Below are 72,089 nucleotides of genomic sequence, written 5' to 3' on the forward strand. Positions count from 1 at the left end.
AAGCAGCGTCGATGGGGAACATTTTTCCCGTAAAGAATAAAACTAAAAAAATAAAATGGTCTTACTGAGGCACTTGCGCATTCGCGCTGCCTTTGTCTGCGTTCCGGCACTGCAAGAAGCATTGCGATATAATTTTCTTTTTCACTTGTCAGAAGGTTCCCCACACGTTCCAGGCACCACATCAGGACCAATTATTGAAATCAGAACATGCAAACAAAAGACTGCATGTGAGCTTCCACTGCGTGTATGCAAAGCGCTATTTCCTTGATGGGAGAACCCGCAGCCGTGCATTTTGAGGGCGTCGTCATTCTGTGTACAGGCACGGCCGCTTGATACAAAGCGCAAAGCGTGGTACAGGTCAAAGGCAGGGAAAGGGTGACTAACGTAGCAGGCACTGTTAGGAATAGAAAGCTACCACCAGACCCACCCTTCCGCCGCCACCTGTCTGCTGTTATGCTTTGCCCTCACATTCGTTGCCAGGATTCAAAAGAAAACATTCTACACAGGTCTATCTGGCTGGGAAAGGAATTTAAGTAGGAAAGAACGCCAACCAAAAAAAAAGCGAAAAAAAAAAACACGACGCAACCTTCTTGGTTCTTACCAGGTGTGACTGCGAGCGAGTCACAACTTGCGTTTTTTAAGCCTTCGATTAGTCATCCGCCGGGTCACTGCTCGTAGACAGTTGATGCAAGAGGAGGGTAGGGTTTCTAGGGAGGGTATAACATTTCCTTGCGTCTGCTGAATGCGCCGTGACTCAAGTAAGAGCGTCCTGCGCGGGTGCGGCTCAGTGTCCAGCACAAGAGTTCCCTTGAAGTCAGTCTTGTCAACCCGCGCTTCGTTCCTTATTCATTTGTTTGACATCCGCTTTGTGCTGCTTCAATTTTTCGGGGAAGTGCTTGGTTTCGCCAGTGTACTACGTCCAGCTCGAGCAGGGGATCTTGTATTCTAGCGTATGCTTTATTTTTTTTCTTTCGCTACCTTCCCGGGATCAGCAGTCCGAACCGCAACGCTTGCCTCCACGAGTTTCACATAATGGAATGTGTTCGGAAACTGCACGCGAAGAGGAAACTTCTTTTCACATTTTTCAAATGCGAAGAGCTTACAAGATACCACATTTTGGAACTAGACGCCTAACGATCCAGAAAGGCAACGCTCAGTATGGTTGCCACCTCATGTCCGCTGCCGAAAATCGCTGCTACTTTAAGACGCCACCTCCTCGGAAAATGTAACAATTTAGGCAATCTCCTTGAGCGCTAAGGCTTCGCCATGTCCTGTGCTATGACTGAAAAGAATAAAATCGCTTGCATTCTTTGCATAACAAGGCCCTCTTAAAACACAGGAAAGGAAGCAACACATTAGGGCAGGCAATGTTTTGTTCTCAGCACTGTTCGTAATAACGTGACAAAAATTTCCGGATCCCAAGGCTGTGCATTTTCACCTGCTCATTGCCTGTACAGCTTTTCCATATTCATGGGGCGTGAACGCATGGTCCCTTAAATAATTGACCCTACTTCCAGTCGTACATATTAACGTAAACAGCCACGACTGCAGTGCCACACTCTTTTTCAGCCGCATGCAACAACACATTTCTGGATGCTTACTTAATGACCTCTGTGTGAGCTGGCTCCTCCGGACGACGATGAAGCCTTTCGTCTCCGTGCACCCGGGGTTCACAGCAAGCCTTCGCACACTGAAAAGGGAGCGGCGTTAAGTGCATGCGCGTCTGTGGCATCAAAGGAGAGTTTAATACTGCTTACCGCTATACACGACGATGATAATCCGGTCTTTTGTATTCTTGCTCTAATAGAGCGAAAGAACGAGGGGCCGTCGGTGTCGAGAAAACTGATGCGTCACACACACACCGCCATGTCGGCGCGGCGATACGGCAGCAGCCAACACTTGTATGCTGCGTAGACAATGAACGACCAGCCGCTGCTTCTGCACATATTGCTGGCTTGAGTGAGACGTTCATTGCAGCATCTTGCTGCTAAGGTCGATGATGTCCAGTCTCTTATGTCCCGACAAGCGCGCGAAAAGGAGCGGGCGGCAAGCTGGCGGCTGCGGGCAGGTCGACGCGTCACACACCGCCATGTTGGTTCGACTGAGCTAGGCTGGCTAAGCCTCTCGCGGACTGCCGTCGTAGGCGATGCAACACCAAGCGTTCTCCGAACACACTGGAGACTTCACAGGAACTGTCTGTGCAGAGCACACTGCTGCGCAAGGCTGCGACGATCCGGTGTCTTCTAACATGACAAACGGGCTTGAAGCAGCAAAAGCAGAAGCGAGCAGGCAGCGACGAGCGAGCAGGCGTCGTCACCTGCAAGTGCAGCGAACCGGCGGCTGCCACTAGGCGGCGGGCAGACACTAAGGAGTGCATAAAGGGTCTGAAGGAGTATTGAAGCCGACATACTCCTGCTTGGAAAAGTAGTAAAATCATGTGAATTCTTTATTTTACTCCTCCATTTCGTGACAGCGGTAAAAAAGGAGGATTTCCTTATTTTTACTACTTAAAGTCGTTTGCGCAATTTTCAATAAGGAGTTTAAAAGCGGACACAAGCTATTTATACTCCTATTTGGGCTTATTTGAGTTTGCAGTGTAGGTACGTCGCAAAAGGGAGCGTCACACAGCGGAGAAAAGGCGATTTCAGCTCGAGCGCAGTCAATAACGGCACGATGGGTCGAAAGGAAGTCACATCCCAGGATGATGTCGTGTGAGCAGTGAGACAGCACAATAAACTCGATGGTGTACAAAACATCTTGAATGAGGACACGGGCCGTACATGCGGCTGAGGGATGAATGCGCTGTGATGAGGCGGTGCGAAGCGAAAAGTCAGAAAGTGGGGTAGTCACTTTGCGGAGTCGGCGGCAGAGAGCTTCACTTATAACAGATACTGCAGCGCCCGTGTCGACGAGGGCGAGAACCTTGGCACCTTCCACGAACACTACGATTACATTAGCGGGACGACACGGAGGACTTGAGGAGTTCGAAACAAGCGCAGTTCTTGCCCCCGGAACTGCGGCTGTTAGTTTCCCTCAAGTGCGGAGCTAGAACGTTGCAGCATCGGAGAAGGGGAACGGCGTCGAGGGGAAGGCGATCGGCGAGTGGTGTAAATTTGGTGATCAGGGGAAACAAAGGGGGGACCAGGTGGACTTCTCGGCGAGGATAGTTCGGCATCGTACGGGTAGGAGCGCAGATCAGGTCGAGAAGGCGGAAGGCGCTAGCGGCAAAGCCGCGCGACATGGCCGGCCCGACCACAGGCGTAACAGATGGGTCCGTTGTCCGCAGTACGCCAGGGATTCGTAGGATGTGGGCGAACTCTTGAGAACGGAGCTTGAGACGGGGGCTCAGACGGCGGCGGCGGACGGAAAGAAGGGGCGGCCTGGTAGGAATCGGGTGCCGGCGTATGTCGTGGCCTGGCCACTGCTTGGGCGTACGTCAGGGGTGCTGTCACAGGCGGGAGCACAGGGCTTGACGGTAGCAGGTCAGCGACTTGGTCTTGCACGACACGGCGAATGGTAGGAGCCAAAGACGGGGTCGAGTCAGGAACTTGGCGGGCGGGGTCTTGAAAATGTGATATGAGGGACAGCTGGCGAGCGACCTCTTCACGAACGAAGGCTTTGATTTGGTTGAGAAGAGGGCAGTCCTCAGGAGAAGTACCGCCCAGGGCCAGTGCAGAGAGGGCCTCGTCGCAGACACCGGCACGCCGTGTGGAAGCGCGCTGCTTGCGGAGCTCGTCGTAGCTCTGGCAAAGCTTAATAACCTCACTGACGGTGGTAGGATTTTTCGCGAGGAGCATCTCAAATGCGTCGTCAGCGATGCCTTTGAGGATGTGATGGATCTTGTCCGCTTCTGGCATGGCGGCGTTGACACGTTTACAGAGGTCAACGATGTCCTCAATGTAACTTGTGAAGGTCTCGTCGGTGTGTTGAGCTCGGTCCCGTAAGCGCTGTTCGGCACGGAGCTTGCGCACCGCAGGGCGGCCGAATACTTCCGCAAAACTCTTCTTAAATACGGGCCAAGTGGGTAGGTCCGCCTCATGGTTTCGAAACCAGAGGTTCGCCACGTCCGTGAGATAAAAGATGACGTTACTCAGCTTGATAGTGTCATCCCATTTGTTGTAGCTGCTCACTCGCTCATACGATGACAACCAGTCGTCAACATCTTGGTCGGCAGTGCCACTGAAGAGGGCAGGATCACGCTGCCGGATGGCGCCAGAACAAATGACGGTGGTTGAACTGGCCGCCGGTGTTGGGGCAGTCTCATTTGGCATGGTTGACACAGGCGGCAGCGTACGGCTCCGGAGTTCCAGGCTCCGGAGTTCCAGGAGTATGATGAAAAAAAGCTACTCAGATTTGTGCCAGTCAGTGAATTGAAGACAAGTCATTATTATTTGAGAGAGAAATGCAATGGCGCTACAGGAAGAGGTACACAAGAAAGACTGACACAGGACAAGAGCTATGTCCTGTGTCAGTCTTTCTTGTGTACCTCTTCCTGTAGCGCTATTGCCATTTCTGTCTCAAATAATGCACCATGTAGCCCAAATTGACGTTCTTTTAAATCATTGTAATGGGCTTTACTGGCAAAAGATGCGACGGGCTGATCGTCTTCTTCTTTACAGATTATTATTTATACCCGGGAACCTAAGTCCTGAATAAAAATGGGGCAGTTGCACAATCCATTTGGCTTTTGCTTAACAGGCAGTGAGAAGCACGGTTACACAGAAGCGATAAAAGCCTTAGGCGAGAACCATGTGAAGCGAAAGTCTGAGTTATTGCCTCTATTTCATGATTTCAGATGGTTGACGCAAAGCTTTCAATGAGTGTATTCTTACAACCTAACCGTTTATCTGTTGACACTTTTTCCAGTGTTGTATGATCTGCTTCGAAATGGCCGTTCCATCTGAATATCATAGAGTGCTCATCAGTACTGTAGCTGCTAGTGAGTTCACTTACGAGTCGGGATGAGCATGCAGACTTCTAGCCAAACTTTTCCACAACCCACATGTGAAGAAAATTCTCCCGCGAGCAGTGAATGATGACACGTCCAGCGATGACATCATTAAAGAAAATGAAGAATGCTGACTTCTTTATTTTGTGAGTTTAAAGCTAGGTTTGCTTTAGACATATCCACGACTTTTTCGACATACGCAACACATCGAAAAGAAGGTTTTAGGTTTTCTTTTGGCACTCGAATTCTGTAACAGTGTCCAGGCCACATACGTAGGCCCGAGCTTGCCCCAAACTTAGTATCAAAGCCGGGCTCTAACCAGGCCCGCTACATAGTCACCCTACTGAGCAGGGCACAGCCCGCAAAGCTCGACGATATTTTGGGTCCGCCCGGGCCCGGGTCCGGTGGCGCAGCCGCTCAAGAGGTAAACTTCTCACTGTGTGCAAGTAGTCTCCTGCTACCCGGTTAAGATAATGGTCCGCAAAAGCTCTCAAATCGCGGCGAAGCTTCAAAAAATTGATGTGGTAAACACAAAAAGAAAGTATCGTAAGACGTGGTCGCCAGCTCGGCTGTTTTCAATAGTGACCTTTCCTGCGAATAGCCCCGAAGACCCGAGGTCCAACTGAAAAAGGTTAGATAGACGCACAAGAAACTCTGCGTTACCTCAAGATTTAAATCGATCAAAATTTACGGCCCGCTATATTTAAACACTAAAACGTCCTTGCAGCCATAGCAATAACATTTTATTTTCAAAGCGAGCGCTTTTGCTGTGTATTCATGGCCGCACTGGCCGAGTTTAAATGGAAACTAAATGGTTGGTTGGTTTATGGGGTTTAACGTCCCAAAGCGACTAAGGCTATGAGAGACGCCGTAGTGGAGGGCTCCGGAAATTTCGACCACCTGGGGTTCTTTAACGTGCACTGAAATCGCACAGTACACGGGCCTCGAATTTCTCCTCCAAAAAAATTGAGCCGCCGCGGCCGGGATCGAAACTAAATAAAAAAGCGCCTGTTAATTGCGTGGTATGTCTTTGAAGACACGGAGTATCCTTAGCCAATGCGCTCTGTGCCAAAAACGTTTTTCGTAGTAGAGCTGTGTTTCTTGTGCCGAATGCAGGTATTAAGAGACTCTTTTGGAAAAGACGGCTTCCCGTCATGCAGTCGAATGACGGTCCTTTTCTACTGGGTCTAATGAGACTTCAAATATTTAGTCGCGAGCTGTAGCTCCTGGTAGCTCAGACCGCATGCGCTCGCTGACACCTGACGCATCCCAAGCAGCGGTGCTGGATACTTTATAGGCCAACGCTCTTGTGCAAATGAACCCTGTATCAGGCGTTACAACGCTCCACTAAGAACGACACTGTGATTCATCCCGCTGCTTCATTTTTCGGTTTTTCTTTTTAACTTCTCTTGTATCGTCACAACGAGGCCAGGCGTGCGCGACCATAGGTACTTGAACATAGCGCAGTTAGTAACGCAGAATAAATTCGGCCTAGAAGTCAGCTCTCTCTCATTCCGCGACAATACATATTTTGTCGCAGTGGTTTATTAATAAACCACTGCAAATATTTGAGTGCCAGAATTTCTTCATTTCTCAGACGTTCCTCGTGGCAATAAACAAAATCAGTATTGTAGTTTTTCCCGCGTAAGGAAAAGGCAATTATAGGAGACATGAATAAGTGAATAAACACCGAGAAATTATTTTTTTTCAGCCAACATCATTCCCGTATCTTATTCGAGAAGCTGCTAGAACGCCGAAATGCACTTCATCCTGAAATAATGATTCAAAAGACGTGCACAGCCTGTGCAACCCAGGCCCACAACTTAAAGTCCTAGCCCGACCCAGGCCTGTCACTTCAAACAAGTTCCCGCCTCAGGCGCGGATAAACAGCACATTGTTCAATCAAAAGTGGTTGGGGCCGAGATGCGAGGAACTCGATGAGTGCTCTAAGTCGAACAACGAGCAGAAATGGCTATATCGAGAGTCAGAACAGCAGGATGTGAGGTATATAGTAGCTTCCCCGGGACTCTTTTATAACGATATCACTTTCTATTGCATGGCCCACTGCAACAACATCATCAGGATAACGACGATGATGAAGGTACAAGGGATCACGACGATTTACATCGCTCCTCTGACATCGTCGTTCCTATCATTATTACTGGTTCAGTACACACTACTACACATTCAGAGACATCAGATTTCGACAGTCCTGATCACCGAACTGTCGTTACCACAGAAACTAAAGACGTTACCCGCACATGGAGTCCGGGTGAACCGACAGTAGATACACGAACAAGTGCTGGAGAAGGATCGGCAAGCTCGACTTCGGCAACACCATCAACATCGACCACCACTTCGTCGTCGACGAGTACAACCTCGACCTCCAGAGTGAGAGTGCTCAACCCATGTACTACAGACGAATGTCGTATTCAAAGCGCTTATATAATGGAGCCGTTGAAACTCACTGAGGACCCATGCGAAAATTTCTACGAATTCGTGTGCGGCTACTACAACAGCAGAGGAAAGGAGGATGCCTACACTAAGGTAACTATTTCTGGCATTTGCTATCATATTTTAATTGTGCCTTCGTGGAGTGAGCCACATAACGGCACCATTACCGAGCGTTACCAACATGTCAGTGCATTCCGTTTCTGTAGAGTACTTAAGCTGTTTTCTGGATGACCAATGCCTAGCTTCCCGAATTAAAGCGCCGGAGCACAGACCACATCTGTTTATGTAACGAAAGCTTTTCTGCATTTCGCGATGTGCAAAGTGCGTCAGACACAGAAGGTGCAGCTCAGTATTGCACTTCGCTTTAGAACACACCTCCTGGAAGTGCACTCACAGTGCTGTTTATTTCGGCTGCGAAACAAGAAGAAACGGAGAACCATAACTTTAAATAGGATCTAATTAATGATTTCCAGAGCATTTTGCATTGTTACCTCTTCCTTGTTATCAGTGCTTTCGATTTCGCTGATTTTCAGTTTTCACATATTCAGGTATATAGATTGTTGATGAACTTACCCTGCACATAAAATATGTAAAAAGCTTTCTTATTTGAGTGGAGGAGCGCTGAAGAGCGCGCATTTTCAAATTAGGCCACGGAATTTATTTTCGCCGTTGTTTTGCCTAGTTCTTTCCGAAAACGCTGGATATCAGTCTGGCTTTCGAGCCTTACCGCAATTGATGTCGCGTCATGAATATTTGGGGAGAACAATTCTGTTTCATCGTACCACTAGGGTCAACATTCTTATGCAGGTGGCAGGTTTGGTAAACAGACCACGGGCTGAACGCAGTTCGGAGGTTAGCATATAGCAACGTCACTTGCGAAGTTTACGTAAAATGTACAGGAAAGCTACTCACAACAACGTCAACTAAAATTATGAGTGAGACACTCATTCTCGACAGAAGAACCCACGAGCTATGCCTTGCGGCTTCTACAAGAACAGCTCGAGGGCAGAACTGCTTTTTTATCCGTATTAAAGCAGTTGGAATGAGTATAATGAACATTAATTTGACTTTGCGCATATACCATCGGAGCTTACAGACGGCGAAGGAAGCCGGCCTCACATCGTGCCTCCATTTTCTTTTGGAGCTAAAGCCAATGCTTATAGCAAATATTTACAATTGCACTATGGATCGGGTCGTAAGACGCAGTGATTTTATCGTAACATGTTGAAACATGTGAAGTTGTGACAATCAGACGTTGTGCAAACTTGCCTTTCCAATTGCAGGCTCAAGCTGCCATACGCAATGCTTCCTTTGACACCATCTTCTCTAGCAATGTGCCGGCAAGAGGCCAGACCGCCTGGCAAATAGCCGCAGGACTCGGCAAGGCCTGCTTGAGGCATATCACGAACAAATACGATGAGGTGAGGGTGCAATGACTTTCCAGGAAGTCGCAGTGCACATCATAGTAGATATAGTCGAATTTCCACAGGCGCGCACGAGCTAAAAAAAAAAATCAAGAGTGAAAATATACATACGATGCACCTTTGTTGAAGAATACAGATCACTTTTCCTTTTTAATGCATTTCTGTAAACAATGTAAGAGCGGGGGCTAGTTGGTGCTTCATACTGATAAAATCGCGCTTAAAAGCACAGAAAGATGCGCTTCGTCCGTCTGTGTTTTCGTCTTTCTGTGCCTTTTAGCGCAATTTGATCAGTATGATTTTTGACAGGGATCTATCCCGTCCTTTCTCCACCTCCTGAATGATCGTCGATGGCGCTTATGTTTTCATGGAACCCCGCTTAGTTGGCATGTTTTGGAACCACCGACACTTGCAGAAAACAATGCTATTATATTAATCCAATCGGTTCTCAGTGCGGACGGAACACTTTGACCAATGGGGTTTAATCGTTATGAGTGCTCAGAACAGAGATACCTACTCGATTATTGATGCAATGCCCGTCTCCATGTGAACGGCGTGAGCGGTGGCATGGGCAATCGCAAATTCTTTCTTTCAGTAGATATCTTAAATGGAGGGAGGTAGGAAGTTGGGGTGGAAACAAGGGCTGTGTTTTCTTTACAAATATGAACGCCAGCCGTCGCAGCTTCATCACAGCTTAACTCTGAAGTGAAGAGGTCATATGGAGATATTTAAGTTATCGTTTATGGAGAAATTTTTTAGCTTCTTCGAATCCGTTATCCAAGGTGGTTAGGTTGGTTTAGATCGCGAAGCGCTATGCTGGATGTATTTGAGGGCCACCACATCTTCGAGACCCAGCTGCTGACGACAGCATGCCAGCTGTATTGAAAGGGAGTATTGAACTGTGGGGATGTGAAAAAACGCGAATATGCATGCTAGCGCTTCGTCTGTGATGCGTTTCCACAGTCGTGAAGGGCACGAAAATTGGAAATATTTTCGAAGTTGCTACAGCAGCTCCGTGAGAACAAGTGCCTGCGAAGCCGCAAGAAGTTCGCGATCAAGTTAACAGCATGCACTCTCTATCACTACTTCTTTGGGCTTTTATTATGAGAGAATTGAGTTTCTAGCTGTCTTTTATGAAAATTCGCAGGCGAATGCACTAAAGTCGTGGCTTGTCGAAATAAACCTCGACCTGACGAACTTGGGTGCTGCCTGGAGGGTCGACCCCGTGGACATGGCAGTTCGCCTCTCCCTCGACGTTGGCATTCCGGTCCTCTTTGATTTCACACTCTCCGACACCGCCTTCGTCGAAGGCAAGCGGGCGATGAAAGTAGGTGCATTGGTTCTACGTTGCTTATTTTATGGTCGTCAAATCGCCCGGAATTCCCTGCTTAGCATCCAAATTAAGATGTACCACAACGGAAAAAGCTTGCGCTTCAATCCAAGCTAACCTCTGATTCAGCAGGTCATGGGAAGCTTTATTTCTTTTTCTTGTGGGCGACCTTCAAGCGACAATCGGCAAACGATAGATTACAGATAGGCGGCATTGTATACTTTAACGGCATGGCTTTAATAGCATCGACAATGATGATATAACGGTAGCCATTTCACATATTCTCTTATGGTGAAAAAAAAAATGGTCACAGCATAGCACAGTGAAAGAGGAATATTACTCTCGTAAACTGGCACAGCAAGATGCGCGAAATTAAAAAATAGTCACTCCTTGCGGTGTTTCTAACTGCCAGCTTCGGCCCATGATCACACGTGACATTGGTGCGCATGAACAGCTCTCGATAACTTTATAACGCCTGTTTTAACGCTACTGCGTTAAAGACCCCGTTCTCCAGGAAGTCCGGTGTGGGCGTTGTTAGTGAAAAATCATGAACATGACTGGCAGGTGGTTCCAGAAAGCAACATAGGAGGCAGGGGTGGTATTCTCCTGGGGTGGTATTCTCCCGGTGTCGCCTTTTGCGACATGTCGCATTCGCTCTTCGCTGATTGGCTCGAGCCGCGGTGACAGCGGCGTGACGACACGGATCCGCCTTCCTGCTACGTCATCTTGACGTCGCCCCAATTTACTACGCTTAGTCGAAGAACAGAATGCGCTGAAGCAATTCGCGCGGGTGACGGGCTACGAAATTGATACTAGACGCCATGGATCTCACTCTCCTTGCCTGGTTTCTGAGTTGCGAAGAAGAGTGGCGTGTCCAGGGACATCGTGACCAGTTTGCCTTGGCCGACGACTCTTGTCGGCGGCATTACCGGCTGTCTAAGAGCACAGCACTGTGTCTACCGTCTGCTGAGCCGGACTACAACTCGCCATGCGAACTTACTTTGCACCGTCGTAAACAGACGACGAAGCAGACGTTGCCCGCTGCGACGAGATGGCCTTGGCAGCGCTTGCGCTTCCATCTACATTACCCTTCAAGGCATTTTAATGCACGTCAGTGCAACGAAACAGTGTCTGCACGAGCCAAAGAGGATTTAAAGCAATGTGACGACTTTTACGAACCTACAACTGAACATTAGAGAGTTTTAGTATTGCGGGCTTTGCGTAATTGCGTGCATAGCGGAATAGCGGGTCCAGAGTGCGCATGCGCAGAACGCTAATGGGGAAATAGCGTTAGCCATGGAGGAAAGAAACCGTTAGCGTACGAATGCAATCGGCAGTTGCAGCTTTTGCGCCCTTAGCGTGAAAACATGACGAAGTCCTTCCAAGTGAGAGCCGCCCGCATCCGCCAATTCAACAGTCCTTGTGATTCCGGTCGGCATGTTTACCGGCAACTACAGGTGCTCTTGCTTTTCGCTATGACTTACCTTGCTTCGACGATAAAGTTTAAGCGGCAATTCAGCCTAGTTTTTGAGATACGCTCTCGATTCTGGAGCGCGCAAGCCTAATGGGACTTCCAGCTACACTGCTACCGTCTGCAACTGCCCTAAACGCAGCCGAAACCTAGCTCAACCGTCTGGAACGAAACAAAATAAATTTGGAGCTTTTTCGCGGTGTTTTATAGACTTAAATGAAGTAAAGCGAGTTTATATTAAATTTGCAAATGTTTTTTGAAGATTAAACGTCATGTGATGACAAATATTCTTGCTATCAAAGATGCGAAACTACTGCTGCTAGTGAATCAGCAGTGGTAAATTGTCGCTTCTCGGAGTGAATGAAAGCACCGCTGACGAAAGTGCCGGCGGCGTTTTGCGTTTCTTCGAGCAACTGTACGCACTTTTTTAGGCCCCGCACTAATGCGACATGTCGCAAAAGGCGACACCGGGAGAATACCACCCCAGTGGCGCATCGCTTAATCGCTGCACCACTACCCTAAGGGGCGTGTGAGCACTCCCAGGGTTCTATGAGTGGAATGTAGAGCACAACCTTCGGCATGTATGGGACTGAACGCGTTACGCTATCCCGTCATACCCTTAAGGCGGAGCTTGAGTGTCCCCTCAAATTTTTAAAACGAATTTATACCATTCTCAATAGGCTTTCTCAGCAAAAATAAAAACAAAACGTTCGCTTCAAAACACCACAGTAAGCGGATGGACGATTGCATTCTTGCAGTCGGCGGGGTATATCTAGCGTCCTGATAATAGTTATATGATTGTTTTACGCAATTTAGCTCTTTGTTTTAGTAATTACTTTTGCTTCATAGTTCTTACGCCATTCCGACCACTCTCTTCTTACACAAAGAATATTCGAGGGGGGATGGGGGGGGGGGGCAGCTGTATTCTAGTCGTTTTACTTCCTTTTGCTTGCATAGTTGTACGAGCCCACAATGTGCCGGCTGCATGCTTCCATAAATATAAAAAAATTGTTTCATGAACACCAAACGGGCTACCCAGAGACCATGGTTTGACTGATGCTGTCAAATTGTTTTGCAAAATAAAGCTAGCAGAATCGCCCTACATAGGACTCTAGACCTCGTTGTGGAAAGTCGAGCTTTCTTTGACTTGAGTTTATTCGTAAGGCATATGTGGAATCTTGTATGATACTCTTGTGAACTGATATAACCTTCGATGAGGAGCAAAGTTAATTTTGCTTAAGAAGTTTGTCCTGGTGTTACACAAATAGATAAGAATACGAAAAAAAATCCATTGGGGCGCGTATTTAACAATAAATAGTAAAAAAATTTACAAGCGCCCAGAAGGTGGATTTGATGATATATTTATTGCTTTAGTGTAATCTTTAGATATGCGAGAAATTGCATTCATAAACCACTTCCTGTTGAAAAATGTGCTTGCCCAGAACTGAGTATCAGTAAACTGAATGGAAAACGGAGTACTTACCGCACCCGTAATTGCACAGCAAGCGTGGTTATGTTAATTTCCTAGCTCTACCATCGGCTAAACGGTAAGTAGCGAATTATCAGGTGTAGCGCTGATCCAAGTGAAAGGGAGGTCAAGAAACTATTGGCGAAGACTGACGCAGTTATGTAACTGCGGCGCTTGCACTATCCCGGAAAATTTTCGTAAAACCTTCTGTGCATGTGTTACACACTTCTTAAGGTGACGAGATCCAACAGAGGCTGAAACCTCGAAAAGCAATGTTTCTATCTTGTTTTTTTTTGTGCTGTTCATCAATAGGAAAATAATAGTGTATTCATCTTACAGCTCAATGTGGGGTCGAATCCCACCAGTGGCATATGGCTGTTTTTACTAATACTTTCTAATCAATCACCTTTCAGTCGCAAGATGACTATGCTATTTGCACATTGGGGAACGCCACAAATAAAAAAAAATTTGTAAGCTTTCTTTGGTTGTTTCGGTGACCGATGGCTTTCTTTATATGTCACAACGAAACCCTCATACCCCTAACCCTGCCTGTCCAAGAGTTATTAAAGATAACCTGAGATAATCTCAGATAATCAGACCTGCGCATTTTCCCTACACGAGCCGGAAAAAATGTGTCAGAGATAAGGGTGCTCCGATGCAGAATGCGACCTGATGCATGGTGCAAAAATACAAAAATATGCACGTATTTACATAAAACATGTTTTTTATGAGATACAACAGAAATTAATGCTGAGGGCCTAGCAGTATATTGTGGTTGCAAGAAGAAAACGAACATACATGGAGCTTGAAGACAATATTCTTCACTGCTTCCGCAGTTCAGGATCAGCGACATTTGGAAAGCGTGGCTCAGCAAACGCAACGAGATGTTCAAATTGCCCAATGGGGTCCTTGGCTACTTCCGCGACATGTTGTCGGTCTACCCTGGCTACGGCCCTGACATCAGCACGAGCCTACCAGGAGAGTTCTTTAATTACGACCAAACACGTAAGCGCATTTCTCTTATCGGACACTGCAAAAGCACACGCGTCTTGTATTCGTTTAGCCACTCGTGCGGTTGCAACCTCGAAAGGCACCTCGTGTTTAGATAGGATCACTGCACAGGTGTTTTGTTATATTTCTTTTTGCGGCAAGAATGAAATGAAACACGGAAACGTCAAGCGCTGTCCTGGTACTGGTGCTGCAAATGGAAATGTAATAGTGAGGACACCTGGGGTCCTTCAGAAACGCTCTAAAGGTGCTCTACCCTCGGTAGTTACTGCCATCAGGCGGACAGCTAAAATTTATTTTGGTTGGGATAGCCGTCCCCCCGTGGTAGCTGATTGAGCATGCAACATGTTGCGACTCACTGCAGAGAGTCTTGCTAGTTGACGACCTCAATCGAACGCACACACACGTTATAAGTTATTTAAACCATCTCAAGGGCTCAAAATAAATTCACTGGTCTGCTGAAAAGCGGTCTCTACCTGGTTTCGATAAAAGATGTAGGACAAAGAAGGCAGTAATTTTTCAATAGCATCCACTCAAGCGCAGAGATTTGGTGACAGAAGAAAGCTACGTTGCGTTTACAGCAACTTCGCAATTGAATAATGTTTTTTTTTGTGCGTGCTGCTTCCGGGGTTGCACTAGCGACCATAGCCTGTCGCTCTTTTTGGCAGAGTGACTGATCCGGACAGGCGGTGGCCCCGCCTTAAATGTACTGCAACTCGTTAACTGCACTGCTGCAGCATTAGGCGGCGGCCATATGTGTTGTGATATGACGGCGTGAACGTCAGCTCAACACATTAATGGGCGCCGTTGCTCTGCGCTTCAACGGTGGGGGCAAACTGTTGCCGGCAGAGTATTGATGGGGCGCAAACAACTGGAAGAGAACTTTACGAAGGATTTTAGGGAAGAGTGAGGTGTCTGATGTGTCCGTATGGAAGCGTGAACTCAGCGATCCACCTAATGTGCCTGAGCATTAACTCATTTGGCTACAGTACAAGATGACAGAGCCGAAATCTTGGCTGGACACTTAGAAGAAAAAGACCCGTGAGCTGCGATACGCTGGCCTGCCTGGCTCTGGCAAAGCAAAGGGATGGCCCAAGGTGTTAGGAAAAATTTTTGCTCTTATCATGCATCCTGACCACAAACAAAAAATGAGTGAGCCTGAAATCTGTAAAATAGGTCCTTTACCACTGGCGCTCAATGTAGTGATGATATAGTGTGCACAAGAGCACTGCATCAGCCTCATTTTGAGGCACAGACCTGAATTACCCGTGCGAGACCGGTCCGAGCACTTTGATGCATGCCATAGATTGGTGCTTGTTGGACTAGTTGGTTGAGTGTTACTTCATTGGCAGCGCAGGTAGAGAGAAGGGACGGGATAGGACACAACGCTCTTTACTCTTGTGTCCTATCCTGTCCCTTCTTTATGCCTGCGCTGCCACTCAATTCATGTATGCGCTGGCTCATCTCAGCCCCGCCAAGTTCTCCCCGTAGCCTGCCAAGCCTGTCGCACCGAACTTGGCGGGAGGCCCGACCCGGCCTGGCCCATGCCTTGTCCCTCCAGGAGTTAGAGTAACCACATCGCGCATAGTACACAATAAAGTAGCGCAAAGAATCAAATAAACCTCACACTGATCGGCTGATAAAGCGCATTGTCGGATGCCTAAATGCAACGAAAGCAACACCGAATTGCACACATATTTCTACAATAGATGGAAGTAAAACAAATGAAGCAAACGTTGTGCCCCTAGTTATTGTGAAGTCGCCAAGGAACAGGTGGCGAAGGCAGGCACTTTGTTAGCTTATATTTTCTCGGAAAAGCATATCGAAAGAAAGGCAATCCCGTACTCTGACATTCTCGCTCTGGTCTGCAAAAAAAAGGAGGCGTCCCTGCAGAGGCAGAACAGTGACTGATATGCTGTGCTATACAGCATGTTGTCGGGCCACCAAATACCGCAAGAAAAAGCTTGAAGCGGAATAGTTTGTTTAAGGTTTTTGTAAAGACAGCGCAAAAAAAGACGAGGATAACACAACAGACGGGACTGGCGCTAAATTTGCGCTTTATTTCAGAAGAAGCAACAGAAGGATTATACAGACAACGATCAACCACGATCAGTTCGGGAGCGTACGAATATGATGATACACGCCGTCAAGATGTACTGCACATGGGAAACAGCAGAAGCCAGGTGCCGGGGAATCATAAAAAAAGAAGAGAAAACGGAAAGACCAGACAGATTCACTGGGAGCAGCTTTAGCATTGAAAAGCGCGTCCAGAAAACTACAGACCTGAAACAACTAAAGATCAAAAATTTGTTCGTTTGTTTCATGTGGTAACGTTCCAAAGCGGCTCAAGCTATGAGGGAAGCCGTAGTTTAGGGGTCCGGAAATTTCGACCACGTGTTTTTCATTAAAGTGCACTGAAATTGCACATTACGCGGGCCTCCAGAATTTCGCCTCCATCGAAATGCGACCACCACGGGTGGAATCGAACCCGTGTCTTTCATGTCAGCAGCCGTGCGCCATAACCACAAAGCCACTGTGGCGGCTTGGCGTGGACTTCACGCAATGTGCTTCGGCGGGTTATGTGGGTTACAGCACATATCTTTCTAAATACTCGATGAACATCATTTTGCCCCTTTTTTATGAGGAACGTTAGAGGTGCGAGCGGATGTAAGCGGGCAGAATCTGACGCGTTCTGGCTCTTTCTTGTAAGGATTTAGTTTTTTGCCTCCCACGCTTGCCCACCTGGAAGGGGAAGCTAAATTATTTCGCGGCAACGCTCGCGAGAGAGCATACCCTTTGTAAGGCATTGCTCGTTGTCAAAGAGTACGTTGATGAGGACCTCTTGAAGCAATGCAAACAGGCTACAGCGCCATTTCTATTTCCTTTTGCAGTTAACAACAAAATACAAAATCACGCGAATGAGGGTAGCCCCTTTATTACTGGAGCTCTCAAAGAAATGGACCTCAACATGGAGCCACACATGAAATCAGGTGAGTGTTTGTTGTCACGAAAACCGAAATGTGTATGAAATCGCGACTGTTGTCTTTCAGGCAAGGCAGGACTTCTCATTCAGAAGTTGGAGGGAGTTCTTGATATGTGGGCAAGCAGAAGTCAGTGCTTGTCCCACTAGGGGTTCTGTATGCACAATATTATTTCTTTGTTAGCAACGTTCACAAAACCAAATTACAATCTAATTGCTTACTCAGTGGCTGGCGCTAGGAAGCCTCGTGTCACCCTCGAATACATGACTCGGTGGTCACATGCATGCTTGCAAAAGGGCATCAATCTAACCATAGCTAGATGTTTTGCTTGCATTATTATCCCAGCCTAACTCACCCAGTTCATAGGCCAGTTAATATGACATTTGCAGGAGCTTGATGACCATAAGGTGACCATCTGTCGTTGCTCTGTTACTCAATGTAAAATTTTGGTGCTATTCAGACACTTCCCTTCCCAAATGGTACCTCCCCGTTCACATTCCTAATGACTATACCGCTTTTGATATTTGTCAGCCTGAAAGCATTCACTGTCGGTCAGTACCAAACGCAATATAATTTGGGAAATGCCTTCACACTGATGTTCCGCAGTGTCCGAGTGACCACGTGGAGACGTGTGGAACGATACAGCATTTCTACAACATTACTTTTGCGCGGGCAGATCAGTGGGCCTCCTCGGTAACCAGATACACCCACGGCAAGTACAAACCTGGCGACAAGATTACTTTCCAGAAGGAGCTGCTCCAAGATTTCGCTGTGGTACTGGCAGACCCCGGCTGGGGCGGCTTCGGAATGCGGTCTGTGCTGGCCTGGGGCCTGTTCGAGACCCTACTCCCTTACACGCGGTTGGACGAGTTTGCCAGCGGAAAGGACGCTAGGACGTTTTGCCTCGATCAGGCCCTGGAAATCATGGAGTTCCCCATTACTGCCAAATACTTGCGAACTAGTACGTACTTGCGCTCTTCACTTAAGTGTTTGGGAAGATTGTGGCATGCACACAAAAAGCGCACAGTGAAGTTGCCCGATATTGCACTTTGACGACAGTGGGCAAGTAACTTAAATAGAATGTTTCGTAGTACCTCTAGAGATATTCTGTACAACTGGAGAAACAGCGAAAACGTTCATAGCACTCAGCTGCAATATCTGCATCTATTTGGCACCGTAACAATAAAGTAAACTTCTTATAGCGCGACTGGGTGCAGCTCGTTAAGATGTGATACTTAGATTAGTTTTGCCTCACTTGTGTAGCGTATGATTGGGTTATTTATTTATAATGTGGACGAAAGGCCATCCGAAAGAATGAATAGAAAACGCCCGAATTCAGAGAATTCAAAGCAGCGGAAACTAAAACATATCTTTGGTGGTAGAACATATGTGACGTCATTCCCTCCTTCGTAATCATTGAACACAAGTGACTGAGCTGGTGAAGCTAAAATTCGCCAATAGCACCTTGAACTATTATTGAGATGGACAGCTGAACATAGCCTGTAGACCATCAGGAAAGAACCGCCCCACAGTTAAGCCGCATATTTTAAAACTCCACGAGATAAGGGTGCCATCATCAATGATGAGGCGGCATCTATGCTTAGCGGTCTGTATTCCGTAGCTCAAGAATGGACGATAGGCTGCTGGCTTTGAGACTTGATGCGTTTTAGAACGTAGCAGTACTGGTGATCTTCTCCGAGTTTACTCATCACTATAAAAATGTACTAAATATACTCAAGAAAGAAAGCTTGGAGAACATGGGTATCTAAAACGAGCGCAGCGTTCGTGCACGTAAGCCCATTTCGTGCAGCATTGTATGTTCTCTCAAAAGCATTCTTTTTATAGCCGCGTCACCTCTAGTTAGCGATTTTCAGATTCCCTTATTTCCCTAAATGACGTACGTTTTGTTTTTCATAACTGACCTGCCCGCCCGCAAGCCTCAACAAAGCGGCGGCAAATTATGAACGAATTTTTGAAGCGAAATTTTGAACTGATAGAACTGAAGAGATCTTGTGCAGATTACCCATCTCTATGCGTTTGTATTCCACCGGACTTCGCAGATGTCAGCCAGGCTACGCTGAACAAAGCCACGGACATCTTTATCAAAGTCTGCGCCGCCTTCAGAGCAACCTTGGAGGCATCCACGTGGCTCGAGGGCACCGCGCGTGACGTTGCTCTCCGGAAGCTGGCAAATATGAAGGCCCACATTGGAAGTCCCGGCCAGAGGCTAGACGAAGCCTACTTGAACGAATACTACGGTCAGTTGGCGCCAAATGTTTAGACGAACAACACTGAAAGAATTACGGAACTATTATTTGCACTGGATATTACGGAATGAAGCGTAAGCACAATGTGGTCCCAATTCCTAGTAGACTGAGGATGCGTATGAAATAGAGACACATACGTATTGCTCCTGCAAATAATTCTTATTTTTCTAGTGTCCATTTTTTTCATGCTTACCATTATCCAATAAGGCAAAAGCAGGTTTTTTCAGCAACGTCTTAATAAATTCTGGGGTTGTTAATATTTGTAAAGATATTAGTTGCAACCGTGAAATCTGTTTATATAGAAAAAACTGTTGCCTTCTAGATTTAGAACTACATCAGCATGACGCGGGCGCTCGTCCCTCGGCGTTTATTCTGCGCAAGCCAATAATGACAAGGAAAAAATTAAAAAAAAGGCCAAAAACGAAGCATATTATACGCACTTAACTGCATCGCGCACGCTCTACAAATTGTGAAAAGAAACAGAAAACGTAGAGCGCACTTGAAATAAGAACATTGTTTCAATACAAAACTCCACAACGTACGGCGGAGAGCTGGTCTTACTACGTGGTATGTATGTGTGTGCACATGTACACAGGTATGTACAAATGCCATGTATGTACACATGACATGTATGTACACATGTTTGTCGGCACCTGTGTTTTATTTGCCATGCTTCGTCCAGTTTGGCGGCTAACGCTAACACAAACGGAAACTACAAAACTGGAATCTTCCTCAACAGCCTTCAAAAAATCGCTCTGCGTCTACCCATATACTCCTCAAATAAGTGACTTCAATACACTGGCCTCTTTCTCACTCTCGCCGAACTAACACAACATCGGGACTGGCAAGTAGCCCGCTCGTCTTGTATGGAGCAGGGATGAGACTTCCTGAATCGAGCAGGCAACAACCTATCAACTTGACACCAGTTAGCCAATTGCCTCAGCTACCGCACATCTCAATTCCAAACATACCAAAAACACGACGCCACACCTCTATGACGGTCGGCGTAAAGCCCATGCAAACCATCACCGCAGAGAAAGCACATATAAAACCATTACCAGCAGACCATGGCGGAGCAAGCGCTCTTTTACTGAGCCTTAGTACTGGTTTCAAATAAAGTTTTTACCCCTTCTCCTTATCGGGGCTGCTTTTCTAAGCATGGCCTTACACCAAGTAGACTGAATTCCAAATCTGGTGAAGTGCACATTGTACAGCGTTTCAAAAGCTAATTACAAGGCGGTGCAATGCGCATTCTTTCAAGGCTGCTACATAAACAAAATTTCCAAATCTTATGGAGGTAATGTGCGACATAGCATAGAGCAAGCCACAGCCAACGCAATGAACCTACTACTTTTGTCTCTCAAAGTGGTTCATAGTTTATGAGGGTTTGACGTCCCAAAGCATCTCAGGCTATAAGGGAAGCCGTAGAGAAGGGTTCCGGAAATTTCGACCACCTGAGGTTCTTCAACGTGCACTGACATCGCACAAAAGTGAGGTTTCTGTGATTCGTTATAAAAAATAACGATTAGGTTTCGCGTACACTATGCATGTGTTATTTAACTGAACCTCAGTAAATTACCCCTGTGGTAAATACCACGGATTTTGTTTATGAAGCACCCTTTGGTACTGCTTTCAAATTTTGTGTCATGGTGACCGCACCTTCCAAATGTTCGCTTCTTGACAAAGAAATCTTCCATCCTTCTCTCAAATCGCAGCTCAATTTCCCGACATCCCGCCTGACGGCAGCTTCTTCGACGGATGGTTGAAGGCCCGATCGGCCCTAATTCACCAAAAGTGGACGGACCAGAATAATGCCATCTTCCCCATCAGCAGGCTGGCCCCCTACTACGTGTACGAAGGCAACGTCGTGGTCATCCCGGCAGGAGCATTGCAGCCAGAGTTTTTTCCTGCGAAGGGAGTTGCGGCCGTGAACATCGCAAGGCTAGGCAATGTGAGTCAATAACCTCAAATAAGACTAACACAGTGGCTATAATGAGGAAACGTTCATGCCAAGAGTTGAAGCAACTGCACCGGGAATGAACACAGATAAATCCTGTCATGAATTCTCCACCGAACGGAGGGGCTTATGTCCTGCAGATTATCCCGTATAAGATTCATCCACACGAAATAGTTTCTTGTGAGCGCGACGATCTTGTCCGTGATGCCTACCTTTCAGGTAGCTGATTGGAGTGACTTTAGAAGCTAAAGGTTGTTTTCTTCCATAGGATGTGCCAGTCTTTGGAGCGCTGAACTAGAACAACAGTGTATCCCTATTTTCATGGGAGAAGAAACACGGTCATTAATTGTGTGTCTTAAGCCAACTCCATGTAGAACTTGAACAATAGAACAGGGTACAAAAGAAGCACGATCTTCACCCGAATACTTGTTTAAATGCAATGTACAGTCGCGGGTAAAAAAGATTAGCACACATGACGGAACACCGGAGCGCCGGAATGACAACGCGTGGCGCTGCGGGTGGCGAAGAGGCTGATAACGAGAGTGCCGGGCCGTTCCCATTCTACAGTATTAGGGGGGTTCAGCGGACTGCCACGGACAGCAAAATTACTGGCTAAAAGCAGCGCTATCATCTATTGTTCCCGCGAGTTCCTTTTGACAAACCATCGCGGACATAAAAAAACAGCAATAAAAAGAAGCCATCTGCTCATGACAACCGAGCCAAAATAAATGCAGCAAGCACAGTCATGTAGGGTCGGCACTTCAACGCTCGGGCGGTGCACGCTTGATAAAGCTTACTTCATGCCGCCCCCCCCCCCCCCCCCCCCCCCCCCCCCTTCGCTGCAAACATGGAAACGGCCCGATAGGCAAGTCTGCGTACCGCAGCGCCGCGTGGTGAGATATACGAATTCTAATCGCCAATGATCTGTGCTAATATTTTTTGCTCGCGACTGTACGCTATTTGTGTCCGTGTGTTTTTGCTGCAGGACTTGGCCCACGAGATCATGAAGGCCTACGACGGTACAGGGATATTGTATGACGACAACGGTCAAGCCAATCCCTGGAACACTACGGCCAGCGTACAGCGCTACGTCTCAAGTATGAAGTGCTTGCACCACTCCCACGAAACGGTGAGACACACAGCACTGGCAAAAGGTTGTCTAAACGAACTGTGACCAGATAAGCGCCTTATTATTAGAGCAATAGTGCTCAAAATGGCCGACATTATTTTAGGTATGAACTAAAACGAAATTTTTAAAGATGTTTTATTCATATTGCCACGAGAAAGAACAAAAGGCATATCTAACTATGCTACTCTTTGGCGTCCTGGCATAGTATTTATGTCGATATGCTTGTCGCCTGGCATATTTAATGCACCTGTTCGTCTTGAACAGCTACATAGTGATGTAAGGTAGTTAGTTTTACAAAGCTACTTCCAAGCCCAAAACGTTACTGAACGATAGCACAACACCAGCGCTATGAAGGTACAACATAGTGCTGCTTTTTGCAGTCCTATCACCTTCGGCTTTCTGCTTCGCGCTGCATAATTCGGCATAACTGAAAGGTGTTTTATTAAGCGCATATGAATAGTTTTGGCAGTGCACATAGGTATCTGTAACCACACCACGCCCATATCCCATATTAGTTTATGGCGATGAGGCTCAGCGGTTCAAGACCAAACTACTAAAGTAATAAAATTATTTGTCTTTACTTTCGTCTTGAAGACAGATTGAGGACAAGGGGAGCAGTTTATGCATTTTAGAGTGCATGTCTAAAAATTCTGGACAAGCGCATTTTATGAATGAATTTTTTTTAATTAACGCATTTTTGTTTCGCATATCGCAAGGTCTCACAATACCACTCAGTATATCCGCAGATCCTTCCTAGGGGCGCTCGTAGTTTCCTAGTATTTATTGTAAAAAACGCACCCCTTCGTTTTCGACCTAAGGTACTGTCTTCAGTAATCGGTGGAAACAGGAAAAACATTAGAAGTGGTATTCTGCTGCGCATTGGGCTGTTATACGACTACCATCAATATGTTCATAACAGTATCATACAATATTTCGCAGTTGCCTCACAATTAGCAGTGATGTCTTAGAAAGCTGTACTTGAGATCAAATAAAATATTCTTAGATTCTACGCTCACTTTTCAATTTTATTGGAACATTCAAGTTGTTGGACAAGTTCTCACGAGCGTCTGTGCGTTCAGAGGTTTCGGGTAGTTACCGCCATTGAGGAGCATATCGAAGTTGTCGCATATATTCCTAATGATTCCTTCCACTGCAGGCGGGATACTCTCCTTCCAATCTGCCACTAAACGAAACCGTGGCGTCGGCAAACGTGGCAGACCTGGTGGCCGCCACCGTAGCGCACGCCGGGCTCCAGAGGCTGCACATTTCCGAGAGGACGAGCACGTTGCCGGGCCTCAACCTGACGGCCGAGGAGTTGTACTTTGTGGGCCGCTGCATTGATGCCTGCAAGTACAAGAACAACTCCGACACACCAGCGGGGCACCTCGTAAACCCCCTCGCCCGCTGCGAAGTGCCTGCAATGAACATGGAGGCCTTCTCGGCGACATTCGGTTGCAGGGCCAAGACACGCATGAACCCGTCGCCGAAATGCTCCGTCTGGTGACCGCTGCACTCTCTAAGCTGCACCAGCTGCCTGCGAGGATGGTTTCGTGTTTTTCTTTTCTTTTGTTCTTGAATGCACAATTATTTTGATCCCTTCGGTTGTGTTGGCGAGTGGGAACAATAGCTTAGAAGGCTACGGGCGCCTAACCATTAGAACGCATCATATGGTTCAAAAGAAGCGAGTTTGAATTTGTTAAGCATCCCTTGAAGATTCGGGGGCTGCGCCGTTCCGCTGCTCTGCGCTTGATCGTCGATTCGATAGCCGTCCATGTAAGCCTGCCTGAGGCTTAATTCTATCCTCTAAACCGTGCAATACTTCGACAATGGTACACACGAGCTCTCTGCTCGCCTTGGAGGTGTTTAAACGGTGATCTTGGCTTAAAAGCACCTCAGGATCTAAAAGGCAGCTCCCCCCCATGGAAATAGAAAACTTTAATCGCTTGATTTTGTTTGTTTTTTTTTGACGCCAGCTTGCATCGCAACCAGAGCTTTCCATTATTACCGATGAGAGATCAAGATTAGGCGGATCGCTTTCAGTGGTTTGAAACGCATTCGAAAGGTTCATAAATACACGAAGCTGCGATTCCCGGCGTAGCTGCTGGTCGAATATAGTGCAGCAGTTTCGGGATGCGTCGCCAATATTCTCATATGCACCATCAGTAAAGGCGAGCTGAGGTTGTTTTTCTTCATAATTAGAGGTGATTGAATGATTAGTACGTACGAAGCTTCAAGGCGAAACATGCCATGTCGATTTGCTCAGGCATTTAAAATAGTGAAGTAGTCGCAGATTAAAACAATGATGATGTTCACATTTGTCCACACCGCGTTCTGGAAATACGGAGGACCTGATGATGATGCCATTGTTGTTGAAATTTCGAATTCCGGCTGCTTTCGCTCACACCCCACCCTTCGTTGTCCGTCCGCGCAAAACCACGCTTCGCAGGCTTAACGTTCGGCGCCGGTGATTTTCTTCAGCTAAAGCTTCTTTGCGTAAACGTAGTTCCGCCAAACATGACGTCATCACTGCAGCCCCTGCCCGTCGTGTGCACAAAGAAGTAGACTAAACGACTACGCTGCTTCAGTCGGAGATTACGTCACCACTTCAAATCCTAGCCCAAAGAGGCCGCATTTTTACATGCAATTTTCACAAATCTTTTCTTTTAACTTCGACTTAATTTAAAACCCCTTAAGTTCCTCTTTAAATATAAACTCTGAAATAGTGTCTTAATGCGTGAGGCCATTTTAAAGCACAATATATTTTTATGCATTTGAATTCTGAAAATTTTGTTTGATCAAAATTCCGCTTGAGTCGTGAAGTAAGTGGTACAAAAATTGTTTCCAATTACCCCTATTTCGAAGTTACAGCGAAAGCCTTGAACACCCGTGCACACCACGAGGGGTTACAATGTTTTGCACCCAAACAAAAGCTCCATTATTGCATTATTAGTCAATTTTCAAGTTCATTTTTGCGTTTATACTTTTAACTACAGTTCCTTTCCATCGATGTTTATATTTGTTTGCTTTTATTCACTAAACCACTGACAGGAGCGAATCGAGACTTTTGCAGCACATTGCATGATTGTCAGAATATCTGGAACACTTAGGATATTTACGAAATGTTACCAACAGAAAAGATTGGTTTGTATGATGGCATACGTTATTTCGAGAATGCAAGCAGAAGCGCACTAACAATTCTAAAGTGCACTGGGATCAAACTTGGCCCCCACGTGCGGAAAGCTTTGCAGTCCGATGGCCAACCAGCAGCGGATCTGGAAATATTTCTTTTCATCCACTGACGGCAGGGGATTTTCAGCGCCAAATAGAAGATTGCAGCACAGCTTGTGTACTGCAGGTTGCCTGTATCAGCACTAAATTGTGCTTGACCAAGCAGAATTTTTCAAGAGTGAAGTCTCCTGCCAGATTTTGAAATCTGGAATGAAAATTCAGCACTTGAACAGGCCTTTCTACTTCGGTTTGAGTCCTCGGTAGTGAAATTTCAAGAATGACATTTCTGGAGTGTTAGAATTTTGCTCCTTCCGAGCCGTGCGCACACACGAGCGCACTCTACGGGTGCTTTTTAACCAAACGCGAATCGTCAAACATGGCAGGAGCCGGAGAAGAGCAGACTGGCATCTTCCCATTTTCCTCTGCTATGAGCTGGATGTTGGATGTTGGGGCAGATGGTGGCGTGTGGAATTAAGCTGGACTTGGAGAGAAAAATATTAATTCGATGCATTAGAGTTCACGTCAGCAACAAATTTCGCAGGCCTATGTGATGAAATTCGCTGATTGATAAACATAGGTAACGTGACTTTGTGACGTCTTTATAACATGCCCTGATTGGTTGAGAGATGCCACATGACACTGTAACGTCATCACAATCTGGCCACCGTGGCAGGGGAACTTTAAATTATTCATTGGTCTAGAGAGGTCACGTGACCTTGTAACGCCACCACAACCTGCTCAATTGGCTGTGAGCAAATAATGGAATTTTGAACACCAGACATAGAAGAAAATCCGGAAGAAGAGTTAAACAAATCAATAGATATGGTTGATGTTTCTAAGTGGAACAGAGATGAAAAAAATTGAAATAAAAGAAAGATCAGACAAATTAGAAGCAAACGCCATCATCATCACAGCTTAGTGTATACCGGGTACTGCAAAAGATAGCTGTCATAATATGACGGTTGATGGACCGAATACTGCAACTAAAGTGAAGCATGTAGACGCAGAAGTTGGAACAGAAACGGCAATAAATGCGAATTATAATGTGGTCACACTCCACTCCTTACGGAAATAACGCCTCCCAAAGTTTTTCTCTTGTTTTTCTCGCGCAGGGGTAACACAGCAGTTTATATAATCCGTAAACGCGGCGTCTCACTTTGTAAGTTACAGATTCGAAAACTGGTTTTCCGTAAAAATTACACGGCAGATTCTACCTGATTGAATTATCAATCGTTTTCTTCAGGCATCGAGCCCTCTATGCTTCGTACCACATGGTGTGCTTCCACCTAGTGCTTACTGCGATCTGCTAATTTATCTTAGGAAGCTATCTCAAAATGTATCAACAAATAAAGACTGATTCTGATTCTGATCTGTTCTCTATATGAAGGATGCGAAATTCTCCTGAAGCTGAGAAATAACTGATAGGTGTAGCCCAGCCAGAAAATTCGTCTACATCACTGTTTGAAGAACTTCGTACATAGCGCCTTAAAGGGTAAATGCGAAGTGGCCAAAAGGTGTAGCGGTCTGTTTTTGGGCTTCGTCATTATGAGAATGGCGGCAGCCGCAAACAAAATCGCACAGATGAACTCGAATTTAGTATCTAAACGCTGTTGAGTCGTTGTAGGGAATAGAAAAGTAAATCAGAAAAAAAGCGGCGACCACGAATGACACAATTAGCAGTAAATTATGCGTGAGTCAAGGCGCCACAACTTCCGCAGTTTGGTTAGCCTTGTCAGCCTTATTTATGCAAGCTCCCAACCTTTTCCGACAAGATGCCATTCGGAAGAGCAAGGCACACGCCCTACTTACAAAGCAATGTCAACCATTCATTAGGGGCTCCTCATTTCTCCTGTGTACTGTGCGTTGGCACATTCTTAATGACACTGGCAAGCGTGCGCTGGAGGTTCTATGCTTTGTCTGGTAATTTAGGGTACGAATCGTCCATAATAGGTAACTGTCAACATCGACCACTCATACTTGCGATAATACCTTATTCTTTGCGGGTGTTTTTCCGTCGATGATGAAGCAGAACAAAGCTTCTGCACCAAAAACCCGGTCTAGGAGGATTTGAAATCTCTTGAGTAGATGCCTAGATGGTGGCTGTGCTGATTCTTCTTTTAAGCGATGTTAGTCTTGGCAGCAGTAACAAATGACATCAGGGAAATAATCCGTGCCTTGATTCGTGACTCAGCGGTTTTCACCCAGGCGACTGAGGAGCTTCTAACCGGTGTGGTTTGGTGAGCATCTGCTGATCTTACCATGTCTACTTCTTATTCATTTTCGCTAACGCATAAATTAAAAACAAGAAATCTCTTGTTGTGTCTAGTCAATTAAAAAAATGTTAATTGATTCGAGGGATGAGTTTTTCTGCAGCAGAGGGCGGGGATTTCAGTCCTAGGCTCCAACGGCTTGTGCTGTACGAGTCACCCGGTCGATAATTTTGAGCTGGTCTTGACGTGACTTGCAAGTCAGCGTGGTCGTCCTCAGCTCAGGTGAATGCTCACAAAAAAATAAGCTTGCTCGACTAAAGAAAATTTAGCGACAAAAGGCTAAGTAATAATAAAACAAAATCGGCCCTCCATGAAAATATTAGTTCTGATGCCTCTCTGTCTTCCCTTCGGCGGCACACACAGCTGAGCCATTGTGCTGCCATTGTTTGGTATCGGTTGCCACGGCAAATACTGCAGTGTCTTCCCGCTGAGCCCGCTTTCCCTCTTCTTCTAATGCAAGTAGTGCTGGCTCTACGGGTTCATGTAATACTGACGTGGCGTCGCCTCGGCGACACATATAGGGTCAATCAAACTGAGACGCGTCTCTCATAGCCTCAGTCGCTTTGGGACGTTAAACCCCAATAAACCAATGAACCAACCAACACTTAGAGGGAACACGGCTCCGTGTTGCTGCGCACACGCGGAACACCATTGCGGGCAAGCCGGTAGCAAATCTGTGCAAAGGGGCATATGACACGAAGAACCACGCCGAGGTCCCTCTTCTCGTGCGCCACTCTGCGTTGATTCATGAACGGATTAGAGGCAATGGCACTCCGCCGGTACGTGGCCACGCAGAACTGTCTTCCCTCTAAGTCTAATTACTCTGTACATCTCTATATTCGCACTCTTTCCCAGCCTCTGCTGCAGGAACAACTGGATCCTCGCGCACTCTGCGCTACAGGACGCGACCTCGCGCCTGCCGCAAAGTTTGAGGGTTAACTCGGCAACAATTTCCGTTCCAGCTGGGGCAGCCATTCTAGGGGTTTATTAGTGATGCGGTTTATTAGTGATGTAATCACACCATACGATACGTTCAGCAGCGGCGAACAGAGCATGGAGGAAGAAAAAACTAGGAGGGACCATGACGTCATAACTTTGAAGCCTAGTCTTAAAAAATATAATGGAAAGCATCATGGGAAATAGGCCCTCACGAGACAAGGCAGTGGTAGATCTTAGCCGGATTTCGGTTTCGGTTCTGCTCTCTCGCTCTACGAGCAACTGCGCGACAATCCGCTTGTGTTCCATGTTGTGTTCACTGACCGCTCCGTGGTGAGCGCGAACTGCTCGCTCGCCGCAGCGGCCACCATCCCCGAGCGACGCGTGCGCTGACTGTGGCGCAGTGGAGACATTGGAGCACATGCTCCTTCGCTGTGCCGCTTCTGCAGTGCCGCGTCTCGATATGCTCGCGGCCTACAGGGCGCTGGGAATCATCCCGGACAATCTCGAAGCGCTCCTGCGGCCGCGCGGCAGTGCGCGCACCCGTGACAGAACAATGGTGAGCCTCTGTGCGTTCATCGAGCAGGCGGGCTTGACTTCCCGCTCGCTCTTCGCCAGGTAGTGCACGCGTGACACGAACGCTCCGTGGGTGCTACCTCCGACGGTATACGCGGCCGGGCGCCCCACCCCGGCCGCTAGTGCAGTATGCCGCGCGCGCGCGATTAGTCCGAGACAGGACGCTACGAGCGCGCGGCTATGTATACATACAGTTTACTTCTTTTTGTAAGTGATTGTGCGCAGTGGCCGGGAGACTCCGCGCAGGGGCAGACGTAAAGCCGCCGGCACTCTCTCTCGACAGCGAGAGAGAGAGAGAAATACTTTACTGCTGAATTTCACGTCGGAACCGCCTATGTGCGCGCGCGTATTCGGCACGACTTGTGCCTTGAGAATAGCGGAGAACGGAGGGCCCATGGGCGGGCCAAAGACCGCTGCCCGAGAAATATAATCTTGCGCAGCGCTCCGGAGCGCTCGTTAAACACGACCGTCCGCCGTGAGCGCCCTGGAAGCCACTGCGCCCTTTTTTAGAGGCTCGTTTTCTTCGCCTACTCTCGAGCTCTCCGCTTATAGCATGCTCTGAAATAAACGCTCCGTATGTGTGTATAACGACGAAAGGAATTCCTCTCCATTCTCTTTATGAACCACAGTTGAACAGCGACGAGGTCGCGGCTGCACCCTCTGATGAAAAGCTTACCTGCAGTTTTCTACAGTGCACCCAAAAACTCAATAGTGTAATCAACAGAAGAGTTGAGACGCGGAGCCTTCAGACAACCTCGAGCTCGGTACGCATTCCGCCAAAGCTGCAACACAGGCGCTGCGCTTCTGCTACATCGGAGCACGGACGTTCACTAAAAAGGACCGTTGGTTGGCAGTCTGGTAACTGTGGAGGGCCTATTTCCCAAGAGTCAGTGCGCAAAAGGGCCCTCGGCAGCGGCGTCAGAGGAGGGTGGCTTGCAGAGGCTGAGCGCACTCTCTCCTAGTTTTCTTTCCTCCATGGAACAGAGTGACCTAGAGGCTCTGACCGGCACGCGCCTAGCGTCAAAAAATGAACAGCCTTGCGGCAAGAGATATGCGTCCCTTCCCTCCACTCATCTTTCTCCCTTTCCCAATCGCACATGTTTAACTTTCCAATCCTGCACCTCCTCGCACTCCTTTATAATGGATACAGCAACGTCGCCCCCATTTCGACAAATAAACTATTAATAGCGATCGCTGTAAATACCTTGGGTAACATTCCAGCCACATGAACAAGAACGATCACGCACGGCGAAAACGGACACGAAAAACGACCAACAGCAAAGAACAGAGCTTGCGGCGATGGCACGCCCGCCACTCGGTGCAGCGACCTCGGAGCGTGGCTACTGAATGACGCCCGGCGCCGCTGAGATCGAAGACCCTTCTTCCGCCGCCGCTACATCGCCCGCAGATCCGCCGCGTTCGTCTAGAGGGCGCTAGATACCCGCTCCTGAACAAAAAAGCATTGCGTTATGTCGTTTCCTGTGACATTCTCACAAGCTCCAACAACATCAATGCTATTGCACGCTTTTGTGATGGGAAATACTTGCGGCCATTTGCAGGACGATCAAGATTGCTATAGCAGGTCTTCTCATATTCTACATCTTTTCCTGCACGTATACCCCTCTCACGAGTGCAGCAGGATTCAAACCAGAAGTTAAAACCTCTGTATAGGGACATCAGACTCATTTAAGGGTGTTGGCATGAGGGAGATCTCGAAAATTCGGATTAAAAATGCGCTACGCAGTATCGCTATATCGCGCTACGCAAGTGTATATCGGGCACTCGAATTCATTTGTTCTCAAAGGTGCTATTTAGGTGTAAAACCGATAGTTTTGGGGGTGATTTTTTATTTATTAGGTTTCATTCTGTTTTAGAGTGCACATGAAAACAAAGAGAGGTAAGCAAAATGCGTTATATATACCCCACTAATGCCTACCCCGTTGCACGGCGACCAAAAAGAAATCATTCGAACGATTTGACAAATGCCGATTAAAACCCGCTACACAAAACACGACAATACTATACTACAAAATTTTTAAAAGTTGCTATTCAGATTTAGTGACTGTATAATACAACCACAAGAATATGCGTATGCGTAGCACGACTCCTTGACTTCTCTGGTCACTCCGAGTTTACAACTTTATGGACAATAGCTAGATGGTAAGCACACCGAGCTTGCGGTGTCGGAAACGCCATGTTCTGTGATCCATTATTGGTACGGAACTGAGTTGGGGAGCTCGTAATTGGTAAATTCTTGCGGAGTCAATGCATGTTTTTTGAAATATTTGTTTACAATGTTTAATTTTATTCTTTTTGCGTACAGCCGCTTTTTATCTTATTTTTTTCTATTGCAAGTAACGTGTTTTATAAAAGTTCCCTCTGTGTTTTGGCTCAGCGAAAAGTTCAATGAAGGACTGATAGCCCTTTCCTTAGCGAAAATAATTTATCTGTATTTGTCAGTCTGATTATGGCCCCGACAAGCACCGTTAACGTAGATATGAGTAGTAGAACTGCAAATTTACATCACCAGTCAAATTTTTCGAAGGCTGTTTATGATAGTCACTTACCACGACGCTTTAAATTTCAGACGATCGAAATGTTCGTTCCACAATAAGCAGTACTTACAAAGTGTTCCCAAAAATTTTATCTAATTCTCAGAAACTACAGTCGAATACACACACCTTCGGCACAATGTCGTTACCACTGATATCGTTTTTAGCTCGAAATATGGCATACTTATATTGCTATTCTTGCATTACAGCAGGGAGACGTTGGCAAGGTGTAATGTTGGGACGACAGGATGTTAGCGTCTTGTAGAGTGAAAACCATCTCATCTCCCGAGAACAACAATTTGGCATGATCAGCGTGAATAGCAATATTCTTAGTCCATGCTATGATGACTACATTGGTTCTGTATAAAAGATCAAGCACGCCAGCCAAGATCGAACTGAACTGTAAAAAAGCACGTTTGTACATCCTCGTATTGTGACCCAGTTTATTATGTTACTTGGAGGCGATTAATTGGATAGCTAGCAAGAAGCTCCAGAAGGGCACCCTTTATGACGTACCATTACCGGTTTTCAAGCATTATAGTGGTTCAAAAGCTTGAATTGAGGACAACGCATCAAGCGATGGAAAAGAAAATGATACCTGTACCATTAAAAGACAAGAACATAGCAGAGCAGCTCAGGTAGTGTACGTGAGCTAACATCATAGTCGAAATCAAGAAGAAATGGTCATCAGAAAGGCATGTGATAGGATGGCCAGATAATTCATGGTCGTTATGTTTAAAATACTCAACTCCAAGGAATAATACGCATAGCAATGTGCGGCAGAAAGTCTCGTGGGCAGATGAGACTAGAAAATTCACAATGAAATGTGGCCGCAGCTTCCTCCGGACATAGTCAATTGGAGAGGCTTTTCACTGCAGTGGGCATAGTTTTACTTATATTATTGATGATGATGTTCAATTAGATAATCCTTTATTTTAAGCAAGCCAGACTTTTTTTTATTTTTGGTGGACAAAGTGTTCATACTGTAACCACCTTCACAAAGGGAAGTTTGCGTAAAACAGAGTGTATTGCGACGTTCAATGACGGGCCACGACTTCGTCCTTATTCTCTTCCGCAAAATGCTAAGAATGAACAAGCTTCAGCGCCAGGATACAAGTGCGATCCTCTCTTGAAATTAGTGCCCTTTGTTCTATCAAATAGATTAATGTATTCTAGAGATCTTCTGGAGAATGACGATAAGAAAGACCGATTTTTTTGGGGTTTATGGGGATTTTAACGTCCCAATTCAGCTCAGGCTATCAGAGGCACCTAGTTAAGGGCTCCGGAAATTTTGACCATCAGGGGTTTTGGAGCAGAAGCGTCACTATGGGACCTCGGGCTGCAGTGCAGATTTGACCTTCAGCTGAGTTAGAGGTGAAACCATGAAAAAGAGAAAAATGTAATCAACATATATGACTGGGAGTCGAAGCCGCAGCTGCGGGAACACGCCTACTTTAAGAGTCTTTCAGCGAGACGCGCGCGCGCGCGCGCATGCACGCGCGCATGCACGCGCGCATGCACGCGCGCATGCACGCACGCACGCACGCACGCACGCACGCACGCACGCACGCGCGCGCACACGCACACATCAGCAGAATATGGCTCATTTTTGATTTCGCAAAGGTCTTGCTTGCAGCTTTTTTTGATGTTGAGCTTTGCAAAAGAAAGACCTACGGATGAACATTCCTTTACAGCTATACTGAGTTTCGGAATTTTGCTCATTTCGAAAATAAAAACACCTCGAACTAACACACCTACACGAAAGAAGTAGGCGGGAGTAAAGGCTGAAGATAAAATGGAACTCTAAATTAGGACTTCACATCCATTGGATGTTTGTCCATCCATCGTTCGATCAATTGCTCGTCAGTCCACCATTCTCTTAATTGTCCTTAACATTCTGTTATTTCCGTCTCTCTGCGTAGCCACCTTCCCCCCTCCCCTTCGCACACTCGCACATACTTCCCGCTTCCTACTGTTTAGGGGTAGAGAGCGTAGGTACGGAATGTCCTTAATTCTACCCGTAACCTTCCTTGCGTTGAAACCGCATTCGAATGTGTTTTGGGTTGAACCTTCGTGCTTTACTGCGGCGTCTCTCCATCCGTCCTTTGCCTCGCTGCTACTTCTCATACAGGGACGGCGGTGGAGTGGAAAAGCGGAGTAGTTAAGGCCATCGGAGAAGCAAAGACATCCGGATAGGCTTGCTAACTTTACTTTTGTGGAGTCACCGCAGATCCAGGAACCACATGTATCAGTGTGTGCATTGGTTTTTAGATTCAATGAAATAAAAATGAAGCGAATAAGCATCACGCTTCGACCAATTAAGAGTCAAGGAAATAGGAAGGCACACAAGAGCGACAGGAGAAAGGTGCGGCGAGTATTGCCTGCGGAAGGGGCGAGCTAACCGCGATTCCGCTACGTGTTCGGGAGAAGCCATTAATGAGCTGCGCATCGGATGCCACCCGGAAGCAGCCGGCGATGATAAATGAGGAAAAAAAAAAGGTATAGGGTAATTCGGAAGCACAAAACGCAGAAAACGGTGGCGAGGAGAAGAACGTTGTATCTTATTTTTCGCTACCCCTTCCGGTACCGCGCAGCAGGCGTGGCACACCCGTGCCATGCGTTCGAGATAAAAAGAAGAGATAAAAAAAGGCATGGGAAAGTTGACATCTGAGTGCCCAGCCATGCGAGATAATTAGGGTGATGAGAGGAGCGGAATCTTCCTGGCTGAATTATAGACTTCGGTTCCTGCCACACGCATTTGGTTTTCCAGAGGCGCTGTCCATAAAGTTTTACCCAGCGGTCGCGGAGCCCTCGCTTACTTCGGTGTGACTACCCTCACCTCACTCAATATTCTTCTGATTTGCTGTACTTCTACCTTTGCTACGTATCTCTGGTGCCAGGTGGTTACTCGATAATCCATCTTCCAGAGCGATAGCCCGACGACGTTAGGTGTACGTCCGTCCCGTTCAATGTGTCGCTAATTTAGATGTAATACGTTTTCAGCTCTGCATATGGTTCGTTGCAGGTTCGAGCGACAGGGTTTTCCTTTTCCAGCATTCTTTTCCTTTTCTTGCGCAACCCTAATTATCTGTACGGTTCCATTCATGTATTGAGGCCCCATGCGATACAATATATTAAGTTGTATATCATAAGTGTGGTTTTGAACGTCTGCGCCAATACGGGTTTCGTTTCACCAAGCGTGCAGGATCATTGAGGCTAACGACCAGCGAATAGTATTTAGTGCGGCAGATGTGAATTAGTTTATTAGTTAAGCTATTAGCAAAATGTCATGAAAAAGGTCAAATTTTCTAAAGCTTTTCTAAAGGTATTTAATGGGGCGCTCTGCTTTGTCAAATTCTCAGCACTAATAGCTATATTTGAAAGTCAAAACATGTTAATTTCTAGTAGTTCCCGCGAAAACTAAAGAATACATCATCAGGGACAGATGAAAAATGATCAGAATGATGCAGTTATGGTCATCACATTTTTTCGACATGATAGTCCCTTAAAACAGCTTCACGGTACGAGATCGCCTTACGATTTAAGTTTCAGCGGAGCAGTTACTATGATGTGATATCCCAGGTTAACCTTTTTCTTAAGCATATTCCAGGGCAAAGAAAAGGTACTTCTATGCTCTTCTAGATTTTATACCTGTTTTCATCATCAGCCATGAATAATTGTGCATAATCTCGTAGCTTTTTAATGGCCATGCTGCCTCTGATGTACATGCGGTGCTGAAGTTTAAAATTCCATTTAATTTCATTTACCACATGAAGAAAAAATTTATAACGCTGCCTGCTATGTGAAAAAAATACTGAATACGAGGCGGTGCAGCCCAGTATTGTATTCATTATTTATAAAGGATGTTTCATACAGAGCATTTCCTCTTTAACAGGGAAACTGAGGGCTAAATTTAGTAAAAAGATAAGGTTTGAAAAATTTCAGCAAATCCTAGGAACCGAAATATTCTTTTCCATAGTTACTCAATTTTCAAGCTGCTTCCGGAAAAAAAAAATTAGCTGAAAAGCGAAATTTTGGTCCTGTTGAAGGAGTTTTCGCTTTCAGTATATAAATAGAAAAATTGTTACCATGCAAATACGTAATTTACATCTGGTAAAACAATTTGGACTGTAGAATTTCTTCGGAGGAGAAATTCTAGAGGCCCGTGTACTGTGCGATGTCAGTGCACGTTAAAGAACCCCAGGTGGTCGAAATTTTCGGAGCCCTCCAATACGGCGTCTCTCATAGCCTTAGTCGCTTTGGGACGTTAAACCCCAATTAACCAACCAACCAATTTGGACTTTTGCACATGCAGTATTGTAGTGCACTCTAGATCGATTTGAAGATCATAGCATTTCCTGGAGTTGCGAGAAAACCTGAGTACTGAAGATTTTAACATTTTAAATTGAGTCGCCCTCAGACGTCAACTCCCATAAACCTAAACCTATTTTGCCTTGATTGAAATTCACTCGTGACGGGAGGTATTCACGCGTGAACTGCTCCAAAGAAGCCGAAAACCCCATTCAACAGTGCGTTAGGCGTGCACAAAGAAAAATGAGAACATACGGTTTCTGCGATGTTCTGCGGTAAATCCTACAGTATGAACTTCTATGTTTGCCTGCACACATAGAGAGAAAGTGTAAAAATAATTATAGCCGAGTAAAGTTTCACAGGTTCTTTCGTCTTCCTTATTGCACCAGCGGTGCCCCGCCAGAGACGGTTTGTTCCAACTGGAAGACTGAAGCTCTTCACACCAGGGGTGCCCGTCAGAGACGGTCTTGTGTTCAGTTGAGACGCAGGGGTAAGGCGAACACTTCAAATTTTATGTACAGCAATTTACAATAGATACAAGTTAAGGCACTCGAGACAAATTAAACAGCAAAAAGGACAAACCAAACAACAAAAAGGTGGATCTGGCTAATACTAGGGGAGGCCCCTACTCGGCGTTGCCGAAGATGCGGTGCATCTCAACTTAGCGCAGAACCCCGCTTCCAGCTCCGGGGCCCGGTTTTAAAGCCCTAAAGGCCCGGCCCACATTTCGTGGCTTCCAATCATGTTACAATGTTCACATGATTGGTTTAGGGAGAGCCTGACCAGCCCTCCAGCTCCCGTAAGGTGAAGAACCCTCTCCACCACAAAATAAAAACAAACACAAATACATATTCGTGCCAGCACGTGCGCGAATCGGTACCGCGGGGCGGGGGGACACCCGAATTTCCCGGCGCGTTCGCAAGCGGCCGCGTTCCGAGAAAGGAGACGCTCCGCTTTGAGCGCCCCCAGCCGCGTTCCAATGACTCCGCGTACACTACCGACCCTTTACACGCCCCCCCCCCCCCCCCCCCCAAGATTCTACAAAGGGCTCAAATGCCACTTTTAGAATTATAAAAAGAAGGGATCGGTACGGGTCACAAAACCACCCTGTGGGTGACTTACCGCAGCTACACAAGTACTGGCAGCGACAGAACCAAAAGCAAAATAATGCACACGCGCACCAACACATTACAGAAAATGCTTACGGGCACCAAGAAAACAAGCAAATTGCACACTAAAATACACCCAGTGGCATGCCTGCCGTGCGCCGTAACACAGCGTCCAAGTTGGTGGGTTGCACCCAGTTCACCACCACCAAGTAGACACCCTCGTCCTGCTCGCGAACGAGCACACGTACACACACAGACACTCGCAACTTGAGCGTTCAGTAGCACTCGCACGACGTCCGTAAGTGGCCACGTGAGCCTCCTTAGTCGCACCGAGCGTCCTTGTGTGCGTTCGAGCCACTACGCGTCTCAACACAATTAACGCCTAACTGCCACTCGGCTCATTAGGCTGGTGCCACAGCAGGGCAAGAATTCAAAAATTGCTGCCCTCCAGGATCGAAAACAACGTCCTGATCCTCGATAAGTCCAAATCTTTGACCCCACGACGCACCTGAGGGCCCGCTCTCTCTGGCGCGCCGGTACGAGCCGCGCGCTGCATAAGGAGCATAACCCCTGCCCTGCCTAACCGTACCACTGACGCCGGTTTTGCTACTCTTGATCTGGCATACTGCAGCACGGAACGTACTTCTCCACGCAGCGACTTTCAATTTGAAAGCCACGCCCTTGCCTCCTGCTACTTCGCCTCGCTTGGAACCATTTGCCCCGTTCCTCCACGAGCAAACACTGATGTTGCCGTTCCCTGCTTGATAGGCATTTGCCGGCTTCGTGGCATCGTCTAACTCAGAGGCTCCATGAGCTCCCTGACAGTCACTTGACCCGAGCTTGCCTTGCGACAAGTCGCCACTCATTTCCGGGTCCTCGACTGACCTGGCCGGGCACACACCGGGTGCGTTCGACAACTGCGCGGCGCTCTGCCCGGTCGGCCCAGCGGGCCCACCTCCGCTCTCTGCCTCGGATGTAGAGCTGTTGTCACCAGGAACGCTACGGGGCACTTCATGCCCTATGGCCGACACAGTGTGTGTTTGCAGCAACGCCAGATTTTCAGCGGTTACTAGCTCCGTGTCGGAGGTCACAATCTTAGTCATAGAGCCTGCAGGAATTAGATCACTCTCCTGCTTGGTTTCGGACAATTTGGTCTCGACTGGCCCTAGACCATCAGAATTGGGCTGCTCTTTTTCTTTTCTAGCCGCCCACAGTGGCGAAGCTGCGATTCCTTCAGAAATCTCGTTTTCGCTCTCTGCGGCATTTCCCAACAAAGAGGCGTCCGCGCATATCGGCTGATTACCTACAGCGACCTGGCTGCTCTTTCCTCCACCTGTGCTTGAGCAGGATAAGTCTTTGTCTTCCAGCACAGGCGGCCTCATCTCTCGGGACTCGGAGCAGTTCTCCGTGGCTGATTGACTGGCTCTTCTGCTCTCCTTGATCTTAGAGATCTCGAGCTCTACCTGCTGGCGTCTTGCTTCTATAACCTTCAAGACATACTTTACATCCTGAGGTTCTTCCTCGCGAAGCACCGCCTTTCCGCCATTTACTTTCGCAAGTTGAGCCTGAAGGTCCGCTAAGCGCGCCTTCGCTAACTCAACCTGGTACCTCACATCGAGTGAGGGCCGGCATGGATAGCCCTCCATACCGCCGTCTGTACTCCTCAACTGTCCTACCGGTTCGAACACATGCACAGGGACGCTAACAATGCGACGAAGGAAACTCACAGTTTTGATGCGTCGATCCGCATTGCGAGCTCCTTGGCGTCGCAGTCCACCGCCACTTCCACCAGACGCTGCGATGAGCTGTCGCACGCCGCTGGTCCTGTGCACGTTGTCACTTTCTGCGACCCGCCGGTGACCGTCAAGTCCTCGACGCACTGCTTTTCTTGACCGTATGCAGTCCTGCGTCGCTGGACTACTGCCGTGGTCCTTGCATCCTTGCCGCCGTGTCTCCGCAGGTCCGTTCACGAACGCTGACCTGTCGCCTGGCCGTCGCCTTTATTCCTGCGTTCAATTTCTTCTTCCTGCGCCGTCTTCCGATGGCCGCAGGATCCTGTCGACTGCGCCAGTAAAGTTTCACACAGGTTCTTTCGTCTTCCTTATTGCACCAGCGGTGCCCCGCCAGAGACGGTTTGTTCCAACTGGAAGACTGAAGCTCTTCGCACCAGGGGTGCCCGTCAGAGACGGTCTTGTGTTCAGGTGAGACGCAGGGGTAAGGCGAACACTTCAAATTTTATGTACAGCAATTTACAATAGATACAAGTTAAGGCACTCGAGACAAATTAAACAGCAAAAAGGACAAACCAAACAACAAAAAGGTGGATCTGGCTAATACTAGGGGAGGCCCCTACTCGGCGTTGCCGAAGATGCGGTGCATCTCACCTTAGCGCAGAACCCCGCTTCCAGCTCCGGGGCCCGGTTTTAAAGCCCTAAAGGCCCGGCCCACATTTCGTGGCTTCCAATCATGTTACAATGTTCACATGATTGGTTTAGGGAGAGCCTGACCAGCCCTCCAGCTCCCGTAAGGTGAAGAACCCTCTCCACCACAAAATAAAAACAAACACTAATACAAATTCGTGCCAGCACGTGCGCGAATCGGTACCGCGGGGCGGGGGGACACCCGAATTTCCCGGCGCGTTCGCAAGCGGCCGCGTTCCGAGAAAGGAGACGCTCCGCTTTGAGCGCCCCCAGCCGCGTTCCAATGACTCCGCGTACACTACCGACCCTTTACAAGCCGGTTTTGCAAAATATAGAAATTTCCACCCCGTGTAAGAAAAGTATTTTATGCTCTGCTTGTAGTTTCGACATATGGGTCCTTGCTGCGTGATGTTTACCCTAGAAGCTGGAGAACTTTCAACAAAGAAACTCTTCCAAATTTCCTTTTTCGTGCAATGGAACACGTTCTACGCAGATAAGTACTCAGCCTAACCACCTAACTGAAGCCAGAAAATGAAGCGCACGCCGCTATATCAGCATTTCTTCTGCCTTAACTTTACTATCCCTGTCGGCTCGTTTTCGCGAATTGGTGTGAAATAAGGGAGGAAGAAACTCTCCGCCAACACTGCCTCAGGGCTCAACTTATGAGTGTTAGCTGCGGGGCCAGCAAGCGTTCACAGCGGTGTGCTCAACAAACGTGGACAAGACTTTTGTGCCCCAGAATTTTGTGCCCAAAACAGACTTTTGTGCCCCATAGTCTCCCAATTATTGGCAGGGTGACCACATGCAATGTCTTTCTCGCCATTAAACTATATTAAGGGACCCAAATGATTCATTGCACAAGACTTTATACAAGCGTTTCCCCAGAGTTTTCGCAACTTTGCAATCAATGCGGCGTGATAGCCTTTTCGGGCCCGTAAGCGCTGGTGGAATTAGTTTTGTCCACCTGAATGTCTGACAGAGACTTTCCAGTTTCATATTTTTCCGACGCACTACACACATAATAGTGTGTGCGTTCTTGCAAGTAAAGTTAGTTCATGCTTTACCGCGCCTCATTGTGTCCTCGTATGTTTCTGATCGTGCGTGTTTGCGGCAATTCATTCATGAGGTGTATTTGGCTTTTATTTTCTTACTTGTTAGGTTTTCCCTTGAGTTCCTTTTTTTTGGAGTCGAGGAAAAGCCTGTACAAGTATTTAATTTTTACGCTGTTCCCTCCGCCAATGTATCATTCTGTGCATTTTGTTGAGACGCTCAAGAAAGTATGTAAAATGCCCGTCTCTAAAGAGGGACATTTACCCGCTCTAAAGAGTGACCAATCACCTAACTGCAGTATGCAGCGCCGCGGCTTGGTCGGCAAGAAGGGTAGCCCTGATGATGGCCTTGTAATGAAACGCACGGGAGAGCTTCCCAATCGGCTGCCTGAAACTGCACATTTAGGTTAGCCAAATATGGAATCTTAACCTGTAAACATAAAAAGCTTATTTCCCACGCCTTACAGAGGCAGTATGCATGTTTACCATACCCGAGAAAAAAAATCATCACTACACAGAACAAAACCACCAATAATTTGCTTCCAATGTGGGTTTTCTCAGGTTCTTAAGAATAAGAGTGTGTCAAAATCTCATACTTCTACGTAAGGCTCCTGCAGCTTCAAGTTTCATGCAAAAAACTCACAAAGACGTGGGTTGCTCTTAAACGTTCTCTAGCTCATAAACTGTTACTTTGAGGTGTGATTGAAGATGAGCAGAACAGACAGTAATTGATTTCAATGCAAGTGTGGTCGCTGGTACACCCTGCGAAATGGATTTAGCTAAAATTGCTTTTCAAAAAATTTTCGTGCTGCAACGGCAAAGCCAGATGAAAGCCTGACTGTCTGCTCTTTATGACGGAAGAAGACTATTTCCTGAGTATATCTGTGCTGCAAATTTGCTTCATACAATTACGAAGAACCAAGGAAGAGCCGAGCTAAGATGATGTCGATGTCATTCAAGTTATTTGAAACTCCCCTACAACTTCAACCTGCTGTGAATGCCATCTTATTCTATATGTGCAAAGTCGACATCTGTGTTGTGTTTTTCAGCCCAGTGATTTTGGGCTAGTCTTATTAGATGATTAAAGCAGCCCCGCCGTTCAATTCACATACGTGCCACAGAACTACCTTCTGAGGGAGGTGCTGGGCGCACGTACTGAAGGAACGTGCGCAATTGATTATGAACTTGATTTCTTCCGAGAGTTTTTCAGGCCCGCCGAGTTCACTGAGTTCACGTAGCCTACTTTAGTTGCGGTGCAGTACCGCTAACTATTTCTACCGAGACCATTGATGACACTGCGATAGAATCACTTAGTGTAGCATGGGTAATCTATGAAGGCCAGTTTTGTGCATCGGAGTAGTGTTCCCTCCTTAAACGTCCATGGAGGGGCGTCGCTTAATAAATTTTGAATACAACGAAAATGTGGAGATCTAGACTGGATTCACGACATGAGATCAGAACTGTCTGACCATGAAGCTCTTTATTATTTCAGCAGCCGAATCGCTGACGCTCGTTGCAGCTTTCTGCAGATGCTCTCTTCCTTTAAAAAGTTCTAAGCTCTCCCGAACTGAACTGTGCCTTCGTCTGAAAGCTACCCGTCCAAAACCAGAATTCAGGAGCGCCAAGCTTCACTCTTGTGCCGTCTCTGCTGTTGGAAAAACGATACGGCTCCGTTTGAGTGACAAATCCCCGTTAGCCTCACTTGAGCCCACAGTTGCCTAGGTGATCGACAGTAACTGAAAGGAACAAGATAAGTACCAGAGACAGAAAACAGCCGTCTTAAAGGTGTCTCTTCTCAAAGCTGTAAAATAAATGAAGAAATTTAAAAATAGAGACGCTGAGGCATGAAGTTGCGCTTTCTTGCTGGAGCAGTTTACGCTTCAGTTTGTTTTGTTGCACTAGAAAAAAAAAGAAAGATGAGGACTTTAAACAAAATGAAACAGTGACAGCAGCAAAGCTTGGAGATCTCAAGTTGTTTGCCCTGCTTTCAAAGTAAACGCCTTTACAGAAGCAGAGACCAAGATAAGCTCAGTTTAAGGGCTTGAAGGGAGCCAGAGTTTAGAGGTTGAAATGAAACTTCAAGGGATCATTGTGACCAACGAACATAAGAAAATAAATTGCGAAGGCGCCCAAACGTCATCATTTTCTTTCTTCACAGAGCAGGTGTGAGGTGCAACCGCTTTTTCTTCTCTTTTTGTGGTATTTTGTGCTCGTATGCCACTACACACTTGCTGTTTCTTTTTTAATGTTTGATTCTTCTGTACTGCAAGCGGCGCAGTTCTTTTTTTGGTGTTCTGAGGTATTTCTCGTAAATACCTCACATGCGTTGCATTTACGGTGCCCGCGTCAAGTTTAGCTCATGCGTGCGTGTGGGGATCGTGTGTGGGAATCATCTCTGTTCGCCCCGCCATTTTCATCTGTCTCGTTCCGACGGATCAAAAAGTCCATTAGACACTTAGATGACTGCCTCCGATATCTCACAACATTCCTTTCCCACAGGTTTCTGTTTGTGTCCGTTTCATAGCCTTCACATTGGCAAGTTGCCTCTCATGTTTGGCACCTGGGTGGGGCTACGAAAAAGATTCATGCAGGCATTTTACAGCGCAAGAGTGGATTTATGCCATTTGCAATCACTAGCCTACTTTCTTGTGAATATGGTAAATGTTTAAGAAAGCGACAATGAGAGGTTACCCATTAGTTCAGATATCTGCGTTGCAACGATCTCCGTATACTAAGTCCAAACAATTCACTTCACTTATTCCTTAGAATTTCTTGAAAGATTTCTACATTTTATATTTACTTAACTTGCAGAAATGCGTAGTTTGATCGATTATAGCAATGCAAGACATACGGATGAATTTTATTGAGCTTGCAAGTTAGTACGCTCCTAAATTAACAGCTCTATGAAAAGCTCGATAAATATTTAGATATGCATTTGGTTTTCTAAAACTCTGCCTCGAACGATCTTGTATTCAAGATAAAGGCGACAACGGAATCCAGCGTGCACTCCAGTGGAAAACTCACGCACGAATGTAAACCTGACTCTCTCCGCTTTGTGCATGCAGTTAGGTGAAGAAAAAAAGTTTAGTCGCAGGATCGACTTTCCGCACAGACTCGAAAGTAAATACGATCGAATACGCCACATATTTCTCTCCGGCTACGAGTCACTCACTGTACATTCTCGCTCCGCAGTATAGCCTTTTTCGTTTTCTCATTTCTTGGAGTGTGATTTTATAGGCCTTTTTTTTTCTGGTCCTTTTACTCGCTTTGTCATTGGGAATATCTTTTTCTTCATTTCGAGTTATCTTTGGCCACCCTCCATTGCTATGTTTTTTTTCCTTCACTTTGGAGAACACTGGCTGCATCACCGACCCCGCACTCTGCTGCCTCTTTTTCTCGTTTCCTTCTTGCTGCATCTGCCACTGCTTCACTGTTGCTCGCGTTGCTGGGTGCATCCGCTCAGCTATCTCCCCTTTTCTTCCGTTTTGTCCATCGCTTCGAGTTTTGCGTGACTGCGCAAGCAACGACATCCTTGACGCACTTGCAGTTTTCTTTCTCGTGAAATTGTACGCCTTTTTGTTTCATTATTTCTCGAATGCTTCGGTCCTTTCCAAGTTCTGCATTTTGCTTTCTCCGCTTTTCGTTTCCCTTCACGAGGCTTTATGTTTCCTTCTTCTTTTATTGGTTGTTCAGTCGCTTTTCCTACCACGCACTCAGTCGTTCCGAGAAGACCCATTTCTTTTCTAGGATGGGAGGCATCTCCGAGTTTTTCGCAGGGATAGGATAGATGGCTAAGCCACGCAGGACTGAGGAGACAGGCTCGCTATCGTGAACGTTTCCTGGCAGCAAAGAATGGCTCTTATTCTGGCTTTATCACTTCGCTTCCTTTTAGGTGACTTTGAGTCTCTCCAATTTGTCTACTGTTAAGAAAAACGTTCTTTTGTTTAATCCTACGAACAGGGCGAACTTTCGTGAAATGCTTATAAACTGTCTCTTTTTTTTTTTTGTTCGAAGAAATTTTGAGCCTAGCATGGTGATTTCAGGACGCAATAGAACAAAGAAATAAGGAACGCAAAGAGAAACAAAGTAAGAAAAACGCATGAAGGTTAAGCAGCATGGCGTGTCGGCTGGCCCTATTAGCTACTCTACATGTGGGTATCGGGATAAAGGGAGCTTATGGGTAAAGATAAAGCGAATAGAGTTACGTTCTTGGCGTGAGCAGAACATGCCCATAGGAAGAACAAGATATCTAAACCTAATAGGGTTGCAGAGAAAATAAAGGGGATGACAGGGCTTTTAATAAAGGAAACTACTCAGCAGCAGCGATATCAGTATTTGTGTATTATTTATTACAGGCTAGTGGACACGGTTGCAAACAAAAAACAACATGACGTAAAGACGTGTCCAGTCAAAGTAGGGGTATTTTTAGCGCCATTGTTATTTTTTTCATATTTTTGATTTTTTTTCTTCATCAGGCTCTCACTATGCTGTCTGTCTATAGTTTATTTCTCCTCTTTACAGGAGGTACTCAGAGGCCTGCAGTAGGAAACAGTAGGGGATAAGAGTTAGTGGATAATACGTAAGTAACCTTTAATTCGCTGATGACATTGACTTGCTAAGTCACTCAGGAGACGAACTGCAAAATATGATCATTCACTTAGACAGATAGGGCCCTTCAGTAGGGCTAAAAATAATATGCAGAAGACCAAAGTAATGTTCAACAGCTTCGGAAGGGAACAGCAGTTTCCAATTGGCAGCGAGGTGTTGGCAGCGGTAAGGGAATACGGCAACTTAGGGCAGGCACTGACCGCAGATCCGAATCACAAAAGCGAAATAACTAGAACAATAAGATTGGGCTGGAGTGCAGTTGGCTGGTTCCCTCAGATAATGAAAGACAGTTTACTAATATCCCTCAAGAGGAAAGTATATAACAGAAGTATCTTGCTGGTACTGCACCTATGGAGCAGAAGTGCGGAGGCGCACGGAGAGAGTTCAGCTTAAGTGAAAGACAACCCAGCAAGCTATGGAATGAAAAATGACAGCTTTAACGTTAAAATTCCGCAAGATAGCAATGCGCGTAAGGGACCAAACACGGGCTAATGACATCCTAGTCGAAATCAAGAGAAAGAGAAAGAGATTTGGCAAGACATGTTATGCGAAGGCAAGACAGCCGATGGTCCTTAAGAGCTGCGGAGTGGATTCGAAGAGAAAGCAAGCGTAGCGGGACGGCAGAAAGTTACGTGGGCGAATGAGAATAAGTAGCTTGCAGTGATAAGGTCCTTGCACGGGAGAAGGCTAATGGAAGAGAGGCCTTTGCAGCCGAGTGGGTATAGGCTGATGATGATGGTGATTTTTTCATTTTGCGTACGAATGCAACTTGAGAACTGCCGGTGCACTCCAGAACAGTACGTATTCTTGAAAGTGTCTCGCGGTATGCCATTTGAAAGACAATGGCGGAAATATAGAGCAGTGGCTTTATATCGCTGCGAGGGTGCGTATGTGCAGCACACAAAGGATGAAGACGAATGCAGCGAAGAAAAAAAATTTCGCAAAGGAAGGAGAAGAGAGTTTTCCAACTCATGTTTAGGCCTTCACCAAAACCAGGCCGATCCACCATCGTGGTTATGCGCAACTTGAACTGAGGGCAACAGCAACAATCCGATGTAAACTAGGGGTGGACTCTCAAAGACAAATGAAGCAGATAATGTGAAATAAGGTAAAAGTGAGAAAATTCTCAACAAGACAGTTTAAAATTCCAGCCTTTCACACAAACATACACACACGGAATGCGGGGAAAAAATTTACAATACAGTCTGCGCAGACACATTCAGAAAATTTTCTGTCGTTCTTGGCCTTCATAAAGCACAAAAGGCACATGAAAAAAAAAATAAAGAGAGAGCGGGGACCTATCCTGCAATACGAAAGAAAGGATATTGTGCAAAAAAAAATGGCTGAGGCTTAACTTGGGTAACGTTGGTCAGATGCGAAGCATATTGATGGCTAGGCTTGGTAATACATGGCTTTCCTTGGTTGAATACTTGGTCATTTTCATACAACCACTAGAAGCCTTCGTCGTGGGGGAAGACAACGGCATGGCTACAGCGGAACGCCGACTAACCCCGAGACGCGCGTTGGGTGAGCGCCTGGATTGCCACGGAAGCCGCGTCCGCCTGCCCGGTGGAGCGAGCGTTTCACCTACACCGAGTGTGAACGCGCGTTCGAAATGCGCGGGAATGCCGCTCGAGGACATTCCGGTGTCTGTGCGTTGGCATCGTTCTCCCTCTCCCAGCGCGTGATGGCGATCTGCCGTGACGTCATGTGTCACGTGGTATGTCACGTGGTGTGACGTCACTGTACCACGTGGCCTGCACGGCGTGCAACCACAGCGACGGCGCGAGGTGGACCCCAGTCTTCCTCTGTCGTGACGTCATGTGTCACGTGGTATGTCCCGTGGTGTGACGTCACTGTACCACGTGTTCTGCACGGCGTGCAACCACAGCGACGGCGCGAGGTGGACCTCCGTCTTCCTCTGTCGTGACGTCATGTGTCACGTGGTATATCACGTGGTGTGACGTCACTGTACCACGTGGTGTGCACGGCGTGTAACCACGGCGAAGGGCTGTAGTGTACCTCCGTCTTCCTCTGTCGTGACGTCATGTGTCACGTGGTATGTCACGTGGTGTGACGTCACTGTACCACGTGGTGTGCACGGCGTGTAACCACGGCGAAGGGCTGTAGTGTACCTCTAGTAATGTGCTTCGCATAAAAATCACAATTATATTTCGAACATTCAGGCTTGAATGTTTGTCTTTAAGAAATCCGAAAATGCAAGCCCACCTTGTCTGGCGCAGGGCCTAGCCGTCTTTCACAGCTTTGTTGACTTTTGTAATCGCGGCAGAAGAGTGGGCCAGAGGGAGCTCCCTCTGTAGAGGAGACGCGTAGAGCAGTCGCATTGATCACTTTGCATCACACGACGCCATCAGCGTGAGCTATGTGATTTTTAGAGTATAAAACACTGCTATTGATTGTCATAACGGGGTTGAACGGAGCAGGATACGTTCGTCAAGTCAGGGGGGATGTAGATGATATCTTTCCTTCGCGCCCTGCATGGGAGGGGGGGGGGGGGTGAAGAAAGGCTTGTTCCTGAAAAGCCTGATTGCTGGGGATAAGTTAGTCTTGCAGATGGCCAATATCGGGAAGTGTTTGTTGAGAACACAGTGCCGGAAACTTGAGACTCGTGACTTCAGGCCTTTTGCGTTCGACTGTAAGAGCGCAGCGCCTCTGGCTTTTTCACGAAACGTGGGAGGCTTGCCAGCCATTCTGGTTTATAGATGTTTAAGCGCTGGACCCAGAGAGTACCTCACCCGTAAGGCGCTTCGAGTGCTTGAGGATTGCAGGGCCGGTAGCAGAGCGCGAATGGCGTTGACCATTTCCGTAAGGATCACGAGCGCTTGGCGAATTCGCTCTGAGATCCTATGTGTAACAACTGTTGAGCTCGGCGATGGGAGCTTACGCTGAGGAGATTACGTAGTACGTAATTGCGGAAGCGCTGGCCAAGCGTCAGCTCACCACCATGTCTGACCCTCATTGAGAATAATTCGCTGACAGGACACACTTGAACGTGGTGGCACGTGACAGGGTTGTCAAGGAGGTGCCTTGGGCGTATCGGTGTGGCGCTTTTGGCAGCAGTCTTTCTGGAATTATTTTTGCTGCCAGAACGTCTTTCCCGAAAGGTCGTAGCAGCTTCAAGGTGCATAGAGTCATCCCGAACCATATGTTTTAGGATGACACGCTTGAATTTTATGCGCGGGCAATTTTTTAACGAGTTCATCGAGCCCATTGCAGTTGGAACAGTTAGGTACTTGCGGGTAACAGGACTCAGTGCTCTGAAATTCCGGCACAACAAGAGCACACTGTCGTGTTTTCACAGACGCCGCTCCCATGGCCCGGGTTGAAACATTTATGGCATTGTAGGTGAATTGGCATAATAAGGCCGCACGGCATGACGGAAATTGACTACCCTCACGTGGGACGGAAGGCTGTCGCCTTAGAACACAGTCTGCACAAAGCGAGAATTGCCCATACTTGATAAATGTAGAATTACGGTGCCTTCGTTCACCGGCCTTAGGAGTAAGGGCAAACTGAAGAAAACATTGGAGGCTGGCATGGTATGTTCATGCATAAGTATATGGCCTTTGATTTTTTCAATGATCTTACTTTTGAAATCGCTACGTAGGTTGCAAGACCATTCATTAATATTTGTAGGTCACATTTCATGCATGCTGTTACTTGCATGCGCCGCTGCTCTTCTATGGCAGGTGCTACCATCGATGACACTTGGGTTCATGGGTGACCCAGGTTGGTCTTCCCGACCAGCCTCTTACGATTAAATGAGTTGCAGCCTGACACGGTGGGCAGGTCGCTAGGTGTGTGCGCACGCGCACACACACATACACACACACCCGCGCGCACCGCACACGCACGCGCACACACACACACACACACACACACACACACACACACACACACACACACACACACACACACACTCACACACACACACCTGACCAGGTTGCCCACCGTCCGGTGGGCAGGTGAGTAGCCTACAATAAATCCGGCTTTATCCAAACTATTACCGCGCTCCTATTACCTTCCATAAGATGAACCACCGACTAGCCCATACAAAAATTTTGATTTATACAAACAGACTAACACACGACAGCTATATGCGGGGAATGGCGACTTAAGTACCAGTGCACTAAAAAGTTCACAGTTATCTCGTAGCGATATGACATTTCCTTCCTCTTAGCTTGTCAACTCCGCAACTCGAAAACAACTTTGGCGGATTGCTCGAATGGCACACTTCGCCTGTCTTTTGCTGCCGCGATCATCAGTTGGGTCATCTCATTAGGTTTAATTGATATTAAAGAAGTAACTACGCTCACAGTTATGTCGAAAGGCCCGGGGAAGAATGAACCCGGCAACGCATTTTTGCGCGCCACCTACAACAGCGATCTGATGTTCTAAATCAAAGGATGTGACTGCACGAAAAGCATCGAAACATGTTTGACTGTGACTGCGGTGTGGAACTCGAACAATTACTGTGACATTTGAAATACAGGTCAGCCGACGAAGTCAATCACTAACAAGGCAGGGAGGCGATTTAAAACGAAAAGAAAGGAGTGGAAAACGTATCGTGGGGTTAATAACAAAAGCACGACCACCTCTACAGTGGAGGAGAGAACTTATTTTGTGATAAAAAAGTGATGATGACTCTGATAGGAACGAAGGCCTTTGGAAAGGAAAAGTTACAAGTGTCATGCTCGCAAAATAGGAACTGAACTGACGCTGCCCTCATGAGCCTCTGCTAGACTCGCGCAGGCTTGCCTTCCTCGAGAGAACGTCAGGGAATATTAAAAACCGTGTTAGGCCAGGAGAAGGTCCGCGAGGAAGCAACATCGTGTAACGTGAAAATAAGAAAATGGGAGCCCTCCTTTGACACCCTCCCCAAAACACGGACATCAGGAAATGAATGCCAGTTCCGCGTAATCTTTTTATTATTGTTTTTGCTTCAACATGCACTCTACTGTTCTGCGTTATAAACTGTGAAAGGGTGCAGACCATTGCGCTGTTTTCAGTTCGAAAACACCCTAATTAAGAATGTCGGCACCGAGCTCACCTGCCGGAAGTGGTACAGTGGGGGCGGAGGGGTGAAACGGGCCAGTGTTGCACTCCGTGTTTTCAAAGGCGAGAGAAGCACTGGAAGCATTATTGCTAGTTATTTTGTCAGCACGTGGAACTCAATTTTACCGCGACACTCGCCCATTGCACTACCTACCACTGCCTCTTTCACCCCATCCGTCTCTCTGTCGTGGGCGTGCTTGCATTCAGTAAAAGGACAAAAACACATGTTGTCGGTCCAGGTTTGAACACACTCTGACATTTAATTTGGCTGTGCAGTACGTTGCGAATTTTCGGAGCAGATCTTGCTCACTGCTTTCGCTGGAATTTAAAGGCAAGAGCAGTTCCGGAGCAACTTTCGCCTCTCACCGCCTCCGCAAACAACCGCTGGGCAGCGTTACGTAGGCCTTGTTTACCCAGTAACCACCCGCCTTGCTTTTTTGTTGAGGAAGGCCGGGTCAACAATGTAGCGTGTTTCTTCACGCTCGTGTCGTTTGATTACCTGTTTATCTCCTTGTTTTTCTTTCCTCATCTGACCTTTCATAAAACTCTTTCGTATTTTGCTAAGGCGAAACAAAACTATTATTACCAATTAGCTAGCGTACTGCCCCGGAAGCTGTGCGACTTCTCCTCCCGTTTACGCGCCACCGTTCTTACCAGTGCTCGCGTACTGTGTTTCTTCTCCTGAAAAATTCTGCGGATATCCTTATGACTTCGTTGTTCTTTGGAAAATGTGGTAAACCACTGTTTGCCCTTCTGCAAATCGGTTTCTTATTTTCATGTTTCGCAGGATGCTAACACAACAAGGAGACAAAAACATGAAAGATATTTTCATAGCCTACGGTCTCAAGAAAACGAAAAGTCGTTAACCGAAAGCGGTCTCTTGCGGACGCTTTTGGCAGAGTTTACAACTTCAGAAAACATTAATTTCTACAAGGAGGTGAAAATGGACCGCAGAAGTGAAGGTTTTAGAAAGAAAATAAGTTTAAGCTCCATCCAGAAGCTCCATCGCCACCCCTTCACCTCTCTTTACTAACCTGTTGCTACCCTCGTCTTTATCTTTGGTTTAGTTTGGTTTATTAGGCTTCCACGACCCGAAGCTAATCAGGCTTTGAGGGGCGCCGTAGTGATGGGCTCCGGAAATTTCGACCACCAGAGGTTCTTTAACGTGCACCGACTTCGCACAGCACACGGGCCTCTAGAATTTCGCCTTCATCTAAATTCGGCAACTGCGGCCGAGACCGAACCCGCGTCTTTCGGATTAGCCGCCGAGCGCCGTAACAACTGAGACACCGCGGCAGGCCTCGTCTTTGTCTTTAATAATCTTGTTAACATAGACATTGAAAGTACACTAACATCTCAAGCTACCAGCCAAGCTAACTTAAAACAATATTAATATAGTTTCCTCAGTAATTTGTTTGCCTGGCCGAAGTGAAACCTTATTCTTCCTCGACAACAATTTACTAACATAAAAACGCGTTGTGGGGTTGGTTTGTGATTCACTGTTTCCAGCGAAGCATTTCGGGGCTACGTTTCACAGACGACCACACAGACCGGCGTGTAACGGCAGACACTGACCTTAAGTTTACTGGAATGCAATCTCGTTACTCCGAGTTAAGGGTTTGTGTTTCAGAAAACGTAGTTGGATTCAGCGTCCGCCCTATCGTACCTGTGTGCAGCGCACGGTGGTCTGGCGGTGAGCTACCACCTGGTCGTAACACCACGTACGGCTAGATTATATCTCATACAAGCCACAGCAGACGGCGCTTTCGACTTGGCCAGTGATTTAGTAATTGCCTTGCTCTTGACAACGCTTTACAGCAAACTTTATTTTCTTGAAATGTAACAAAGAGAAGACTGATTTTCACAGAGCTTTAACAGAGAAGCTAGCGGGAAAGCTCTCCAGGCAGGGTGAACTGCGCAGCACTGGAGGGAGCCGCTATGCGGCTATAAGTAGACACTTGGTTGTATTGCGGTTATCAGTACTACAAGCGACTCGGTACGAGTCATTTCCAAGATTTCTTTATCACACGATTTACAGTTTACGCGAACAATAAATGATACCACTCTTTTCTCACACTGGCGCCAGGGATCTGCCTTCAGGCCTTCCGCGCAAGCAACACTTTATGCCATCACAATGTTGGTGTTTTCTGCGCTCGCATTTTCTGCTGTCTCCCACGTTGTGAAATTCCTGAGGGCCCCACGGCCAACAGTATGTGCAAATAACAAATAAAATAAATGCACCTCAAAAGGGGCCCCTTGTGTGCCTTCACTGCAATGTTAGCATGTAGCCGGGTAATTGGGTAAATATAGCGGTTAAACTGTGTACTTGGTGCATTCTAAAAGCAAGAAATGCTCCATTGTAGAAAACAGCGCAGCAGCGGAGGAACATAGGAAATGGGCTGTCCTGATACTGTAGCATTGTTCTCGAACAAAGAATGCATTCTAATTCTGACAAACTTCAGCTGTACTCAAAATATTCTCCATTGTACACGTGATAAAATACATAAGCATTAATCAAGGTGGCCGATCTGACGCAGTCCACTACAAGAGCAGTTAATTTGTTGCAGGGACGTCTGCTGTGGGATGACCCACCCTTGCTGAAAGATTAAAATTTACTAAACTTGTTTTCACTATACCTGTTCAACCGGTGTCGTTGTCCGAATTAACTCTTCATGCCTGTTAGTTCCAATCATGGCACAATTTTCGCATCGCAACTTTGCACTTTCCTTTCCGGTGTCACCCTGTCGAAGTAGTGAACAGTAAAAAATCGCCAATATTAATGTTCTGAATCAGCGTTAATGTGCCACATTTTTGGACTTAACTTTGAAAATTGGAAAATTTTAGGACACTATTACTGAAATAATGAAGGGAATGGCCCATTCTTCTTATAACAAAACTGTGAGGGGCTCCTTTATTCTTGAGGGAAGTGAACAACACACACCTTTCCGCTTTGTCAAGAGTACAGCCCGTAATCAAATGTTCCGTATCACCGCACATACCACATGTGGAACACATCGAAGACGATGCCAGACCAGTCTTATACATCCACGCAGAAATACTAGCAGAGTCCGTGCGAATGGGATATAGCATTGTGGCTAGTCCCTTGGTCCCACATGGCTTTTTGGGTGAACTCCGCAGGGTTCTGAAATGGCCGAGCACCACTTAGCTTGAAGGAGCCAGCGTGGATCTGTAATTAAGTTACCGAATAATGAGCGTCATATGGAGCAAAGGATTTTTGTTTTGAGGCTCTTTTTTATTATGATTAAATATTGCTTCACTGCCATCACCGGTGCTCAGAATAGCATCTCTCCCAGTGACTTTGTGTGCATGAGTCAAACAAGATTCTCTGAGAGCTCGGCGTCTGTCCAGAAAAGCCCTCCAGGCTCGAAGTTTTGTCTCCGAGGAACAAAAAACAGCTCAAAAGAAAATGCGAGAAAGAAAAAGAAACTGCCGCCAAGTCCAACAAGTCGAACAGCCGTTATCGATTACTTCTTCCCGGCTCCGGGCTCAAAAAGACGCCCAGTTATGCCCTTAATTATTTTCCTTCATGCGAGAACTCTCCAATGTGGTGGCTTCCAAAGTGACTGCAGCCTAGTATTTGTTCCGTACACAATTTTACGACAAGGTCGCGATACAAGGTTGTGGAAGCATGACGTGCTTGCGTGCTTAAAAGACTATATGGAAAAGTATAGGCATTGTATGCTTCCTGATCCTGAAAAAGATCGATCCTCCGACCTTTTTGACATATTACCCTTTACCACACACATTACCTTTACGACGTCTAGCAAATTCTTCGATAGTCGGCTTCTAGGTGTCAAACTGACTTCGAGACCTTGCAATCTCAAGGCGCTCCCTTATCTTAAGTGTTGGAATTTAATGGCCGGGAAGTTAAAAAGAGGGCCAAACAGGGTGGCACTCTTTATTCTGACTAAGCCTCCCTTATGATTCTTAAAAGCATACGGCTTGCTAAGTCAACCAATTATATTTTATGATAATTTTGTCATTCCTTCTCATATTTAGGCACGACTACTGAGACCCATAAATCATAGGATTTAATTTTTAATTTACTGAATTCTGTGAGTATTGGTATCTTCGCTTTGTGTGTAAGGAACTTTTCGTGTGTGAGAGACTTTTCACATCACTTAAGTCATTTGCTGCTGAAGGTTTTTAGAGCTTTGCCAATCCTTTTTTTACGTCGGCTCAGAAAACTGGGCAAGGAAAAGCTATCAAACACAAACAATACTGCACCGAAAACGTGCCCGACAGTGTTTTTGTTCCTTGCCCATCGAAGAGAAAGCATTATGCTTGAAAGAAAAAGAAATACTGACCATTCCAAGAGAGGACAACATCCCCCCGAGCGCTTGGGCCTCTTCTCTTGCATACTCCGGCGAGCACAAGAAATACAGAGAAATATGCATTACGGCCCTAAAAGAAACGACACATAAAACGGTAGTAAGTGAAGTGCTTTGTCCGGCGACGCTCGCTGTTTCCTATTTCATATGTTGGTTGGTTTATTGGGTTTAAACTCTCGAAGCAACTCAGGCTATGAGGGACGAATTTCGACCACCTAGTGATGTGTTCAGAGTGAAATGAATGGGCAAAATTTTACTTACGACAGGAAACTTCAACCACCATGGTGAGCTTCAAGTAAAGGACAGGCTTCGCGGATGGGGACGGAAATCGAAATACAAAATGGAGTAGGTTGTACTAAATGTAGGCAAACAGAGGGAGGTCTGAGTAACCTTTGCGTCAGGTAGCCCGAACAGAGCTGCACCAACGTGCGCTGTATTCCGCCGTCTGGTGCAAGGTCCCCTGTCGATGCCACCATGGAAGCAACTGGGGAGGGGGGGAACAGACCACGTATCGACTTTGTTATTATCGGCCTTCCCTTGACAGCGTTCGCTTCTTCCTTTCGAAGCTCCACCCTTGTGGTTTCCTTCTTCGGCTGTTCCTATCAGGGCGCATTTGCCCTTTCGTACCCTCTGTAATAGCAGCCAGCTGAATGGGCGCTCTGCTGTTTTCATTTGATCTTTTTGCGGCGGGCTCCTGCCGCAGTCACCAAATAGCGGCTCTTTCAGGCCCGTTGACCTCACCATCTGCTGTCGCCGCCGCCGTTGCTATTACCGAGGCAGAAAGAGTAGCTGGCGCCGTTAGCCCTACACAGGGCTCTGCTGTATACTCCCCCCCTCTTCTTTTTCTCCATCGTTCCCTGCATATTGAAGAGTTCGTCTGGGGACCAGCGATAGCGCTGCGCGCCCAGCGGAAAAATGCCGAGTGGTGCTTGGCAAGCTCTTGACCGGCACGAACTTTCCCTGCTTGTGCATCGACGGGATCGAGAGCACACCTTTCCACACAACAGTGAAAGAAGTGGCTGTGTAGCAGGGAGGAGAATGTCCAACGGGTAATCGTGTGTTTTTTTAACTCTGATTTTGGTGACCTTGGTTTTCAGCTGGTATTACTGGCGACAGCTGGGCTTGAACGCATAGCTAAACAAACGCATAAGAGTGAAAGTTTCAATACAAATTTATATGCATTACCACTTAACGTACAATGCTGTGGGAACGTTCTCAACATTACTGGATCTGTCTTCCATTCCATTTTATCACCACTCGCTTTTCGTTCGTTTCGGTTTTTACCTACACTCGTGTTCGACTCGGTAGCAAGATTGCAGTATCGTATTCAGTTAGGATTTAAAGCTGCTCTTACACACCTCTAATGTGTATATCAGGAGAGAATGGCCACGCGCGTACGGAGCCCATTAATGCTAGGACACTGGTGCGCGAGGGGCTTTTAACGCGATAGCGATAACGAAAGGGACTCCGGAACCGGAGGGGTGGCATGGGGGGCAGCGGCCTCCCAACTTTCGTCCAGAGTTTTTAACCATAAAAACTAGGTTAAAAAGTATTCTATGATTGTCCGCAGCTACTTGGCGCCAGCCAAGCATCTCTTAATTTTTACTCTTCGAGCCACAAAAAGTAGCCCTTGAGAGCCAGCTACATTCTATCAAGACACTAAATAGCACCTATAATCCGTGAATCACACGGATCATAATTAAAACCCAAACAACTGTGAACCACGTGGGTACTGATTGCAGCTCCCGTGAAATGAGTCGAAGGAAACCGCGGCCAACTAATTAAATGCAGTAACTGCTTTAGAAACCGTGATCATTACTATATTAGGTTCCAGTCTTGCTATTAATTTTTACGCACGTTGCGAATAGTTTGTTGCACTAGAGATATATATCTCCACCACCAGGCCTAATTGCATTGTATGAGAAGTGTATTTCCTTGAAATATCTCCTCCCTAAAATTAAAAGGCACAAACCTAGGTAGTAGATGCAAAGAAGAATAGTTTTACCCAGTTTCAATACCATAGTACCTCTCATCTTACGCGCAGTAAAGTCACTATCAATGGCAGAAGCCACTGAAGCGCCTACCGCATTTGTGCTGTTTTTTATTTTCTGCCGGCTATTTACCTCACGAGGAGAACCGACGATTCACTTACCTAAACAGCAGCCACACGATGAAGAGGCAATCCCAAGTGACCGCCTTCTGTTCGACGCTGATTTCCTCTAACGCAGTTCAGCAGGTCTGAGTTAGCTTGAAGGAATGACGCGTTTTCCTTACCATATCTTCTGGACTGCCAGTCATTTAGCATAAAAAAACTAAAGCGTAGCAATAAGTGGGCCATATTGTCGCACACTAAAAGGAATGGAAAAATTGGAGGTGTCACACCAGGAGGTATTTTGACCTGTAGCCATCGCTTTGCATCCTGTAGCCCGCTTGTTTAGTGCATATTTCAAGGCCGTGCCCGCTTTTTCTGCGCGTAGTAAGTGCCGCCGACAGAACTGCGCTACAAGTTTTCCCTTTTTCACTTTGCACTACGTCGCGCATTTGCTCCCACGAAATGTAACTTAGTTTTTGTCACTAATATTCTTTTGGTATCGCTAAGTGTCGCACTTAGCCATTAAACAGTTTTTTGACCGCTTCAAAACTAGCACACGGCCTCTGAGAACAGCGAAAAATTCCGCTATTCGCCATCGCAGCACACACCTACAACATCTCATTTCCTGACGTCGTGCGTCCGTCCTCAATTATAGGGGCCTCCTAATTACAAGCGCTCCCTGGGGACCACCTCGGAACAGTCCAATATAGTCGCTGAGCCTTGCTGCCTTTTCGATTCGCGATCGCCAGAGGTGAAACTGCGGTTTTGCTGTGCTTACACACAGCTTTTTTCTCTGCAACAACTAACCCTCTTTACAGAGCGCGGTACACCGGTTTAAAACTTTCTGTGTTTTACAAGGGTCAAGACTACCAAGCCTTTTTCTCGTCGCGGATTGGTTACCCTAACGCATGTTTCGTAGCAAATGTTTTCAGTTTTTCATTTTTTCGGAAATGAAACTCCTTTCTTTGCTGTTTTCGCAGAACAAAGCTCTGATAGAAAAAAAAAGTAGGGTTTCAATGTAGTTAAACCGAGTATATGTGCGAAAACGTGTTTAGCCTGACTAGCTCATGATGTTGCCTTACTTGGTTTTCAGCACATCTGGCTACGATATTAGACTTAGCTAAAGCTCTGATCGAGGTTAAGCTGGCCTGACATATTGTTCGCGCCACAGAAGGAACTTGACGAATCTAACGATGTGCAATCCACAGCGCGAGAGTGTTCTGCAGTTTAACAAGAGTCGTTATCGGCTGCATCGATAGCATAGTGCTCTCGCGCGGTGGCCGGCTTAGCTGCAGATCTGTTCGCGCCACCCAGCGTTCGAATATCAGTCGTGACAATATTTAAATACTGCAGGTGTCTGAAAGGTTTCAGACACAATCGGCTTTTTTAGAATTCCTAGTGGAATACGCTTTCGCAAAAAAAGCGCGAGTGTAGATATTCTTTTGAAATGTTCCACTTTTCCTTGGAACACATGGCTGCGGCTCACTGCCTTTGTCGTTCAACTGTTGACACAAAAGTCCTGGCATCGAATCCCGTTAGCGGTGGCGTCTGCATTTTTATGATGGGGGAGGGGGGGGGGGTGATTACAAAGGCTCTCACGTGCTATGCGATGTCAGCGCACGCTAGAGAGCGCCAGGTGTTCTAAATTAAACAGGAGAGGGAATTCTTTATTGCCGAAAGAGAAGGGTTCCTGGATTCTTAGCAGAAGGGCCAGGTGGCCGTTAGCTGATAACTGGTGGCGACCTCTTCGGCGCGCTCGATGGCTCCCGCCTGGACGGCGGAGTCTTAGCTGCCCAGCACTCCTTCCCGGGCTTCTGATGAGGGAGCTTCTTTAAGAGCTTCCGGAGGAGGATCCTCCAGGCAGCCCCATGGCATATGATCGGGGGTGGCATTGCTACCACAGTGGATGCGGGTGGGGTCTATGAGGTCGGGCAGATGTCGGCGGCAATGTACGGGTTCGGGTAAGAATGGATAGATTCTTTTCGAGAGTTTGTAGAATTGGGCATTATTGTGGTAGAAATTACTACCTCCATCTCGGGACTCCCTGGACGAGAGCCCACCGCTTGGCCGACAAAACCTCAAGTGTGTTGGTGGTCTGCTTCGTTCCCTGGTTTCCCTGAATGGGCAGAAGTCCGTACCAGTTCTATCTCTCGGTGTAGTGTAATATTTGTAAGAATGTTTCTAGCAGTTAGGGATATTATACCGCGCGAGAAGTGTCGTATAGCAGTCTTTGAATTACTGACAATGATATCAGCGTCAGTATTGGCTATGACCAAGGCTATGGCCGCTTCTTCTGCTTGATCCGACTACTTGACCGCGACTGAGGCTGCAAAGGTGCACTGCACTATGAATTTGGATGCGCAGTAGCGTAGGCCCCTTGGCAGAAATTACAATCAGCTGCATCGGTGTATACTCCTCCAGTGTGATTGAAGTGCTTTGTATGCAAAGAACGCGCTCTGGCTCGTCTTCTGCCATCGTGGAAGCCCGGTAGCATAATTTTGGGGAGTGTTTTGATGACTAGTTTGTCGAGCACTCCTCGTAGTAAAGGGTCGGGTTGGTTAGACATGGGTTCAATGTTTACGCCTATTCGATCTAGAATCTCTCTTCCCGCTGTAGTGTTGGACAGTCTTTGGTTGTGCATCACCTTGTACGCAGTGAGGAGTTCTTGTACAGTGTTGTGGGTACCAAAGGATAAAAATCTGTCCGTGGGTGCGTTTCTATAGTAAGCCATAGACCAGATTTATAAGCTTGTCTGAGTAAGCTCTTTAATCTGTCGATGTCCACCTTAAATAGTTTGAGGTATGGTAGAGAGTAGGTGAATACGCTAATGACGAATACATGTATAAGTCGACAGATGTCTGCCTCCTGCCTACGCTCTTTTAAGCGGTGATCTTTGGAATGAGCTTAACTATCTGGGTGACTGTCGTTTTCAGACGGCTGAATGTAATGTTGCTCTTACGATTACTTTCAATGAACAGACATAGTGCTGGAACGTTTTCTACCACCTGTATAGGGACACCTTGAAGGTTCACCTCTGTGGTGTTTTCTCTCTGTTTCCTCTGTCTGATTAGAAAGACTTGGGTGGAGAACATTTGAGTCCTATGCTACTGGCGTGCTCCTGGACTACTTGTACTGCTTTCTGAAGAGTTTTTTCTGTGTGAGCGTCGGAACCATTCGCCACCCAATGGGTAAAGCCGTCCGCATAGAGTGTATGACGTAAGTCCTCTATTGCCATTAGCTTGCTAGGCAGCGATATCAGTGACAGGTTGATGCTCTTTTCAATGACATTCCTCCTTGCTCCAGATAGCACCAACATCATCGTGGGTGTGGTGTCACACGCGGCCAAGAAATAAAGAAAATGTGGTTTTTGAAAGAAGGAGAAGCGTAGTAATTTCCGCACTTATCGTGCAGACGTCTCCTGCGCCGTGAATGATGAGTGGAATGTCGGAGTTAAAAAATAAAGAGAGAAAGTGTGCCGCAGAGGAGGGCTGCAGAATGACTTTTACCACGGGGAAGCTTTAACGTGCGCTTTTATCACCTCCCAATGTTTCCACGGTGAAGACCAACTAAAACATGCTAGTGGAGGAAAGGCACGACCCGGATTAGGTTTGAATACAGAACAATTTTTCAGGCTGGCTGAATGTCGTTTCTCTGGAGATGAAGGAAAGATTGTGGCGCAAGATACGTGAGTGTGCTGCTGATAGTGGCAGACACGAAGCGGTGCTTCGAGCCGGGTGGAATCATCGGCTCGGCAAACATTGTCGGTTTAGGCAGGGCCCACACCATTTTGGCTAAAATAGGAAAAGGGCGGAAAACTTTTTGAGGCAAAAACATATTACAGTGCCTAAAGTGAAAGAGGATAGGTACGAAAAGAGGAAATGGAACTGCAGCAATGCCAGATATACGGTATCCGGCTCTGGTTCTCTCCCCATCCGATGGATGTGGTCACATTATTTTTGGCGCTGCTATATTTTATACCTTTCTTTTTTCCTTTCATTCTTTCGTTTCATTTTTCTTTCTTCCTTTCATTTCTTAGCTTTTTCTCTTTCTTTATTTCTTCTCTTCTTTCTTTACTGCCCGTTGCTGGTTGGGTCTTCCTATCATAGTGATCATTTGTACTGGAGAACCATAGTAATGCAGGCCACGAGTGCCTTCTCAGTCTGCCCAACTGCCGCAAGGACGCCTCAATGCATTTCGCCCTTTCTTTCTTGCCTTTAGCCCTGTGTTTGTTCAAGCCAGCTGATGCACCTAGGAGAGTGCACAAAAAGGACCGGTGCAGTTTAGTGTACCGTTCTTCGACCTCATGTTTCGTTATTGCTCACACGGGTGGAAAAGCGCTAGTCAGTGTGTGTGTGGTTGGGAGGGGGCATTTTAGATCGGAAACTATTATTTTCACTAAGCTCGCCTAATTCTGCAAAAAAGCAGGTGTGTTTGAAGTCAGTTTCTTTAGGCACATCTGAAACAGTTTGCAGTCACGTCTCGTGGTTGAGAAGCAAGTATTCTTTTTCTATTATGCTACGTTTTTAGGTCCTTTAAATCAATATGAACACTCTACGGCTGCCTGTTCTCACGCGAGAGTAGTTTGACAAGGAATATTCTATTGGACACGGTTAATGAAAGTTTCTTCGTTCTCATAATAAGCCGCGTTTATTTGAAACAAAAAAGGGGGGGGGGGGAGGCTATCAAACGTAAATGTTCTGTTTCTATCAAAAATATTTATTGTTTGAAGTCTATAATACCATTTTCATTTTGCATATTTCCTCGTTGTACTGTGAAGTACATGGGAAATTATTGCCCTTTTTCATTAAATGGACAGCAAGTAAAAGCCACGTCAATTAATGTTGCACTAAAGCACAACATTCGTTTCTTGAGAATAAGAGAAAAATCCGTACATTAGGCCTGCTATGCACAGAGTCTCAACGCGCACGCCAGTGAAACAAAAAGAAAATGTCTGGCATAGCTGCATTTAAAGGCCTTAGTAGTAATCACGCGGTATTGATCTCCAGAAAACTTACACCACCTTGCCATTTTTGTTTGCTGAGCATGTTCGCAATGTATATTACCAAATATTTCTTCTTCCATGATTACATCTTTAATATATCGTTTCATGCTTACCCAGAAGTGAAAATAGAGAACATTTTAAAATGCATGCACCTTTTATTATTTACGAGAAGGAGTTTAAAATTTCATCTATAGTGCGTGAAATATTATCATGTTGAAGTTGAAGTTGGAAGAATCATGTCCTCATCAGAGAGATTACGTACAGCTCCATAAAGATTGGTTACATCAGTGGGGTCAGTTGAGGCAGAGAAAGCATTGCGTGGGACTGGCTTTTTCTGTTAATAACCAACAAAAATAAAGAAAAAGCTAAGCTCTGATAATACTTCGAGAAGTAATAAAGAGGGCCTAATAACATAGTGTCGATAACACCCCTTCTTTCATTTCAATTGGTTGCCGTTTGCAGATCATGAACTCAAAATAATCTCCTAGAAGTCTGTTAACCAAAAGTGAAGATCAACAACCACGTCTTTGCGCGTAACGGTGCACAATTTTTCTGTATTTAGGCCAAAAATAACCACGTTCCGATGGCGTGGTCATGTCCTGCCCTCTGTAATTTGTCGCGCCTACGATTGAACGCAGAAGGAAGAGAGCGTCACGCCACTGCCCTACGCGAATATCCTCAATCGCTATCATCCCCGGCACGCGAATGTGCCTGCTGCACGAAACCTTCGCGTCGTATACCAATGTCTCCGGCTGCTGGTCGCGTGGACGCTCTATCTGAAAAAAAAAAGTTGGGCTGATGCTTAGCTAAAGTGTTAAGCCTGGATATATCGAAGCGAAAAGCTTCGTGGCTATGCTCAATGTTTAGCTTAAGGTTTCATACATAGGGTTACAATTTGGGTAGAGCTTTTTAGCTTTTCCAAAACGTGTTTTCTTAGGTATAGAAAGCTTGTACAATCGTTATAGAAGGCAATTAAAATCTCTTTATTTGTTCTTCTTCAATGGACACAATGTCTTGCACTTTCTGTATAGCCATAAAGACGGCCCGGTGATCAGAGTAGTAGCAATCAGCTGTGCTTGTGGCTGCTACGCAGTATACAGAAGGCACACCCTGTCTCTGACAGACAAGGTCTATAGTTGCCCCCCCCCCCCCCCCCTCCCATTGTGTAGTGTGCTCATTAGGAGACGTGACGCAGTTGACGTAGCTATGCGCCGCAATTCAGCGTCCTTTTGCCGCCGTTTAGCAAGGCGTGCCTCTCGTGCTTCTGGTGTTTCAGCAGCTTGTCTAGCCTTGCACTTTTCATATGCTCGCTGCTTTTGAGCCAACTCGCTCGCTACCACGTCTGGGTCTTCTTTTCTTCCTTCCATGGCGAATGTCTGCGCCTCTTCTACGGCTGCCGCAGCCGCTCACGCGTGCGTCCTCGCAACGCCTTGCGAAAGAACCTTCTCTTGGGACGGCCGGAGACCGCGCAGCAGCGGCAAGGGGTAAACCGGTGGCGAGGAGGAGAAGGGAGGGGTGGCGAGGAAGAGGAAGGGCGCGCCGAGGCGGCGCCAAGGGGTGGCCCACGCGAAGCGCGTTGTTGACGAGCCTAGAGAAGCTTTTCGCTTCAAAAAAGTATTTGACGATCAGAGATGACGGCTAGTACCGAGTCTCTACCGTGGTCTGCCGCTGACAGCCACCTAAGCTCAGCCATTCTGGTGTGCTGGAACATACGACGGGTTCTTGTGTCCCTGCTTAGCACAGCCACCACTTTGCGTCGTCGGAATTCGTTCGAACGCAGTTAGGGTGGAGTTCGTGAACTTATTTGCATAATGCTACAAGCGGACAAAATCGATCCTCCAACCCTTTCGTTCCTACTTTCAAACTTTTTTACTGTTGGTCCGTTCCTCTCACCAAGAGCCTGCTTTTAGTTCGGCTACTCCTCGCGTGTGCAGAGTCCCACTCGCTTTGTTTGCGAGAGTGGGTCGTGCTTATTTACATACTGTTATGCGCCTTCCGATATTTCGTGTTTGTGCGTATCTGTTCGTCCGCCTTACTCCGGCGCAATATGCAGGGCCTCTTCCGGTCCCGACACTCCGTATTTCGATATCTCTTGCCTGGCGGAAGGCGCTCCCTCTGGGCGGTAAGTTATGTGCGTCTCTCGGGGGACATCGATGGCAGCGAGTACGTCCGGAGGGGATTAGGAAGACGGCTGTGGACACTGCCGAGATGTTCCTGTGTCCCGAAGCAAGAATCTAGGGCTCAAAGCGTGGCGCGTCCAGGGACCGTGAAGAACAGGCACTCAAAGAGCCGAGGATACAGGGAAACGAGCAAGAGCATAAAATCGACAGCACAAAACGCACTAAACTTTGCGTAGAAAGCACTAAACATACACGAAGGATTTAGAAAAGCAGCATACGCGAAGCAGCATCGGATTTTCTGTCGATATTCCCCCAGGATTTTTTTCACTTCTCAGGAACGGCAGCCGGGATCAAGCTACTGAGCTCGATGCGCGCTTCGGTGAACACCAGTCGTGCATTTTTTTTAGTAAGCTTCCTATACTATATGTGTTGTATCGAAGCCACGCCTGCTTTCATGTTATTGGAAACTAGCTGTCAAGGAAGTTTACAACACTTTAACTTCACTTTCCTTCGGGATCTTCAGGATCTTCTTCTGGCAGGCTTTAAAAAAAAACTGTTAGTTGCAAACCATGCCTTCCCTTGGGTAAGCAGCGGAGCCTTTTTTTATCGGCGCGGTTTTATGTAAGTATACTTTACTGTGTTCACGTGCTGAGAATTGAGAACATTAACCTGCTTGGGTGATCAATGGGTGCCCTAGATGCTGTGCCATAAGAAGTGATCACGGTCGATGTCAGTGGTGGAATGGACTGGGTTGGAGCTATTAATTTTTCTTTATCGTTAGGATCGAGGAAGATGTGGTTTGCAGTTTTAAAGCGTTACCTGTTACTACCTCTACCAAGATTTTACTGCGTGGTTGTCGTATCCGATCATACCATAAGCAGATACCACCCGCGCCTCTTTTCAGTGACCACGCAGGGACGTCTCTTATGACGATCCTACAATGAGCTCTCTGTTCTTAAAAATGTTGTATTTTTTCTAGATGAAGCTTGCATAAGGAATACGCTGATGTTTTATACGGGCCTGCATTCGCCGTAAAGAAACTGGATTAACATGCGTATCAATAGAGACACTAAGAATAATAAAGTTGTCTGTGACGCAAAATGGCTGTAACAGTTCAGTTAAGCAAAAATAAGATTGCGTGATTGTGGAAGATATGGCGTACTCATCTTAGGTAGCGGGTCTAATTACTTGCTAGGTTATTCGTTATTCTTTGTTACCTTTATTTTTCAATTACTGAGGGCAAAAACTATAACAATGTTACTCAAAGTGCAGCAATATTCAGTAAAACTTGGGTTGGGCCTAGTTGGTACATGATGTTGTGAAGGTGTAGGTTGCGCAACCAAGGGACTAGTCGTGGTTAGTCCCTTGGTTGCGCAACCTACACCTTCACAGCAGCAATATTCACATGACGTGATTATTAACGTATTGAAGCCGGAATCACTAAACCGATGTTATTTTGGGATCACTGTCTTTGTTCCTTTTAAAGCTAAATTAGCACGTACGGAACGCTTTCAGGAGCGCTGCGACACCTTAGCTTAAAAACCAGTCTTCCTCTTCATCTGCCGGCCTTGCTCAAATTGCTCGCAAACTGCCTCTGCACAAACTAAATACACTAGATAGCCACCATTCTAAAGACTCAGGACTGAAATTAGTGTACTTCGACCAACTAAAAAAAGATAGAGTTTAAGGAGAGGGACAATGCAGCGGAAAAAATATATGACGAGAACAGTGGCGGTCCTATAGGTATATTACGGATGTTTGCTAAGCCAAGAGGCGAATATAATGCTCAAAACTAATTGGCTGTTTCCGTTCTGGCCCTAATATCACTCTCATTTGTGAACCACACTATTTTCCACTCATATTACATCATATACACTATAGTAAGTTAAACAAAACACACGTCTTACTGATACCAATCCCCTACTTAGAGGCGTATGTAAACATAATTACACCTGGTTGAAGTATTTTATTTGTGCGAAAAAACTTTGAAACTGCGAGGCAAAATAGTAATTAAAAACGTTACATCGAGGGGAGAACGCCGAGCTAGGGAAAGAAATTCCGGTAAAGGAGAGACAGGAAGTTAACATCAGGCGAAAATCACGTTGGCTGTCTTGCATTAGAAGAAATATAAAGGAACTGTCGTAAGAAATGGAGAGCAAAGTGCGGCTGAAGAGCACCGTTGTGAGGTAGGATGTGCAGAATGCCTAATGAGTGTTGTTATCAACGAGGGGAGATGAGCGTATGCTCTGAAAGGCTGGGATCTGCAAATGTACACAAAAATGCGAAGGAATATCTAGTCTGGGATGTGCTCGCGTCTGCGAAGAGGAAAAATAAACGAAGAAATTACGGCAGAAGAGTAGTAGAATGGACTGTCTACTGTTGCAGAAATGCTCATATTAGGGAGTGTGTGAATGTACCTTTATGAGCAGCAGTCCTGGGTATTCCCCATCATGAAAAAAAAAAGAACAGGCAGGGGAAGACAGAGAGAGGGAGAGATATTGTAAAGATAGGAAAAAAGAGGAGAAAGACGATCACGAAGGCATCAGTCGGACTGTTCCCGCAACTAAGCTGAGTGGCAGATTTCGCACTTGACCGCACCACCTCGTGTATGTCGAGAGATCGATACGCGTCGCCTTTGCTGAGTCTTACGTCTTTGGTCTGTTTCTGGCCGTTACGTGACCGTTTTTTCCTCCTTCCGGGTGTCTTCACCTCGACACGCTTCCTGCCCGCGCTCTTTCGCTTCTCTCTATATATATGCGTTCCTGCATATCCCCACCGTGCACAGCCGGCAACATTTTGTTCAAGGCTGTCTCTCAATCATGTAAGAAAAGCTTCGCCGCTCTTCCGCGATGTGCCGGGTGTGATGGGTCGATGTGCCGTGCTCAGTATATGCTCCGGAGAGTGTCTACTAAAGTTGCTGCAATAAGCAATATAAGCCGTGATTCAGAGGACGCTTATGCTCTTTTGAAGGGGACCGCACAGAAAGGCAGTCATCCCAAGTCTACAAGAATCGTCAGAAAGCTCCAAATCAGTTTGTATGACAATAACCAACAAACAGTGGTCATATTAGTTTTACCTGCGTTATTAGGACCTAGAAATTTTGGGAGCCTATCGACATAAATGCATATGCTTAACGGCAACGTCTAACTTTACATAGGACGCACTACTTGTGAACATCTCTGCAGCCTTGCCAGCACTGAACATTTGACTGCACTGATCTTGTAAGACCGCTACCAGCATCACACGTCTCAACATAGAAAAAAAGAAAGGCGGCAAGGTTGATGCACAATAAGTACAAATGTACTGGCTCTTCTACCAGCATTGCAGCAGCACTTGCCCTTTTGTCCTTATCATCTGAGACGAAACAATTTTGCTTTGAGTATTTGTTCCAGTAGATGCTCAACGTCTACGAGTTTACAAGGTTAATCTCAAAACAAATTATTTGGAAATAACTGCCCATCTGGTTGGGAAGAACGCAAAAACGCTAGTCAACAGTCCCCAGTCACCGTTTAAGAGGGAGCCGAGCTGGCTACGAAACGTCATGAATTTTGAATTAAAAAAGTTTTCATTGGAGTTATCTCTGAGTTTAGTGCAAGATAAATTTGCTAAAACATGTCTTTTCAGCACGCACAGCATAAACGGAGCAGGTCTGTGCATACGCTGAACGAATGCACATGTCGTACCGACAACGTCATGTATTTATTTTCACTTTTTGTCGTACACGAAAGAGACCAGCTTTTCTTTCCGTTTAGTACAGATGTCTGCACTGCTTGTTGTGGTTCTGTCTTTATTTTTACTTCCTTATTTATTCTGACTCCTATGGCAGAACAGTCCACCTGAAAGCCTGATTTATACTCTGAACGATCACTCTTACATTCTGAGTTTATTCTTGCTTTCTTATGCACTGTTCCGGGTGTTATGTTATTTATTATTTAGCTTCCAACATGACTGCTGTATTTCTTGGCTGGATGACCTTTGTTGAGTTAGTGATGCATTTTGTTTAGTCCAAACTTAGTGTTGTACTGGTTGCTCAATTCCTCTGGTCTCTTTATGAGACTAGCAGTGCAGTGAATTATTAACGTAAAAATAAGGAACAGTGTAACAAATGAATAAATCCTGGTCAAGAAGCCTATACAGCACCAGGAACAAAGAAGTATCGTTTCTGCAAAGTGTCGAAAGTTAAAACCTTTCGGCTTGCTCTCACAGTAAATTGATAGGCCAGAGAGAATTTCTTTGCGCATTCCGGCGACGTGTTATACACGATGGTATGCCGTCTATGTACCGTGTTGTACAAGAAGAGGAGATGAAAACCTGTCCACCATCATGATTCACGCTTATCACAAAGCTGCGCACAAAGTGCAGCAGTCCGCATCAGAAGAAGCGGTATTTGCATATACTGTTCTGGCTGTAAATTTAGAGTGGACGCGAAATGTTCACAAATTTCAGCTAACGTTGGGTGCAAAAGTCCCATGTCGCTGTCTTTCATTCACACTCTCCGGATTGCAACGGTTTCTTTCATTTTTTGGCGTAGTGTTGGCTCTTTTTCATACCTCTCTTTTATAACTATTCGGCAGCAGTACCACGTGCACTCTGTACAGCAAAAAAACCTCATTAGCCTCGGCGATTGCATATTTTGTCGAGGAAAATTATTGCTCCCGATTTAAATCTCGTCTCATTGCTTACAAATGATCAACTTTCAGCGGCGCAGCAACAGTGCACAGTGAAAAGAGATGCCAAAGAGACCTTTGCTTTTCGAAAGGTAAAATTAGTAGCGATACGACTGAAGCAATCCACTCAGCCCTAATCACCCGGAGCACTTGAAAATCGTAGAGCTTTCCGAAAGTGCGCTTTTTCTCAGTGCTTTCCCTTCCCGCTATTGTTCACCAATTTGAAACGAAAGGCAAACGTAGCTCTATGAATCGTTGACGAGAACTTAAATTTAGTTTTGATGAAAGCTTGTCTCAAATGAGAGTGGAACAAAGCGAAGCGCTGACGACAAAACAGTTCTGAAAACACAGACCGGGCGCTACGCCATGCCCTCAAGCATCACAGTGAATCCAGGCGGCTCAGCTGTGGGAAGATGCTTGAAAAATTGAGGTAGAAATGCTCAGAGACTGGGTGAAGGGGCGGAGTTTGCGACCCAAATCGGTGAACTCTGGTGGAAGGAGACAGCGGGAATGTTTTCGTACCTTAAAGCAGTGACGGGTTCAAAGAAAGCCTTGGAAAGTGGCAGGTGCTAGCACCCCAACCACGAGTGCCAAAGCTTCGGCAGATCCCATGCCACAAATGAAAAAAATAAGCCGCTACAGAATAAACTGGAATAAGAACGACATGAGAGAGGAACAAAGCGAAAAGGCATTTGAGGCAGTGTCCCTCCGCGTTGTTGAGCACGATGAAAGCAGCGGAAAGCGAGGGCGCGGAAGCTAAGATCGAAATGGGTTCTTCCTGGAATGCGTGATTCCATGGGCTCAAAAGTTCAGTTTTTCTTCGCCACGTAGTCGCCAGCGCAGTGCAGCGGCCGGGCAAGCGAGAAGGTACAATCTTTCGCATTCAGCCTGCCAAGGCGTTTACCGAATTTCCAGTTTGGCCTGGCTTGACCAGACTTACCACAACTTAGCTTATCGACGTCAGCTTCCTTAGAGGCAACTGTTTACTTCTCAAGACCTCCTGGGAACGGCGGAATATATCAGGGTCATTTGCCTCTTCTTTTTTTTTCATAACGTTAGGTTTTTCATTTTCTTGCTGCACGATTTACCGCCGTTCTTAGGCACATTGCAGAGGCAGTTCTCCTTTCACTGTCCACGTAAGGATGAGAAAACAAAAATTGCAGGTATCTTTTCCAGGTGAGAAAAGTGCGCTTCTTTAGTCAATACAACAACGTTCCTCTGGTGCTGCACGCTTCGTTAGGACACGTCGTTAGGAACAGCAACTGTTGCAGTGCGCCTGCTCACATTGAAACAAAGGCGAAAATTTATGCCACCATGGCGTGGACACTCCTGGCTTCCTTTAGCCTCAAAACGCATTTCTGAGCGTTTGTTGTTGATTGCCGCGTTTGTGCTTTCTCTCGTAAAAAATGAAGGTGTACGTGGGTGGAGCAATGGCTTACGCTTACAAAAAAATATTGTCCCCATATGAGAAATGGGCGCTCACGGAGTGGTAACGTCACCAAGAGAAAGAAGGTGCGCTGCAGATATCGTACTTCTGCCACAAACATCATGGAAACATCAGAGGAAAGAATTCAACAACTGGTTCAAGAAGAAAGCGACGTCTCCAACAACTCCAGCGGTCGCGTGAAAATGAAAACTACTCTTCTTTTCAGAAAGGAACAACGACAAAGGTGCCTGGTTGTGTGAGTCACCAGATTGCAAAGGCTATTGCGGGGAGCAGGTCAGAGGTTATTAAAAGTCTTGTCAGAGGAGAGCAAGGCGTAAATGAAAGAAATATTCCCGTCGTGTCGAAATACGGAAAAGAAATCTCCCCCGTTCTTGAAGATGCTGCAAACAAATAGGGGCTAGTGGCTAGTGGCTTCGCTTCTCTAATTTGTGCTCTTTCTGACGGCCTTCCTTATTTCGACACCTCGTCAACTTCCCCACATCTTTTTGCTCACACTTTTCCTTGCAGTCTCCTGCAAGGCAACTTTAGGCAACTTTGTTTTGCCCCCCACTTCAGTGGAAACGAGTTCTCAGCGGGCAAAAACAAAGCATAGTGTCTCCTGCAACTTTGCGAGTTGCTCTGTTTCTTTTGTTTTCTGAGCGCCTATAGCCCGATTTTACACAAATCTTCCATATTTTTCTATTTTCTCCCACGCTCGCGTGTCTCCGGTTAGCAGAACACCCAGAACGCGAACACTCCGTTACGATCATTGCTTAAAGGGGCTGAAACATAGGTTGTTTCTTGATGTTGAAGAAAAGTTGATTTCTTGTTCTAAGAGTAAGTAAAAAGTCTAACAGTACCTTCTCTTTTTTTTCTGCTGCTCTTTTTCCTGGAATTAAACAGGCTGGTTGCCCAACCACGCGTGTTTTGAAGGGAAGAGAGTGAGGAGACATAGGGAGTTCGGTAGTTACCCCCGCCTCCCGCCATCGTTGCAACCCATCGTTCCCTGAAATGGGGAGGACTGTACAGGGGCACGTTTATCAAGAGGCCGCGCATGCGGTTTTTCCTTAAATTAGATGTCAACAAAGCTGCCAGTTTCTTTGCACGGCCTTTTGAAGCATTGTTTGTTTTGTCCTTGCTACTTCTTTTGAACTTTCCGGAACCGCATACGTCTTTCCGGAAGACTTGGCTAACGAATGGAAATTTAAATTTCTGTATTTGGTCCCCTTTTTAGCTCTCCGCGCGTCGCGCATATCTCCCGTGCGGGCATCCTGTCCCTTTGCTACGGAAAATTTTTTGCTTTTCTTTTCTCTTGTGGGAAAATGAGGCGAGGGGGTCAGTTTGGGAAATGTGATGAATGCTACGAAAAAAAAAGACAGAACTTTTGATGTAGCCCGCTGGTTTTGCATTATAGCTTTGTTTGGGATATTCTCTAAGAGAAAAACAACAGCCTTTAAACGAATGAGAAGAAACCTTACGCAAAGCATATCAACAGAATACTTTTGCAAGATTGCCGCATGTTCAGCCTTAGGTAACATTTGCCTAAAGGAAGAAGAGAGATTGGAGGCAATGAAAAAAGCAACTTGTCGATTAATCGGAGGCACAAAAGTTACACACACACACACACACACACACACACACACACACACACACACACACACACACACACACACACACACACACGCACACACACACACACACACACACACACACACACACACACACACACCCACACACACACACACACACACACACACACACACACACACACACACACACACACACACACACACACACACACACACACACACACACACACACACACACACACACACACACACACACACACACACACACACAC

At 46.5% G+C, this 72,089-nt stretch overlaps 1 protein-coding gene across 1 annotated transcript; it reads left to right on the forward strand.

Moving 5' to 3' along the window:
* The first annotated feature begins 17,056 nt into the window (after positions 1-17,056).
* On the forward strand, positions 17,057-23,938 carry LOC149371121 (neprilysin-3-like). Its single transcript, XM_089579331.1, has 6 exons — positions 17,057-17,090; positions 17,758-18,042; positions 19,142-19,339; positions 21,064-21,299; positions 22,291-22,434; positions 23,591-23,938. The coding sequence occupies exons 1-6, from the start codon at positions 17,057-17,059 to the stop codon at positions 23,936-23,938; spliced, it is 1,245 nt and encodes a 414-aa protein (XP_089435457.1).
* The last annotated feature ends 48,151 nt before the right edge of the window (positions 23,939-72,089 follow it).

This window comes from Amblyomma mixtum, chromosome 1 (genome assembly GCF_055824585.1).
Source record: "Amblyomma mixtum isolate Tamu chromosome 1, ASM5582458v1, whole genome shotgun sequence".
NCBI lineage: Eukaryota > Metazoa > Arthropoda > Arachnida > Ixodida > Ixodidae > Amblyomma > Amblyomma mixtum.

Coding starts and splice junctions, on each gene's coding strand:
- LOC149371121 (XM_089579331.1), top strand. CDS start 17,057: ATGGACCTCAACATGGAGCCACACATGAAATCAG. Junction 17,091..17,757: donor GGAGCCACACATGAAATCAG/GTGAGTGTTTGT, acceptor TTGCGCGGGCAG/ATCAGTGGGCCTCCTCGGTA. Junction 19,340..21,063: donor CTACTTGAACGAATACTACG/GTCAGTTGGCGC, acceptor CTCAAATCGCAG/CTCAATTTCCCGACATCCCG.